Source organism: Pelmatolapia mariae, linkage group LG7 (assembly GCF_036321145.2).
Source record: "Pelmatolapia mariae isolate MD_Pm_ZW linkage group LG7, Pm_UMD_F_2, whole genome shotgun sequence".
Taxonomy (NCBI): domain Eukaryota; kingdom Metazoa; phylum Chordata; class Actinopteri; order Cichliformes; family Cichlidae; genus Pelmatolapia; species Pelmatolapia mariae.
In genome coordinates this window covers 54,547,760-54,603,644 of record NC_086233.1, presented here as the reverse complement: position 1 = coordinate 54,603,644, position 55,885 = coordinate 54,547,760, and the positions used below count along the sequence as shown (strand labels likewise).

Here is a 55,885-nt window from a genome sequence, read left to right as displayed (position 1 = left end):
GATCATAGGCTGCACTTGGTCAGTGTTGAGGTAAATATTCCACTTCATATTTCTCGATGCATGTTCAATCATCCAGGTATGGAAATTCCATTCATCTCCCGAAAGAACAACTCTTCTTACAATGCTGTGATTGCAGCCATTCCCCAACTCTCTGTGAATGGTAATCATGGACATTGATAAGTGGTTTTGATTATGACAGTTTACATATAAATGATCAAGAAACTGACATCTAGAGCCCATTGTTAGTCAGTGGTGCTAGTTTCAGTCATTGTGCAAAGGTACTGTTTATAAGGTTGGAGAAACCTGGAGTCAGCTGAGACTGAAGAAGTCACTTGGATGATTGATGAAGCATTTCTGCCACTGAAAATGCTACGTCCAGATGAACAGAATCAACCTTTTAGGATTTCACTTCATAATATTCCACAATGAGTTTTCATGAAAAATGGCATGAAACATTGCAGGACATATTTGGACATATATTTTTGTTTGTTTGTTTTATAACAGAATGAAAAACTAAAGAGAGACATGTACTTCCTGAAATCATGTTTGAAGGAGCGATGCAAAGAAGGTGACTCATGTTCTTTCTGTGAGAGCTATTATCTATCATATATCACTATCAGTGTTTCTTTTCATTTCATTCAACAGTCAAATGCTTGGGCACACCTTCTCATTTAATGGTTTTTCTTTGTTTTCATGATTATTTACATTGTAGTTTCTCACTGAAGGCATCAAAACTATGAATGAACATATATGGAATTATTTAGCAAACAAAAAAGTGTGAAATAACTCAAAACAAGTTATACATTTTAGATTCTTAAAAATAGCCACAATTTGCTTTGATTATTGCTTTGCACACTTTTGGCGTTCTCCTGATGAGCTTCATGAGGTAGTCACGTGAAATGGTTTTCCAACAGTATTGAAGGAGTTCCCAGAGATCCCTTTTGACTTTGCTCTGCCATCCATCTCATCCCAAACCATCTCGACTGGTTTTAAGTTAGGCGACAGTGGACTCCAGGTCATTTGGCAGAGCACTCCATCACTCTCCTTCTTGGTCAAATAGCCCTCAGACAGCCTGGAGGTATGTTTGAGGTCATTGTCCTGTTGAAAGATAAAAAATGGTACAACTAAACGCAAACTGGATGGGATGGCATGTTGCTGCAGGTTGCTGTGGTAGCCATGCTGATTTCATTGTGCCTTCAGTTTTGAATAATTCCCCAACAGTGTCGCCAGCAAAGCACCCACACATCATCACACCTCGTCCTTGATGCTTCACCGTAGGAACCATGCATGTAGAGACCATCCATTCACCTTTTTTGTGTCTCACAAAGACACGGCAGAGGGAACCAAAGATCTCAAATTTGGATTCATCTAACCAAAGCACAGATTTCCACTGGTCTAATGCCCATTCCTTGCATTTACTGGTACAAACAAATCTCTTCTGCTTGTTTCTTTTCCTTAGTAGTGGTTTCTTAGCAGCTATTTGACCATAAAAGTGTGAAGTCGTCTCCATTTTCTGAGGCATCTGAGGTCCTTCAACATCTGTCGTACAATGCTCAGGATTTTCTATGAGTTTGTTGTGGCCAGTGTGATCCTCTATGCTGTTCCATGCTGGGGCAGCAGGTTGAGGTTCGCAGATGCCAACAGACTAAATAAACTGATCCGCAAGGCCAGTAATGTTGTGAGGATGGAGCTGGACTCCCTTAAGGTGGTGTCTGAGAGGCAGATGTTGTCTAAGATAAAACAATGCTGGATAATACCACCCACTCCATGATGTGCTGGCTAGTCACAGGAGCTCATTCAGTGAAAGACTGAGATTACCAAAAAGCACCACTGAACAACACAGGAAATTAATCCTGCCCGTGGCCATCTCTCTATACAAGTCCTACATCTAATACACAGTAAACACTGCAATAGTTACACCCTTTTTGCACATGCTCTTTTCTACTCTGTAATATTCTATTTATTTATAATCACCTCTGTTAGTTCTTGATATTTATAATTGAGTGATGTCTATATATTAATGCTTTTACTTAAATTTGTAAAATCTGTAACATATTGTATTGTTTAAATTGTTTAGCCGGTTATTGTTACTGTCTTGGAGCAGTTGTAACCCACATAATTTCCTTAGGGATTTATAAAGTATTCTGATTTTGATTCATGCAGTCTCCTCTGAACAGTTGATGTAGAGATGTGTCTGCTACTGGAACTGTGTGGCATTCATCTGGGGTCTAATCTGTGATGCTGTTAACTTGCGATTTCTGAGGCTGTTGACTCAGTGAATTTATCCTCAGCAGCAGAGGTAACTCTTGGTTTTCCTTTCCTGGGGCCGTCCTCATGTAAGCCAGTTTTGTCATAGCGCTTGACGGTTTTTGCGGCTGCAGTTGGGGACAGATTCAAAGTTTTAGCTATTTTCCCGACTGACTGACCTTTAGTTCTAAAGTGAAAGACGGAGATTACCAAAAAGAGATTACCTAAAGTAGTTCATTAAACTAATGATGGACTGTCATTTCTCTTAACTGATTGGTTCTTGCCATAATATGAATTCTAACAGTTGTCAAATAGGGATGTCAGCATTGTACCAACCTGACTTCTGCACAACACAATTGATGGTCCCAACCCCATTAAAAAGGCAAGAATTTCCATAAATGAACCCTGACAAGGCAAACCTGTGAAGTAAAAACCGTTTCGGGTGACTACATCATGAAGCTCATTGAGAGAAGGCCAAGGGTTTGCAGCGCTGTCAACAAAGCAAAGGGTGGCTACTCTGAGGAATCTAAAATATAAAACTTTTTTTTTTCTTAGCTGCATATGGTAAATGGTAAATGGCCTGTATTTGTATAGCGCTTTACTAGTCCCTCAGGACCCCAAAGCGCTTTACACATTCAGTCATCCACCCATTCACACACACACTGGTGATGGCAAGCTACATTGTAGCCACAGCCGCCCTGGGGCGCACTGACAGAGGTGAGGCATATGTATATACATCTTGCTTCATATATTTGATGTCTTCAGTATGTATCTACAATGTAGAACGTAGTCAAAATAAAGAAAAAACATTAAATGACAAGGTGTGTCCAAACTTTTGACTGGTAGTGTATAAAGCTTATGCGTAAGTTCAATAAGGAAGATCTATGGTCTCACATCTGTCCACTCCCAGGTGCTGCTGGCTAAATCTAAGTTTTATCACTCCTGCTTTCCCACACTGGCATCACTGGTCTAGTTCAATCACCTTCTCCTGGTCTGCTCCAGGCCAATCAGCATTCATGCTGCATACTTTAAAGCTCACTGCAGATCTGCCTTCTTCACCAAAGCTTTAAATGTGCGCACACAGCATTCGTTCATTTTTTTTTTTTTTAATTATCAGTCCAGTATAATGAGTCTGATGTTTAAAAGAAAAAATAATAATAATAAAAAAACATTTAACCCCTCAACCTTTTCTATTAGTCTTCCAAGCCTCTGTGACTGGCAATTATCATCTTACTGATTGTTCACTCAGGCTTTTCACTCATCTTAACCTGTCTCATAAACCTTCCCCTCTCATCTGAGAAATCAATTTGTGCACCTTGTGTGAAGTTTCTGGGCACTTTAGGCATTCTATCTAATCAAATTCTGGTCAAATGTCCAGGCTCCCAATCCATTATACATTAGCCGCCTTCCCTGCTTGGCCATCTAAATCTCTTGTCAAGTCATTCTGCCTTCTTCCATTATACGCATTAGTTTAGATTATTTATCCTGGATCTCTGTGAAACTTCCACTACTTTCTGTCATTTAGGCTTCTGCTTATCAATGTTTGCCAAACCTGCTCAATATTAGAAATGGCATGTCCTTTTCTATGTCTTTATTATAGACATTTATTATTATTATTATTATTTATTATAAGTAGTAGTAGTAGTATATTATTATAAACATTTAGCACCATCTTCAGGTTTTGGAGTACTAGCATTAATAATAGTTAGCAGCAGTAGCCCTTCTGAGTTTCTGTCGTTTCCTGTCCTCCACAGAAATGATTCAAGCATGCTTCTTATAAGACCAAATTGGCAATACGAGCATCACTACATTTCATGCCATTCTAGCAGCATCTCTCTGGATTTTATGCAGTAACTCTTTCCATTTTCGGTTTTGCAAATTTAAGATGCATCTTCTAAAAGGCCTGCATTTAGAACTGGTAAATAGCTCATTTCAGAGATCATCACTAAATACATAGTTAGGTGCTCCCTCAACAGTTTTACAAGCCTTTTATTCCAACCTCATTGGATAGCGAGTCATATAGCGCCAATCACATCAAAGTCGCATAGGAGGCTTAATGTTGTAGGTAAGTCCCTATAATTATAAACAGCTTTCCTCATATTCGTCTCCAAATGGATTGCAGGTCATCAGTCGTGGTTTTGGAATGTAAGCTTTATTAGTCCCACAGGTAGGAAATTTGTTTCATTACAGATTTCCCACCTGTGGGACTAATAAAGGTCATCTTATCTTATCTTATCTTAGCAACAGTGGAGACACTACTGACCAGGTGCAGCTGTGTTGCGGGAGGGCCGTCATGGCTATTCGCCAGACCAGCTTCCCAGATGACGGTTCTGGCCAGTATTTGTCTGCTTGCAGGGAGATACCACTAGGGAAGCGACAGACTCAAGTGCAGAGTGCGAGCTGGGTTGTGATGTGACGAGCCCAGTGGAGGGACAAGACAGGGATAGGAGGCCTCTCTTCATCTGAGTAGGACGAGGATGGCATGGTCCCTGCTCCGGAAGAAGAATTTCTCTCCTGGTTGTAAACGCTTAAGGAACATTGTTCCTGGGTTGTGTGACAGTTGCATCGTGGGACTGGGTGGCATTTTAGCGTAAAAAGAATATTTTATACGTTTTGTTAATTTTATTATCCATTCCTTGGGAATTTTATTGCATTTTATTTATTTATTTTTAGAATTGTTTGTTTTATTCTTGCTTTCTGACCGGGGAATAAATTGTTTCTGATTAGACCTGTAGTGTCTCTGTGCCCTGGGTTTCTGATGACCCCCCCCCGTATTTAAAAGAGCCTCCATAGCATAGCATTCTGCCGCACCAGCTTTAGTGTTTACACATTCACGGCACATTAATAACAATGCGATGCATGACTCATGATCTCATGGCAAATAATGTTTCGTGTTCTTCCTCATATCGTACAGGTCAACTTTTTTAGATTCTTAGTTCCAGGTGTGTTTCCACTTGTTGCCCATCCTCTCGTCATCCTGCATATTTAAGCCCTCAGTTTATCCCTGTTCCTGGTCACCTCATCATCTCCTCAGGTTCATATGTTGGAAGTTTGTAATAATAGACTGCACCTGAGTCCTGATCCCCAGAACCCTTTTCACAGTGCTTAGTGATTTCCATTAGAAGACTTATTTCTCATATCAAAAGCATATTGATTCTCATTCTGCCTCCTCTCATTTATCTGATTTGACACACTGTTTTCAGAAAGAAACACCTGCAGGAAACCTGAGCTCACACGGGATTTTTGAGTTACTAATTCACACTGTTCTTGACAGAATGCTGAATTTTACTGAAGTGGACTGGCTGCATCTTTCTATGTAAATTAAAGTGTATTATTGGTAGATCATCCTGCAATTGCAACATCACAATTTGCTTCACTAAATGTGTCCCATAGCACTGAAAATTAAATACATCTTATTTTCTTAAATTTTATTGTGCGATCCAAAGTACCTAATTTCATCCTCCCTGATAAGGATTTATATGACTTCAGTTAAATTCCCTCTATCCATCACTTATCCCAGCTTACCGGAGTAGAAATTAATCCTAAAGACTGCATACAACAAAGGACATCGCTAATGAATACCTATTATACTATACAGACCCTTGAGCACACTTTTGTCAGTTAGTACATTTCTTAATCATAGGCTTGTCTAGGGTTCTGAACTCTTAATGCAATGCAACAATTCAACAAGAATTGTTTTTTATTCCACCTTTGTGATGTTCAGAGCTCAGCTGTGACTTTAGAAAACTCACATGTCGGAAAGTTATGTCATGAACTGGAAAACGCTGTTACAATGAACATTTACATGATCTGTGCAGATTTATTTATTATGTCGATTGTTTTCATGAATAGTCCCATGGTCCATTGAAACGAATCATCGGACAGGGTTTTTCCCTCCCTTTTCACAAAGGTTAGTCCAGTGTATCCTATGCTAAAGCAAGCAAAAAAGGAGGCATGGAAGCTCCTTTCCTTAGTATTTGGAGAATTGGAACAGCTCTTGTTTGCTGAATAGCCATAATGCAGACCAAACACAAACAACAAAAAGCACAGTTCAAACTGGAATATAGAACTTATATGATTGAGCAAACAGGGCGCACACATGAGGAGATGACGAGGTGACCAGGAACAGGGATAAACTGAGGGTTTAAATATGCAAGATGACGAGAGGATGGGCAACAAGTAGAAACACACCTGGAACTAAGAATCTAAAAGCAAACACCAGTAGTTCTGGACGTTGGCGATGGAACTGATCTACTGGATTGGGCTCAGGAACTCGTACAGGTGCAGAAACCAGCTGGGCCCTAGCCACCCTCACCTGGGGAACTGGAACTTTTGAACTGGTGCAGGGGTAGGCAAGGTACACTTCCATCTCACTCACGCCTCAAGTGTCTGCATTTTGGCTCCTTCTCCTCTCTGCTTCCTCCTCTCTGCCAGTATCACAATCTCTGATTGCAGATTTTGTGATACTGGCAGAGATCTGCACAGAGTACTGCTGTCTTTGACTGAGAACACTGTTGAGCGGTGGAAGGAATATTTCGAGGACCTACTTAATCACACTGGCACATCTTCTGTGGAGGAAGCAGAGTCTGGGGACGAGGGGGACGACTCAGGGAGTGAGGTCACTGAGGCAGTTAAACAACTCCTTGGTGGCAGGGCACCTGTGGTTGATGAGATATGCACTGAGTTCCAGAAGGCTCTGGATGCTGTAGGGCTGTCTTGGTTGACACGCCTCTACAATGTTGCAATGAGATCAGGGGAGGTACCTCTGGATTGGCAGACTGGGGTGGTGGTTCCCATCTTTAAGACGTGGAGAAGGCATTTGACCATGCCCCTCGGAGTGTGCTGTGGGAGGTGTGCTTCGGGAGTATTGGGGTGTCTGGCCTGTCGCTATGGGCCATTTGATCTTTATACAACCATTCCAAGAGCTTGTTCTGCATAAATAGCAATGAGTCGGACTCGTTTTTGGTGGGTGATGGACTCCACTAGTGCTGCCTCTTGTCACAGTTTCTGTTGTCTGTGAAGGTTCTCAGTCATCCAGGTCATCGTAGTCAAAGGAGCTTGCAAAGAAAAGCGTCTGGACTTCTTTAAGTTGCTTGAAGACGTTTCACCTCTCATCCGAGAAGCTTCTTCAGTTCTAAGGTCAAATGGCAGAGAGTCCCAGATTTAAACCCAGTGGGAGTATCCCCCCAAAGAGGGACAAAAGGACCCCCTGATGATCCTCTAATCACCTGAGCCAAGGTGTGAAAGCGGGTGTGGGTCCCAATCAGCCAGGGTTTCGGGTGAGCTCATTGTGAAACCTGGCCCCACCTTATCATGCGATTTCCTGAGGTCAGATGGCCCAGGATGTGAGTGGGCGTCAAGGACAATGCAGCGAGGAATGCCCAGACCTCTACATTGGAGAGACCAAACAGCCACTTCACAAGCGCATGGCACAACATAGAAGAGCCACCTCCACAGGACAAGACTCAGCAGTCCATCTGCATCTAAAGGATAAAGGACACTCTTTATCCTTTAGATGAGATGAGACTCTTTCGTCTCATCTCTGCTTTTCGCAGATAATGTGGTTCTGTTGGCTTCATCGGGTGATGGCCTCTAGCTTGCACTGGAATGGTTTGCAGCTGAGAATGAAGCAGTGGGAATGAGAATCAGCATCTTCAAATCTGAGGCCATAGTCCTCAGCCGGATAACAGTGGAGTGCCCACTCCAGGTCAGGAACGAATTTCTGCCCCAAGTGGAGGAGTTAACTATCTCGGTGTCAAATTCACAACTGACGAGAGAAACTAGCAGGAGATCAACAAACAGATTGGTGCTGTGGCTGCAGTGATGCGGAGCCTGTACCAGTCCATTGTTTACCCTCACCTATGGTCACTAGCTGTGGGTAGTAACCAATAGAACCAAATCGCTTGGGTGGCTGGCCTCTCCCTTAGAGATGGGGTGAGGAGTTCAGTCATCTGGGAGGGGTCAGAGTAGAGCTGCTGCTACTCCACAAAGAAAGGAGCCAGTTGAGGTGGTTTGGGCATCAGATAAGGATGTCTTCTGGGTGCCTCCTGGGTGAGGTGATCTGGACATGTCGCACCCAGAGAAGGCTCCAGGAAGACCCAGGACACACTGGAGAGACAAGATACCTGTCGGCTAACCTGAGAACGCTTTGGTGTTCCCCCAGACATGCCAGGGAAGTTGTCCCTGGCCAACTTCCCTGGCAACTGCTTAGGCTGGCGCCCCCATGACTCGGCCCCGGATAAGAAGAAGAAGATCCATGGATGGATGGATGTTTCAACCATTTCTTGTCATTTCACACAGTGAAGGCACTGTGTCATCGATGGCGATGATGGTGGCGCGCACAGACGCAGCAGCTCACTGCTCCTCACATTCGTTGTTTTGTTTTTTACCTTTTCTACGTGTATCTGTGTGGATGTGTGTGTTTTTTATTATTATACATCGAGCAGAGTCCACCTACAGTCGTCAGGACCTTCTGAGTTTGGGATTACGCTGTGCAAGGAGCATTACGTCGGACTACCACCACTTTCACAGCATTCCGGAGGACATAATGAGAGCTCCAGGGTCTCCGTGGTTGGTTCTTCCCAGTGGCAAGACAAAGAGAAAAACGTAAACAAAGCAGGCAAAAGCGTGGCTGCAGGGCGGGCCCACTAGCACGGCTAAAGAAACAGCCATTTAAGCTACCGCTTCCGAGTATTTTCCTCTCCAACATCAGGTCCATAACCAACAAAATCGACGAACTGAGATTACAGATTGCAATCAACAAGTGTGTACGGGACAGCAGCATAATATTACTCACAGAGACTTGGCTGCAGCCATCAATTCCGGACTCAGCTATTGAGCTAGCAGGCCGCACGGTCCACCGTCACGACAGGAACGGCCACTCTGGTAAGAACAAAGGAGGGGGTTTATGCATCTACACCAATGACAGCTGGTGCAAAAACACAAAGACTGTAGACAGCCATTGTTCCCCGGATTTGGAATATTTGACTGTGAAGTGCAGACCCATCTACATACCTTGCGAGTTTACTGTTGTCACGGTAACGGCCGTGTATGTACCACCCGATGCTAATGCTATCTCGGCCATGGAGGAGCTACACAAGACAATAAGCAATCAGCAGAATTCCCATCCAAACGCAGTGCACCTTATAGCTGGGGACTTCAACCATGCTGATTTAAAGTCAGTATTCCCCAGATTTGAACACCATATTAAATGTGCAACAAGGGGGAAAAACACACTGGATAAAGCCTACAGCAGCATCCAAAAAGGCTACAGAGCAACCCCTCTACCACATCTAGGTTCGTCAGACCACATGTCCATGCTGCTGATCCCTGCATACACTCCCGTTAGGAGAAGAGCCCCCCCAGTCACAAAAACTGTGAAAACCTGGCCAGAAGGCGCATCACATCAGCTGCAGGACTGTTTTGAAAACAGTCCTGTTCGAACATCAGGACCTTGAAGAGCACACAACATCAGTGCTCTCATATATTAACTTCTGTGTCAACAGTGTCACTGTGGACAAACGTCTCCGGGTGTATTCCAACCAGAAACCCTGGATGACTAAAGAGGTCCAGGTCCTGCTGAAGCAACATGACGCTGCTTTTAGATCCGGCGATGGTATGCATTACAGTGCAGCCAGATATGAGTTCAAAAGAGGCATCAGAGAAGCCAAGGCGGCGTACAAGAGAAGGATCGAAGACCACTTTAGCAACAACAACTCACGACAGGTATGGCAGGGAGTTCAGCACTTAACCAACTACAAACCTTGCAATACCATGTTGACTGAGGGTAACGCGGTGCTTGCAGAGGAGCTTCTTCGCACGCTTTGAGGTGAAGGGACCAGAGGCAGCAGCAGCAAAAACATCGGACAGCAGCAGCAGCCCAAGCCTCATAGTGCAGGAATATGAGGTGAGGCGCACACTGAGGGCAGTGAACCCCAGGAAGGCCGCCGGACCAGATGGGGTAACCGCAAGGGTCCTAAAAGAGTGTGCAGACCAGCTGGCTGGGGTCTTCACTAAGATCTTCAACACTTCACTATCCCAGTCCTGCATCCCGCCGTGCCTAAAGTCAGCCACAATTGTCCCACTGCCAAAGCGTACTGACATTAGCAGCCTCAATGACTACCGACCAGTTGCTCTAACACCTGTTATAATGAAGTGCTTCGAGAAACTGGTCCGACGTCACATCATGTCCTGCCTGCCACCCACACTCGACCCGCTCCAGTTCGCATACAGAGCTAAAAGATCAACTGAAGATGCCATTGCTACAACGCTCCACACCACCATCTCTCACCTGGAAGTGCAGGGCCGTTACGCCAGGCTGCTCTTTGTTGACTTTAGCTCTGCTTTCAATACGATACTCCCGGACAGACTAATAGCTAAATTGCTGGAAATCAGACTTCCTTCTACCACCTGCCGCTGGATCAGAGACTTCCTCTCAGACCGTGTACAGAGAGTTAGGGTGGGGCCTCATCTTTCCTCAGCCCTCAGCCTTAACACCGGCTCTCCACAAGGCTGAGTACTGAGTCCCCTACTGTACACTCTGTACACACATGACTGTGTTAGTACCCACCCAGACAACGCAGTCATCAAGTTTGCAGATGATACCACCGTGGTGGGGCTCATCTCTGGGGGAGATGAGACAGCGTACAGAGCTGAAGTTCAGAGGCTGTCAGATTGGTGTGTAGATAATAACCTGGACCTCAATACCACCAAGACAAAAGAACTGGTAGTTGACTTCAGAAGGAGGAAGTCTGAGCTGCAACCTGTCAGCATCAATGGGGAGTGTGTGGAAAGGGTCTCCAGCTTCAAGTTTCTGGGTGTGCACATAGACACAGACCTCCAATGGAGCTCTAACACCTCTGCGGTTTTAAAAAAGGCCCAACAGCGTCTCCACTTTCTGAGAATCCTCAGAAAAATGGACCTGAAGAAGGAGCTACTGACCGTCTTCTACCACTGCTCCATTGAAAGTGTGCTGACATATTGCATCGGTGTGTGGTTCTCCAGCTGCACCACAGCACACAGAAAGGCACTCCAGAGGGTCATTAATATGGCCCAAAAAATCATTGGACATCCTCTTCCCTCCCTGAAGGACCTGTACAGCACTCGCTGTCTCAAGATGGCACGCAGCATACTACGGGACTGTACACACCCAGGACACGGGGTGTTTAAGCTGCTACCGTCTGGCAGGAGGTTCAGGCTGCTGAGGTCCCGAACAAATAGACTCAAGGACAGCTTTTACAACAGGGCAATAGCCCTAATCAATGCAAATAGCTGACCTGACTGGCTACCTACCTGGACTTTTTTGGGGGGGAGGTAACAACGGTAAAAACAGTAACATATATATTATTATATTTATAACAAGGTGCAATAACAATTAATGTGCAATAATAACAGTGTGCAATACAAATATACTTATTCTTCTTTTTTATTACTAAGTTAATATACTGTGTCGTGTTTGTGTTGCGTTGTAATGTGTCGTATCGTGTCATGTTGTGTTATATGTAGTGCCGACGTAGGACAGTTTTCCAATTTCATTGTACCATTGTACTATGTATGACTGTGCAATGACAATAAAAAGTTATCTTATCTTATCTTATGTGTGAGCAGTGGTTGGCATTGAAGATTGTCTTGCATATATTTTTGTGCCATACTATATTTTTTATTACAGTTTCCTTTATTTATTAAAGAAGTTCTTATTTTCTTGTTTGTTTTAGATGCTACTGTGATGTGTATATGTATGTGTATATGTGTATGTGTGTATTGGCATTAAACCTTGTGAACTGACTGCATATCTACAGCTCATCTCCTATTTAAATAGTGCCTCCTACAGTTCCCACATGCTTGGCTTGATGATGGAAATGCCTTTTGGCACAGTGGGCAGCCTCACCAACTCTTTGTTTACTCAAAGTAATGACCTCTCTAAAATGACTCTGGAAGACATTGTTTTGAGTCTTTTGGAGTCATTAAAACAACTAAATGCTGAGATGACTTTGCTGTTTAATAACTTGTTGATCTGTTTGGTAGGGAATCTCCCAGAAAAAAATGACACCCTGTCCAGATTTCTTCACTCTTTATTCCACAGTAAATATCATACATTGTTAACAGGCTTGTGTGACTTAGTATGTGGAAGACACTTCTGGTTATAGATAGAATCTATAAAGTGTGTGTGTGTCAGCATTGCATCCAGCAAATGATATATGCAAACAGACTTACTGAAGTTTTCAAAGATGATGTGGACTAATGATTTTGTTTCCTCTCCATGGGATTGTCCTGGTCACAGTGTGTCCCCCTGATTCTAAACATACATGTGATGTGAGTATTTGATCTTCAGCCACAATAAACAGCAGAGACAAATGGGTAATGAATTTAAATAAGTCTTCTTGTCCTGTTTTTCAGTTCATTATTTCTCTCATTTTTGTATCTCTTGGTTTAAATAGAAGGACAATAGAGAGTGCCCTCCCCATCCGTGCCCTCCCCAGCTGTGTCCTACTGAGGACTGTGCAGAGAAAGTGCCCGGCTGTCCAACAACACATACATGTGATGTGAGTCTTTGATGTTCAGACACAATAAACAACCATCAATAATATTTAATTAGCTTAAAGGAAGTCTTCTGGTCCTGTTTTTCTGTTTACTCTTTCTCTAATTATTTTTTTCTCTGAATTTGAATAGACGGCCAAGGGGGAGTGCCCTCCTCAAGACTGCAAAGAAGAGAATTTACCTGGACACTGCACTGAGCAAACCAGAAGTAAGGATAAAAAAACTGTACCAACCAATACATCTGAGAGAAGCTGAAGAAAACAAAAAAAAAATTAAAAATTAAACATGTTTTATTTGAGCACTTAATATAGTTATTAATTTTCTCCAAACTCTGTGGTAACTCTGTCTGGACTATTTATTGTATCGCTTGTTCTTCAGCTGCTTGCTTTAGGGATGACCACAGATCATCTCCCTCTATCTCACACTACCCTTTCCATACTTTTCTATTACACCAACCCTGTGTATGTTATATACATTATATATTCTGATCATTTTTATAGTTATCCTGACATAACTTTGCTTTCTCCTTTTTACTTTAATTCACAAAACTTGACAGGACTCAACAAATATATTAATAAAAGGACCTTCTTCCTGGTTTGGGGTTGTTAGAAACTAACTCTGCACTGAGCATCTTTCTTGCAGAAAGGTTTCAGGTGGATAAAAACACATTTTGATGTACAAATAAAATTGATTTGCTTTCTTCGCTATAAGATTTTGCACAAATCTTTTAATATCTTTATACCCAGAAGCACAGGAATAGTACAATAATGTGATGTGTGTTTACAGGTTGCACCCATTCTGGTGTAAGTTATAACCATGGAGACTCTTGGAGGTCGGTGGAGAGTCCTTGCGATATCTGCCAGTGTTTGGTGGGTCTGACAGCAACTACATGCTCAGGTTTTCATCTGGTCACCTTCATCTCTAATAATGCTGTTCACTCTTCATCACAGGATGGTTATGTTCGCTGTGAGAGGGAGCAGTGTTACACTCCCTGTAGAAACCCTGCTGCTCCTCCTCCAAATACCTGCTGTCCAGTCTGTGATGGTGGGCTTAATTGCTTTGTGTAAGAAGATTTGTATATGTGTTAGACTGTAGAGAGACAATGTGTCTATTTGTGTGTCTTGTAGGCTGTGATGTGAATGGACATGAAGTCCCTAATGGAGCTGTGATCCCTGTTGGAGACCCCTGTGAAGCGTGTAGATGTGAGGTGTGTCTATAAGTTACCATTAGATTTGATTTTGATATGTGTAAGTGAATTAAGGATCATTTTGTTTGTTCTTTCTCTCAAAGAATGGAAATATGGTGTGTTCACGCGTTCGCTGTCCTGCTCCGTCTTGTCACAATCCAGTGTATCATGCTGGGGAGTGTTGTCCACGGTAAAAAGTCCGCCTGCTGCGATCATCCATATCATATTTTAAGCCTGTAGAGTTTTTGTCCTTTTAAAATGTATTTAATCAATGTTTACATAAACCTGTAGATGCGAACAGTGTGAATATGAGTCCAAAGTGTATGGAAATGGAAAAAGGTTCACCTCAAAGAGTGACCCCTGCCTCCAATGCTACTGCTCTGTGAGTTTAGTCTGATAAAGTTATGGTTACATGATGTTCATGTGACTGAAAAACGGATCTAAATGTATTTGTCTTTCAGATTAGCTGTGATATGTGTGACAACTAAGTGGAGAATTGGACATATACATTCAATATTTTTCTGTCTCTGTCTCTTAGGCAGGTGAAGTATTTTGTATAAACATGGCTGCATCATGTCCTACATCACACTGTACTCATCCAGCTAGGCACAGAGGAGAGTGTTGTGCCACATGCAATGGTCAGTGTCAAAAATATGCATCTAGTTCCCTCACATATTTCAACTTTTACAGAAACAATCAATCAGCTATTTGTGTTTGTTCTTCCAGACTGTGAGTATGAACAGAGGGTGTATGCTAATGGGGAAATCCCCAGGCTTCCTGGGAGTGGACCCTGCCTGCACTGCAGGTGTAAGGCAAGTGTATATAAAATGTTTTGTATCTAGTGCAAAAAAAAAAACAGGCAATGTGTGCGTTTTATGGCTTTTCCCACATCAGGAGACACATTTCTGCTTTCTTTGTGCTTTTTTCTTTTCTGGATTATAGCACAGTTTGACTTCACACTTTTCATGCCTGTTAATATCATTGACAGTTCTTTTGGTGCTTCTCTGTTTTAGGGTGGGAATATAACTTGCCATGAGAAGAAGTGCGCTCCTGTCCACTGCTCCAACCCGATTAATCATCCACATCTTTGTTGTCCAAGCTGCTAAAGAAATTTCTGACTCACACACACATTTACAGTGCATGTGCTGTTTACAAGTGAGTGCCCTGTATGAAAACCTTCTCTTGCTATTGTAGCATGTATATTGGATGAGGTGGAATATGAAGACATCCCCAAAGACCCCTCTCATTCCGTTACCCACACTTTTCCAAAAATGTCCAAAATTCTGGTTTACTCTTTTAAATTGTTCAAATATGTTTTGTTTTCTTTTTAATGCATCACGTTTGTTTCCTGTGTGGTGAAGACAACGGTTGGTGCAAATTGAGCAGCGTGAATTTGGGCTGTACACAGAATTGTAATTTTTGGATCCTCTTTTTTAGCCAACCTACAGAGAGACCCCGGACTTGGAGGTTTTGGATTTTTTTTTCCAGGATTCACATCTTTATTTTTAATCATGTCTTTTTTTCTTGTTTTTCCCAGGGATGTTTTAGGAAGACCGAGGTTGGTGACAGTATTCTTTTTTTTTTTTTTAAATAATAGCCTAACAGCTCTGGATCAGCATGAGGCTATGTGGCAAATCCTGACAAGAAACCACAGGGGGATGCCCAGCAGAGAGACTAAAAGTTTCCCCCATGTTTTGAGGGTAAATGGGAATCATAGCGCTGCATCTGGCTTATTTCACTTTGAACAGCCTGTTTTTGTTTTGTGCATCTTTTTTATGGGTAAATCTTGTTTTATGCATTTCAGCATTTTCTCACATCTTTTAGTAAACCTCATTAAACAGAATATCACATATATAGTAGTAATAGACATTTTATTTAAGTCACATAAATTTCTCGTGTATTTGAGAAATGTCACATTTATCACACATCACTAAGACATCAGTGTCGATCAGTAAGATTTGAGTATTGATATATGATGAGTACTCTACGTGTGTGCTGAGATATTACTGTAAATTTTTATATGTAGTTTTTCTGATTCCGAGTATGACAGAAGACAGATACCTTGTGGCAAAAGATGGGCTGGCTTTGAATTGAGTGAAGTACGCAAGTCTGTGGGATCTCACAGGACACTCATCGGAGAAAGTGTTTTAGAAGAGATTGTACACAAGGAGAGAACTGGAACATGACAAATTTTCTGAATATCTGCCACAGTACATCAAAGTGTAAAATTCTGCAATTTTATGATCCTGAGTGTTTGAGTCTGCATGCTAACTACAACAACGGCCAGGCTTGTCTATGCTTTTTTGAGTTTGTGTTTGTCAATAAACCATCCTGCAACTGAATATGCATCACATGTGGTGTTTTTGTAACTTTGAGCTACAAACAAAAAGTAAATCAGGCCTTGAAGCCCAGTTTTTGGTATTACCTATTCTGTATTTTGGATCTAAAAAGTAATCAGTTTTATTAGAGATACGGGGTACCTGCCAGCTAACGCAGAAGTCAAAACAGTAAGATAATGCCACCATCTGCTTCAATTTTTGTAACTATAACTTAGCCACAGTCCAAGTACAGTTGACATAGACAATACATAGAAAGACTATTTCAGTTCACTGAAGGTAATCAGAGAGATTTTTGAAGAAAGAAAAAGATTGACTGTGTTACTTCCTACTACTCAAAAATCACCAGGTTCCAGTCAGGTTGCCAGAACCTTGGACCAGAAGTAGTACGATAACATAAGTATCCATAAAACATATTTCATCATCTCATGCAAGTCATTTATACTGAGAGAGAGTAAAGAGTTCAGACTGGCTCATGATGTTATCAGTAAACGCTAAAGAAAAAGAGAAAAACAGTGTGTGAGATGAGAGAGTATCAGCTGTTGATGGTATCCTATGCTGCAACGTAAACTCCAAACCTGAACTGAGAAAAATGAAGTTGCCAAAAGGAGAATGGAGTTATGTCTCTCTGAGGGTGCAACGCTTGAAACACCATCAATCACATCCATGCAGGTGGAGACGGAGATGGAAATATACAGAAACTCCAGGCTGGGCCAAATCTGATCAGATGGACAAAGTCATTTCCAGTTTTTTGTACACAAGCAATGTGTCCCAATGATACACCAGAGTTCACTTTCACCAGAATCTATACACAGCATGACTTGTCCATCGCAATATTTAACTAAACACACACCTCCTCAAACACCCACTCCATGTGTGGTTTTTTTATGTAACAAGTCCACACACATTTATATTTGTAGACATACCTAGAACATCAGAAGTATTTTCAACAATTTCAATTACCTTTTGCCTTCTTGAAGCAGATTTTCATTTCAATCTGTGTTTATTATGGAATGCAAATTTCCTGTGTCTACCACTGACCTGCTCCAACTCTAATGTGATACAGGGAGACTGTTGATCATGTGCTTGAATAGGACAGTACACAAGGGCAAAAGCGCTGCCCCTTCTTTCACTGTTCTCACCCCATTGCTTTGTGGACTGGTGCTAGCACAACTACCTCCAGATCAACACTAGAAAAATCAAGGAGCTGGTGGTTGACTTCCGCAGGCACAAACATCCTCCACTGTAGCCGCTAAACATCCAAGGCATGGACATTGAGGCTGTAGATAGCTACAGGTACCTTGGTGCTGATGTGCAATAGTACCAAGTGCAATCTTCCTTATATAACAAAGTATTTTATTTTATTGGTATAGCACTTCTGTTATATATAGTATATTATTCTTTTTTATCTTATTCTATTCTATTGGGGGGTTTTCTTAATTTTTACTCCTCTTAACTTGTACTTTCTGCCATGACCAGGTCTATGAAGGTATAAGTTGAAATGTCCTTACTTAAAAACAAAACTCTATACTATATTTGATATGGTTATTAATTGCCTATTTATTGCTTATGTGAGGACTGAGTTAAATATATCAGTCATGTGTTGTCTTTGTTGTGTTGGCTCAGTCCAGGGTCACAGGAAACACAGGAAACACATTCCACACTCCAACTGTAACCACTCAGTGCACCAACATTGCTGCATGTAGGGATGGAAATCGAGAACCGGTTTCCAGCAGTCCAATTCCTTGGGATTGTTAGTCTGCCTGCCTATCGATCCCGCTTGTTGATTCTTGTACTCTCGCTACAATCAGCTGATTCATGGGTCAGGGGTCAGAGAAGGGAAATAGTGATGCAGTGTAGAGCATGCGGACATTACTTTTATTTTTATAGGAGAAATGATGAGAATGCAATGGTAAAGTGGAGACAGCTCCAGGACAGAAACAGCTGCATCATACTGTTAACACAACTTTGGCTCTTAGCAAACACCTGCACAGACATTATGCTAACAACTCAAAGCAGTACTCAAAGCACTTGATACAACTTGCCTCATTCACACAAGAACTTTTTCTAAGTAAAGTATACATTTAAACATATCCCACTCACTGATTGTTTTCCCCATCCTTATGTTCATCAGGATAGATATTATATTATCATTACAAATATCAATATTGTGTAAGTGATTAAGGATCAGCTTACATTCCCAGATCCATTTTTCTGAGTTCAAAGCGTATCAGAAAATTCTAATTCCTCTACTCTCTGTCTGTCTCATCTCAGTGTGCAAGCTAAATAGACAGGAGTTCAGTGATGGGCAGGCATGGACGCTGGGTTCCTCTCCATAGTTGAACACTATTAAAGTGATGGTCTGTGATATTTTCACATGTAGGTGAGGTGCAACTCCTGAGTATCTTAAGTTCCTTTTTTTAGGTGTTGTTTCACTGCACTGTCTCCCAGTAGTGAAAACCATATGTTCAATATATGTATTCATACTCTTTTGTTGTCATAGACTGGCATTAATTTTTGAGAAGACTGTGTATTTGAGAGCAGAGTATATGGACCAGGGGACAGTTTCCATTCAGCCAATGACTCCTGTCAAATCTGCACATGTGAGGTATGACACGGGTAAACATTATCTCTTTATTATAAGTTACTGGTTATACTGAATATATGTATAAAACAGTTGTCACAGTGTTTGCTTTATTACACTGATATTTTTTTTGAGACATTCAGTGAGATTCTGGGTGTGCCATAATTGTACCGACACAAATGACAAGATATTATCTCATGTGCATGTGTGTCATAAACATTATCAAAATGTGTTTGTGTGACACCCTTAGAATAAACTTGTACTATCTCACTTGTCGGATATCTTTATTTTGTGGAATGCTTTGTTTCTCTTCTGGACTTTTATGTTTTTGTTTTTTTTTTATATTTATCATTTAGATTTTTGTTGTTGTATTTGCTGATTTTGATTTTCTCAGTACAGCCTCCACATTGCCCATTTTGAATCTTGTTCACTGTGAGTTTGTGTCTCACAGCTTACTTGTCTTCTGGGTTTTCTGTTTAACTTGGTCAGTTATCAAGTCTTTGGTGTGTTGTCTGGGGTTTGCTTCCCGTTTACTGATTACTGTAATTATGTTCAGCTGTTTCTCATTCCTTTCTCTGTTCTCACTTCCGCAATTACCTTTTAAGTATAACTCTTATCTTCTCCTCTGTTTTCTGCAGAGTCCTGGCCAGTGTGTTTCCCCTTTTTGTTCTCCTGATGCATTAATGGACTTTAGGTTGTTTTCTTTTTGTTTTAATAAAAATTACTTCAAACCTTAAGTGGCATGCCTTTTGTTCCGTCTCCCTCCCACATCCGGTATTTGTGTCCAAGCAATCGGAAAAAACTAACAAATACTAGCAAAGGTTCCAGTGATCAGTGCAGTGTTAAATAAATTTACAGTCAGTTAAGTTAGTTCAGCTTCAGCTCCTCATAACAAAATTGGTAGAAACAATAAAAACAGAAAAACACAGAATTGATTTAAAAATGATGCAAGGCTTTCCCTTTTGAATTAGATTTGACTGCATGTGTCAGGTTTGCCAAATGGCGGCTAATAGGACCTAATAGCAGGAGTTCCTGCTATTAAGGTCAGTAAGTTTAGGACAGTGTTTGTTTATAGTGTAAACAGTCCAAACAAAACGGGATTCCTCCCCAAACACACATTTTCCATTTCCTGGACACACAAGGAGGCAGAGGTTAACTTCACCTAGACAAACCCCAATAAGATCAGCTATTTTGCAAAAGCTTGGGTTTCACTAATTATTGTCACTTAATGATCCGGCATCGACTGAAGCTCAGCCACCCTGTTAAATAGTGCCCAGTGATGAGATCATCAGCTGCAGGTGAGTGTGATTATCAGCAGGTGTGAGTGGTTAGAGCGGAAACTTCTCCAAGGACCCGACACTGCACAAAGACGAGAACACACCCACACATACTATTACAGTTTTTCTCAGTTGCTTTGGTGCTTTTCTCAGATCAGAATGAAAATTCTCAAAACCATTAGTGCAACCTCCACAACATTTAGTCATTTGTCCACATCATAGTAGCAATTTCTCCTTCCTCTGAACAAACTGCAAATGCTCTTGGACATGTATCAGTTGCTTTCATACAATTCTCTGCCGTTTTATAACATTATCATTTGCTTATGTCATGTCAGTCAAAATGAACTATACTTTTGGATGCTGAATAGTTGTTCCCAGTAAAACTAATAGTCTTCACTTCATTGCTTGAGTCATTACATACAAAATTAGTTGAATTAGTTATCAAATTCTGTCAAGCAAATTTTATACATTTTGTTATTATTTATTCCTGGAAATGTCTCCTAAATTGAACAATTGTTGTTACCTCTCTCTCTCTCTCTCTCTCTCTCTCTCTCTCTCTCTCTCTCTCTCTCTCTCTCTCTCTCTCTCTCTCTCTCTCTCTCTCTCTCTCTCTCTGTGTGTGTGCAGCCATCTCAGACAATGGCATCCTCACCCATATTCCCTTTCTTGGTCCATACAATACACAACATCTCCTGACTTCATTAGACACTCTTTACAGGGACGTAGTCCCTGAGAATGAGAGGGGTGGAGGCCATCTCAACAAGTATGTTGTTGTGGGATAATTTCCGTTTTCACCACTCACATCTGATTAGACAGTGGTTTGCAGCACATGACAGAATGCTGGTTGAATATCTCCCTCCCTACTCCCCATTCCTTAATCTGATAGAGTTTTTCTCTGCCTGGAGGTGGAAGGTTTATGACCGGCATTCACATGCACAAATGGCCCTGCTAGCAGCATGTGACAACATCACAGCAGAGTCCTGCAGAGGGTGGATTCGCCACTATAGGAGATACTTTCCTCGCTGTATTGCAAGGGACGATATCCGTTGTGATGTAGATGAGAATATGTGGCCAGACAGACAGAAACGTCTGGATGTGCCAGAATGATTTACGTATGTTCAGTTACAATATGTACTGTTATATTGTTCACATTTGTGCACAGCTCTACCAAAAGGGTGTTTCTTATGTTTATTCTAAATACGTGACTGTAGAGTATTTTTCTTTTGCACAATGTTGTGGAATTACAAGCCTACACAGTAAAAATGTGAAACATGCGTATTCAGTGTCTTGTCCTCACTTACTTCCATAACTACAGGAATGTCTAACTTTACTGTAGATTTTACTGTAAATGGCTGTACAAAAAGTGTATAGTGCTGTCTTGAGTGTCACCGAGTTCTGACATTTTCTTGCATTGGAAAACACAGAGAGAATACCGTACACTGTCATAATGAAAACATGACAAAGCCATTTGACTATCTTGTTCATAAAGATGGTGTCAAGACTTCTCATTCTGATGACACTGGCAGTTTCATTGACATGAATACTTGCTTTTGAGGAATGGCTTATTGATTTTGAGCAAGTGACCTGCTTTTGCAGGTTATCCACTAGGTTTTGCAGTTTGCACTAATTGTTTTGAGAAATACACTAACTGTTGTGCAAATGTTAATAGTGATGTGAGAAAAAGCACCAAAGCGACTGAGAAAAACTGTAAAACAGATTTAAAACAAATTGCTAGTGATGGCCAAACGAAGCTTTCTGAAGCATTGAAGCTTGTGTTAAAAAAAAACGGTTCATTACTCGAAGCTTTTCAGTAGTCATCTCTGGTGACATCTGGTGGCCAAAAATATGAAGAGCAGCTTGAATGTACAACTTACGATGAACTGCTTCATTATGATTGCCCACTTTACAGAGCTGAATTGATATTCTGTTTGATATTACGTAACAGTTCTGTCTGATATCGGGCTGATATCAGACAGAACTCAGAACACGTATTTTTGGGTGAAAAAGCTAAAGTTATGTCCATTTTAATAATACTAATACTGTATAGTAATAATAAAAATGAATAAGCTTTCCTTGTTTAAACATGTGTCATATTTAGTGCTCCTTTTGCTTGTGACTTCTTGATGGGGTTTTTTTACTAATAAAAAGAAAACACTATATATAACAATCTTATAATAGGTAGGGAGTATGCTTGTGCTGTGAGGTCCCTGAGTCTATGTGTTTATGCAATTAACCAGTGGACTGGTACGTTCACATATAATATACTCCTATAATTATAGCTATATGTCTAGTGTATTTCTTATTTAAATTTTAGACCTGCGAGCAGAACTGCAGATGAACTGGTTTTTATTTTGGAATAGGCAGAGCATCCTCCCTTCCTGGCTCCATGTCTCTAATTATGTCACACACTGGTTCACTCTCTCGCACAAAATCACCACCAAAACACGGCACAAATCCTTAGAAACTCTGAATCAGGTATTGAAGTAGTGATGTGCCGAATGAAGCTTGGAAGTCTGGGATGTCATTGATCACTTGGCTCTGTTCAGACGAACCAAGCCTCGGCACTACGTTTCCGAAGCACTATGCTGATTTTTTTTTTTTTTTTTGACACATGCACCAGAGCTTCAGTTTCAAACGGACCATCGTTATCATTGCAATAGCCACCGGCGCACAAGGACCTCAAATTAAAGTAAATGGCTCAAAAATAAAGAAATGCCTCAAGACCCAGTACGATTATTTTTTTAATCAATTATATGATAAAATAGGTATTGCATACTTTGAAATGAGTCCTTTTCCAAAAGAGAAACTTTGTGAAAAGACTATCAAATACATTGGTGCAGAAAACAAAAAATAAGACTTCTTGACCTTCCTCAGCATATGCTGTGAATGCAACAAAAATAAGAAGTAGAAGAGGGAGAAGGAGAAGGGAAAATACTTAAATCTATGGCATAAATGTGAATTTATACGGTCCATTTGTTCAGTTTAGGGTTAGGGTTAGTGTTTTGTGGGGGTTGGAGCTTCCACTGTGTGACTGCAACAACAACCCTATTTTTACATACAAAACTTTTATCTGCTGTAATTGGAGATGGCCACTGGATGTCAGCAGAGAAACAACTTTAAAAAAAATGGAAGATAAATGACCGAGAAACAGTGGCCATTAAAAAATAATGACACTAACATCATTTTTGTCATGGTCTCATCCTCCATGTGTGGGCCAGCCATCTACCTTGCTCTGCTTCTTACAGTCTCAAAAGCAATAAGCATAGAAAAGAGTTATGAGGGCAGGCATTTATTATAGGAGAGCTGGACAGGGGTATAGAAGGTCTGTAACCTGTCATCTGGAGTGGCATCTGCTCTTTTGTGTAAGGAGGAACAAAAGCGCACTGCCAGAGCACATATGACCTTCAGCAGGCCACTGGTGTGAATGTGTCTGACCATACAATCGGAAACACACTTCATGAAGGTGGCCTGAGGACCTAACATCTATCTTTTGGGCCTTGTGCTCACAAGATGTATATCCTGGGTGCATTATGGAACCCGACTGGGATTTGCCATAGAATATCAGAATTGGCAGGTCCACCACTGGTGCCCTGTGCTTTTTGCAGACGAGAGCACATGTGACAGATGTGAAAGGGTCTGGAGGAGCCGTGGAGAACATTGTGTTGTCTGTAACATGATTCAGTATGATCGGTTTGGTGGTGAGTCATTGATGATCTGGGGAGGCAGACCCATGGACGGACACACAGACTTCTACAGGCTAGGCAATGTCACCCTGACTGCAATCTGAAATCCATAGACCCTGACAGGCTTTACCCTGATAAACAAAGCGTATATAAAAGTCATTTTGCTAAAACCTGGTTGAAGCTTCTATACTGTGGCAGGAGTATTGTTTCCGGCTCAAAACGGCTTGATATAATTCATGAAAGATATTTCTGAGCTATGTTTGACAGATTACGCACCAACAAATAATATGCAACAGTTTAAATACCAGAAATCACTTTTGAAGGAAGATGAAGCAATTTATATAATTGTTTGGGCCCACACTCTCCTGACCTAAATCCACAGAGCACCTCAGGGACAATATGTTTCAATTCATCTGACTCCACCAGGATGCACTTCAGTCTGTCCACATCTGGGAGGAGATACCCAAGGATCATTATTAGGATCATGCTTCTATGTATACAAGCATGTGGAAGCCATACAAACTACTGAGCACCATTTTGAGTTGCTGCAATAAAGTTTCAGCAAAATGGACTGGCCTGCTGAATCATTTTTTCTCTTTGATCTTCAGGGGGTATTCAGCTGTCTGTAGATTGATCATTTTCAATTCCATCAACCAAGGTGGCATCATTTTGTTCCTAAAAATTACCCAGTCAATATCAATATGATATCAAAATGAGCAGTGTATATAAAATAAAGAAATGACCTGTTCTGCAAGTATCTTTATGATACTGCATTATCGTACATGCTATAATCAATCTATCCTTCTTTGGTTCTTTTACTATAGAACTGTGATGTTATATGTTGCGATTTCTGTTGGCCGGTTGGTCAGATCTGTTTTGAAAAAGGCATTTTTAATGCCAGTAACAGGCTTTACCTTGATAAATAAAGCATATATAAAAGTCATTTTGCCAAAACCTGGTCGAAGCTTCTATACTGTGGCAGGAGTATTGTTTCTGGCTCAAAATAGCTTTATATAATTCATGAAAGATATTTCTGAGTTATGTTTGACAGATTATGGAGCAACAAATAATGTGCAACAGTTTAAATACCAGAAATCACTTTTGGCACATCAGGAGTATTTAAACTGCTATAAATGACTTGCTGACCTATAATCTCTCAAACATATCTCATGAATGATAACAAACCACTTTGAGCTAAAAATGACATTTCTATCACGAGGCAGAAGCGCCAATCACTTTTTGACAAAATAATTTTTATGTTCTTTAAAAAGACTTATTTACATAAAAGATTGTCTCTTTTTTGAAGACAGAGCTGGCCAGAAGGATCATTTCAAACAAATATAATACTTATAAAAATATTATATATGGATATTTTCATAGTAAGAAGGACTGAAGGACTAAACAAAAAAGGAGGGAAGGTTTTTAAGGACTGATTTACTGGAATAGTATACTTAACCTGGAGTTCATGTTGCGGTCCCAGAAGAGATCTCTGCATAAATTTTTGTGATTCTGTTGAAAATTCCTTCATTACTCGGTTAACGACAGTCCTCCTATTTAACCTTGACAATGTGAACATCTGCTTTTTTTTCCAGAAAGGGTAACAGTCTTAGTTGAATTAACAGTCACTAAAAACTGGGAATGTTTTGTTTTGTTTTGGGGGGGTTTGCCCCCCGTGTGGGTTCAGTTAAGAATACACCTTTATTCTCTTGGGCTATGGGTTGGTAGGTTTTTTGTTTGTTTGTTTGTTTGTTTGTTTTTTGCTGATTAACTGTGAAACTAGACCACATTTCCAAAAGGAAAGAGCCACTGTGTACAGTGATGGTGAGTGCAACTTTTTGCTTGTCAATGATTGTTACAGAACAAAATGCCACTCTGGTGTTACATTGAAACAGCAGTTGCTTGAAAGAGTTTCTGCATCTACAATCGACCCTCTAGAAGTTAAGTGAGGAATTCCTCTGGGATGGGGTGGATGGAGGACTTATAACTTTGATTAAAACCATCTAACTAGCACGATGGGTGGGTCTTTGTTCAGATCTACTGTAATTGTGTAGTTAATGGATGGAAAGCAATTTGGCCTGATAAGAGAATCTCCCATCAACTCCATCCATTAAGAATCACTTGGGTGTTCTATCATCTCTTCATTAAGATAAAACAGCATGTCTTATTTGTCCTGTAAGTTTCACAGCTAAGAATTATAAGATTTGTATGGGAAAGAATCTAAAATAAGAGTCATTGCAGTGATGAACATGTCAGCAACATGAGGGAAATAGATTCCTGGGACAGAGGGTGGAGGGATAAGCACAGTGGGATGCAAACTGGGGTTATTTCCAAAACAGTAAGACATTAACACTCACATTTACTCTCTCCCTCTGTCACAAACTTTTTTGGATGCTTCAGCATGGCTCCCTTCCAGTCTCCAGACCAGGTTTTAGCTGATTACCAGAAACAGGGGTCTCCGCTGGGTGGAGATGTTTTTTCGAGGAAAAAACAAGGAAAACAAGACAAGAAAAGGCAGTCACGGATGTCTTTTTGGTACTAGAAACTAGATGAACTCTGCACACCTGAACATTTCTCTTACGTGAATATCTGCGGCCTCACCCCTTTCATGTAAAACATGTGATATCTTGACAAAAGTTGTGAATGAACAGAATTTCACTACTAGCTGCCTTTTAATCACTGCCCAAGGGGGAATGTAAGATTGTGTCAGCAGAGGAGAGACTTAGCAGTGTTGCCAGATCTGGTGGGTTTCCGCCCAGTTAAGCGGTTTTAAAGATTAATCGTGCGGGTTAAAATTATGTTAGAAAAAAAACAATTCGAGTGTTTGGGATCATTTTGGCGGTTATTTCTTGCATGTAAATTTTATGGGATAATTTGAAACAAGTCCCATGAGTACAAACACACACGCGTGCTCACACAGACGTGCTCACACACGGCGGTGCAGTGGTACCTACCTACAGTTAAAGTGCTCACGAATATAGCACACGGACTCCTGTAATCATGCGTGTACGTATGCACTGAGTGCAGCACTGATGTGCACGGGTTGCTGTTTGAGTTGCTTTCAAGTGATAGGCGGGAACTGTGGTCCAGAACTCTGGCAATAATCTCTCTCTCTCTCTCTCTCTCTCTCACACACACACACACACACACACACACACACACACACACACACACAAACATTTGTGTGTCTCCGTATGTGTGCGGTCGGGTACCTGTGTTCAATCCTCTTCAACGCTAAGCAGCACAGTGGAGCGTAAACTCGGCTATAGAATCTATATATTTTGAAGAGTTTTTAGTAACTTTTGGGCTGGAAACCATCTGCAATATCTGGCAACACTGGATCCAGATGTTTCACGTTTCCCCTGAGCGCTTTTTGGAGAGGTCTGCTTGACGAGGAGCAGTGACACACTGAACGTTAAACTCAATGATCCATGGCTAAAAGGACGATAAATGCTGTTATATTTGTGTAAAGTATTTTGATTTTGAGCTTCTTCTTCTTTTTTCTTTTTTTTCTTTTTTTTTCTTTTGGCTGAGGAGAATGGAGAGGAAACTCAGAGCGGTTGTGCTGCTGGAGATACATTTGCTCTTCGTGTTCTTCGTGCACGGACAGTCTAGTGCAGATAACGAGAATGGTAAGTTAACACACAGGGTCACAGGGGTCATGGATTGTTTATTTTACTGTTTTGATCGAACTTTCTTAAATTATCACTTTAAGTGTGAATTAATCTGCTCACAGTCAGTGGAGCTATAAATGGTATGTAGGCAGTTGTTTTTTATTTTAGTAAACCCTGGTATTTAAATACTTAAGCTTAATAGTAATGTCTTTAAAACAATCACAATACAAAAGCTGGCATGTAATTAATGATTTGTAATGTGCATTCTTGCCCAGTCCCACATGTGTTTATATTAAATGTTAATTTTCAAAGAAACTATAGTTTTAGTTTTAAAAAACGTTCAAAATCTGACATTTGGAAAGGTTAATGTGCGTCTAGCAGCGATTGCTTTTCACCTTGTATGCATGTCCATCTACTTCACAATACTTCAACATAATATAAATACATCTATGAACAACAGAACAAGCTTTTATTGTCATGTTCCATTTTTATCTGGTCCTGAAGCACCAGATATCAGATTTAAAGAGAGTCATCAGTTGAAATTGCAGACAGATGAGATAAGGGTGATCTTGGTTTCAGGTCACTGAGGTCACTGACCAGTAGATCTCTCACACAAAGCTTCACAATCATCATAACACAGAAATCACAGTGCTCTACTCCAGAACTCATGTCATAAGGATGTGAATGTGACAGTGTCTCTTATTTCTTTTATAGTGATTGATCTTGTGGAAGGACTAAACCTACCTCACCGAAAAAGTGCGAGCAGCGGCATGATCTACAAACTACGTAACAGAGCACCCCACCTGACACTTCCCGCTGAATATTCTCACTTCCTGTACTCCAACCTTCAGGGTAGCATGGGTGTTCATGTGGTGGGGCGCCAGGCGCCTCGATCCACTGCCACCATCTTTTCTCTTTCGTCTGCATCTTCGCCTATTCTCCAGATCATCTCCTCCACTGTCAATAACACCCTGCGTGTGGACTACCAGGTTGAAGGAAGAGCGCACGACTTTGCCAGCATTAACCTTCTGGACACAAACCCTTTTGCAAGTGAAAAGTGGGGTCATCTGGCTGTGAGCCTGGAGCCTGACAGACTGGCATTTTTTGTGGACTGTCAAGAAGCTGCAGTTTTTCCAATAGAAAATGAGAACAGGATCAACCTAGAACTGCCTCAAGATGTTCTCATCACTCTTGGGAGCACATTAGGAAAGAGACGCAGTAAATTTAGTGTGAGTTTCCCGTGCTTACTGCATATCTGCTTCCACACAGAGAACACAGAGAGACATCATCTGAACTTCTTCATTTACAGTACTCTGTTAGTATTTTGCACAACACTAGGTGTTGTCCTATAAACCTTGTAATCACAGGAGACTGCCTTTTGCTGAAAATACTACCAGGAAATAAAGTCAGCTTAGATTTACCGTCTGCATAATTACAAATAAAACATCAGATAGTATATCCAAGTATATGCAGTATATCCATAATGGATGCCATTATTCTACATAACAGATACATCATATATTTTATGTACTGACTGTATTTTTTTCAAATGCAGGGATATTTGAAAGCAGCAGAAATTTCACTGAAAGCATATCCAAGGCGCCCATGGAGCTGCAATCTTACAGGTAAGAGCGCATTCCATCTCTCCCTCCATCACAGTTTTTGTAGGAAGGCGGGGGTACATCCTGCAACGGTCACCTGTCGATTGCAGACATAATGTATAGAAGCAGACAGCCATTCACAATCACATTCACACCTATAATCAATTACCCAGTAGCCCTAAGAAATATGTGAATATATGAAGCCAGAGTATGTGAAACAGAGTACTCACACAGGCAGTGGTGCAGTGAGGCCTACCAAGGTTTTTAGCAGATGATTTGATGTTCCTGGTGATGGGTCTATGTACTGAGTAACTTCCTATTATTGCAAAGTGGAAGCAGCTAAGAACCACAGCAACTCAGAGGGTTGCAGACCAGATAAAGTTAAAGAGTGAGGTCGGCAAGTGCTCAGGAGCATGATGTGTCAAAGTCACCAACTCTCTGCAGTGTTTCAAACATCTTCTGAGCGCAAACACTGTGGACCGGAGCTTCATGGCAGATATTTGCATGGCTGAGCACCTCCTGTAAGCTTAATGTGTAGGTGGCCCAGTACTTTTCACCATGTAGTGTATGATGGCATACGTGGGGGCTGCCATTTGGTCAGAACTTATAATGTGTCAAAAATGTAGTATAATTCACTACTGAGGAGTTCCACCATTTGCCTCATTCTTATTTTAGATAACCTATTTCCTCCAGATGCACATGACCCAGATTCCCAGACTGACTCCAGCAAACCTCACAATGATTTACCCAGTAAACTTCAAACAAACCACAGATCACAGGACCAGACCAGCTATCATCCTCAGGAGATCCAGAGTGATCAGATGCAGGGAGCTGAGCCTCCTCGAGGTGATAATTCTGCTTCTCAGGAACAGAAAGATGAGAGACTGAGGACGCTGGAGAGACGGATGGCAGAGCTGACTCGTGAGTTGGACATCGTAAGAGAGCAGGTAAAGATCACACTTAGTGTATGAGTTTTCACGAAAAATGATATAATGAAACATGATTGCAGGATACACTGAGCTTTTTTTATTTGTGTGTTTGTTTTATAACAGAACAACAACCTACAAAATCGTGTAAAATTCCTGGAGTTATGTCTGAAGGACCATTGCAGAGAAGGTGACTAAGCTTCTGTCTGTTTGTGAGATCTGTCACGGGTGTTTTATGTTTTGTTTGTTTTTTTCAAATTTTAAATTCGTTGTATTCATGAAGATACAGAGAAAATGTAAATATGTCTTTGTGTCTCCTGTCAACAACAATATTGCACATGATTAGTAGCTCTTTACTGATGGCTATCACAGCTTTTGTTTTTCCTGGGGGACACAAACAGAACAGGCAGGTATTTTTGACCCACACTGAAGTCACCTAGAGTAGCTTCATAAAATGTTTATGAAGAACACTGCTGTCCAACCTCTGTGTGGTGAAAATGTATTCAGGGCCTTTCAACAATGCTACTGACACAATTATACATGAAAAGATTAGCATTAGATTTGTGTTTCCCAGAGATTCCTTAAGAGAATTGCTCCTTCCTCCTCTGTGTATGTCTGTTATTCTGTCTGTAAATATAAAATCTCATAAGGTTTGGAATGATCGCTGAAAAACTTTGTAAAAGTCCAGCGTGGGGTGATGTTAACGATCCATTAAAATTTGGCTCAGATCCACCGAGGTCTTCAAGGTGAACTTTATTGGTCAAAAACTGACAAAAAGCCTAATAAATTAGAAATTATAATTCTTAAGTGTGGTGTGTATTGTCAATGTAGAGAAAGTACCATATAAAGATAAAAAATATGTCATATTTGACCTCTGACCTTATCTTCAAGATCAATAGATTGAGCCTAAGATCAAAGTGATGATAATGCTACATAGAGCTATTTAAAACTATTTTTCTTACTGACATTATTTGTGTTGACAACATATAAGCGTAAAATGGGGGATTTTAAATATCACATTACTTTCTAGCTCTGATCTTTTCTTCAAGGTTAAATAAGGTCAAGCTTTCATAAAATGGCTTTTATCTTTTAAACTATGTTTAAAATTCTACTGCATTTGTTTGTATTGGCAATATTTGGGAAATGATCATTTTCAAATATCATGTCTTACTTGACTATTTCCTTATGTTTAATTACGTGGCAGAACAGCTTGAGGTTGGTCACAATTGCAAATGAAGGCAAGCTTAGAAGCCACCTTCTGTCAGGGTTTGTATTACTATAGCTTTCTTTTAGTTTCTCATAGTGTATGAAATATTCTCTTTCATTGTCCTCTGCTTTTGATTTGTTACTTACAGAATGCAAACCTTTAGTCTCATATATGGTAGTCAGTGGATTTTATCACCCTTTCCTGTTCAAGGTTATGTATCTTATTGTATTTTATATTTTCTGTCTATATCTACATAGTTAACAAAAATTTGGGATTTGCATCAAACTACTTCTTAGTTCAGTTTTTAGACAGAATTTCTAAGCGTAGCCAGATGGCAGGAGGCTTCCACTTTGGTGGCCTCAGAATCTCATCTCTGCTATTTGCAGATGATGTGGTTCTGTTGGCTTCATTGGGTGATGTCCTCCAGCTCATGCTGGGGCAGTTCACAGTCAAGTGTAAAGCGGCAGGAATGAAAATCAGCACCTGAGGCCATGGTTCTCAGCCAGCAAAAAGTAGATTGCCCATCCCGGGCCGGGGACGAGTTGCTGCCCCTACTACTGATCTCTGTGAAGACTTCCTCTTCTGCCCTGGGAACAGCACTAATTTCCTCTCATTTGGTCCCTGTTGGAAATAGTGCATGTTGGGAGGATGCTGTATCAGCAAACAAAGGCAAGGGTTCCATTACATGTGTAAACATTTAGAATCAAGGCATCTCTTATGTGAGCAGAAGAAAATGACAAGCTCAGCTCATTATAAAACACAGCATATGTGTTTTCACCTCTATACTTCTCAATTTCTTATTTAAGGCGTCACTTGTAGTGACAACATACAAATCATCTCTGGGCTCTGCAGTACCACTTCATTGCATTAGATTCATTCTCATTCTCTACTTTTTTTTTAGGTTAAGTTGCCAGGGGAGGGCGGGGAGGGAGGGCTGGGCAAGTGATTATGTGTATACGGCTTGTGTGGCACCAAGCATCTTATAAACATGGGCACAAACGATCCATATCATCGCCCAAAGGGTATGAGAAAACCAGGACAATACTGGGAAAAAGGATTTCAAATGGTTTCGTTCCATCACCAGAAAAAAACTATCCAAACAACAATATTTATCATGTCGATCTTTTAACTGGATAATTTGTCAGTAAGGTGTTGTTACACTGAAACTAAGCAGTTCTTGCACATTCTGCTTGGTGCATTTGAGGAAACTGCGTAAAAATACATGTACATATGGAACAAAGACATGGGGCTTTTGCTGATGTTGGACTAGCCTCATTAAGGATTCCCTTGATTAAGTATTCTCTTGATTTTCCCATGAATGCAATACACATTCAGCCCACTGTCCCCTTTCTTACACCCCACTGACCTACCTTTGGCACTTGCTTTATTGCTAGTACATACGTAGAGCAGACAGCTGCAAGGGCACCATGATTACACATACTCGTAGACTCACACTTTTAGCAAATGCATTCTTGGCTTGCTAAAGGAAATGCCTTTGGGCACAGTAGGCAGCCTTACTAACCTCTTGTTTGCGCTGGGATTATTGCCTTCTCTTGCACACAAACACATTGTTTGAGTCATTACAGTGATTAAAGGCTGAAATACCCAAGGTCAGCAAAATTATATTCAACGAGGAATGCAAATGCTTTGATTAAAAAAATGTGACTTTTCTCTTCAGTGATTGCTGTACTATAAACATAATCTTTTAAATGGATGAAGACATAATAGAGGAAGTTATTAAGACTGTGATTTCATCTGTTTGGTAGGGAATCCCTCAGAAAATTAACATTCTGTCCCAATTTCTTCGCTTTGTTTCGCCCACAGTAAATATCCTGCAGTGTTAATAGACTTGTCCGACTTAACGTCTGGAAGTCTGAAGACACTTCTGGTTATGGTTAAGTCCATAAAATGTGTATGTGTGTGTAAAGGCAAGCACGTGTATATTACATGAGAACCATGCTGTTTGTTATTACTGGAAAGAGAGCAAAGCCAGATGTTCATCAGTGACTCAGTGAGAAAAGGTAAAGAAAACCTGTAGAGACAGACAGAGATGGCAGAGGGTGGCACCAGAAAAATGCCCTCATTTAGATTTTCTTACTACAGCATACACTCCAGCATAAACACAACCAAAGAGCAGAGTCAAGCAACTGACAAGGTTTATTTACAACAAGATTTCAACTTGTAAACTTCAATAGGAAATGAAAGCTTTACTGCTTGTAAGAAGACAGTATTTAGCTATGTTAAAAACACAGCACTAATGAGGCAAGCAGTGAGTTGCAGGTGCAGGAAAGCAAGCCATGGGCAGAATCAAAGGTGATCGATCCACCAAAGAGTAAAGAGAAAAAAGGTTGATAGAGAGACACAGAGAAAGAAAGCAGAATAAAACTCCAAGCCTGCATCAAATCCTAACTTACATTTAAAGAAGCAGAAAATTTTTTGTGCCCTAAAGACTTTGTTTGATTTCCAGGGGTCCAGTCAGATTGTCCTTTTCACAATGGGTCCCGCTGTACTGAAGATCGCTGTCAGACAAGAGCATGTAATGTACGTGTTTGATATTTAGCCGCAACAAAATAATAATAAAAAAAATTAATGAGCCTAAAGAAATCTGCTGGTCCTGTTTCCTGTTCATTGCTTATGTTATGTTTATTTTTATTCATTTAAATAGGAGGATAACAGACAGTGCCCTCAACAGCCATGCGCTCCTCAAAACTGCCCAGGAGAGAATGTACCTGACTGTCAGAGAAGAACATGTAATGTGAGTATTTAATAATTAACCACAACAGATGATTTTCAAACACATTTAATGAGCTCAAACAACTTTTCTCGCAGTTTTCTGTTGATTTTTTCTCTCATTTTTGTTTCTCTTCATTTAAATAGGAGGATAACAGGCAGTGCCCTCAACAGCCATGCCCTCCTCAAAGCTGCCCACAGGAAAATGTACCTGACTGTCAGACACGAACGTGTGATGTGAGTATTTCATATTTTTCCATAAGAAATGGAAAAATATTAAATAAGCTTGAAGAAGTCTTCTGCTCCTATTTTCCATTCCTTTTTTCTTATTTTTTCATTTTAATAGGAGGATAACAGGCAGTGTCCTCAACAGCGATGCCCTAATCAAGACTGCAGAGAGGAGAATGTACCTGATTGTCAGACAAGAACGTGTAATGTGAGTATTTAATAATTAACCACATGACAGTCAAAAACATTTCATGAATTCAAAGAACTTTTCTGGCACTGCTTTCAGTTCATTCTTTCAAAGAGCGATATAAAAGACCCCTGTGAGTATACGATCAGGGGAACAGTTCATCCTGCATAGGGTAGGGTCACCAGTAGGGATGGGTATTGATAAGATTTTCACGATTCCGATTCCATTTTCGATTCTGTTTAACGATTCGATTCTTTATCGATTCTCTTATCGATTCTTTTTAAAAAAGGAGAACACTAAGGTCGATTAGCTTAGAACTTTGTTTTATATCTTCTCTTTGAACAAGATAGAAATTTAGGAGTAACATGGCCTTACAAACCCAACAGTGAGATCTTCAATGGGGTGTCACAAGGTCCCCGGGGAAAAAATTGTAAATGTAAAATAATAAAATAAATATTCTTCAGTAGCAATAACAAAGTATAACATAAATTATTCTGTAGCAATTACACAAGAATATCCAGTAATCTCCCTGCCTACAATTAAACACATTCACTTACCAAAAATCGGGGGCATCTGGTCTGGCAAATGCCTTTTACCACAAACTTAGTCACTGCTCGGTGACATTCTGGCCTGAAAGGAGATGCTACCGGTAGACTGCAGCGAAAACTGCCAGCATCTGAGCCAGCCAGACTCTGTCTGTCTCTCTCATCATGGTCACCTAAATGCACAGTAATGGCAGGTTTTGTAATAAGGCAGATCGCGCTAACATAATATGCACTGTTAGTTGATTATTTACCTGCCGCATTAACGGGAGAGGACGTGCAAACGTTACCGCTGCTGCTGGGTTGAGATTCACGAGTCCAGAGCGGAATTAAAAACACGACATTCATTTAAGGTCATCGCGTGTTTTGTGAGCAAATGCTTTTGCATATTCGTAGTGTTTCCTCCCTTAAATGAAATATCTATTTTGCAAGTATTGCAAGTTGCCCTGTTGTCATCCGTTCTCGTAAAGTATAACCAAACTTTTTAGCATTTGAGCCGCCATGTTTCCTGCCAGGTAAATGACGCTCCGCAACGCGGTGACGTCATTCGGGGCGACTGGAATCGATAAGGGAATCGTTTGCAAAAATGGCAAACAATTCCAAGGAATTGAAACAGTGGGAACCGGTTCTCAACAAGAACCGGTTTTCGATACCCATCCCTAGTCACCAGGGCCCCGCCCTGAAGCCAGGCCCGGGGAGGGTGCCTGAGGGTGAGCGTCTGGTGGCCACTTGTGTGGTCTCAGAATCTAATCCCTGCTTTTCGCAGATGATGTTGTTCTGTTGCCTTCATCGGGCGATGGCCTCCAGCTCGCACCGGAACGGTTCGCAGCATGTGTTAAGTCAAGTGTGAAGCAATGAAAATGAGAATCAGCACCTCCCCATCTGAGGCCGTGGTCCGCAGCTGGAAAAATGTGAAGTGCCCACTCTGGTCAGGAACGAGTTCCTGCCCCAAGTGGAGGAATTTAAGTATCTTGAAGTCTTGTTCATGAGTGACGAGAGAAGGGAGCGGGAGATCTCCAGACGGGTTGGTGTTGTGGCTACAGTGATGGGGATGTTGTACCGGTCCTTTCTTGGTAAACGTGAAGCTCTCCATTTACCGGTTGATCGAGATTCCTACCCTAACCTATGGTCACGAGCTGTGGGTAGTGACTGAAGGAACAGATTACGGACACAAGCGGCAGAAATGAGCTTCCTTTGAAGGGTGGCTGGCCTCTCCCTTAGAGATAATGCGGAAAAAGATGGATGGATGGATCTTTCTCTCATTTTACTTTCTTTTCATTTTAATAGGAGGATAACAGGCAGTGCCCTCAACAGCCATGCCCTCCTCAAAACTGCCCACAGGAAAATGTACCTGACTGTCAGACACGAACGTGTGATGTGAGTATTTCATTCTTTTCCATAATAAACAACAATCAAAACTATTTAATAAGCTTGAAGAAGTCTGCTGGTCCCATTTTCCATTCCTTTTTTTCTCGTTTTTTGTTTCTCTTCCTTTTAATAATAGGATAACAGGCAGTGCCCTCAACAGCCATGCCCTAATCAAGACTGCAGAGAGGAGAATGTAACTGGCTGTCAGACACGAACATGTGATGTGAGTATTTCATATTTTTCCATAATAAATAACAATCAAAAATATTTAATAAGCTTGAAGAAGTCTGCTGGTCCTATTTTCCATTCCTTTTTTCTCATTTTTTGTTTCTCTTCCTTTTAATAGGAGGACAACAGTCAGTGCCCTCAACAGCCATGCCCTCCTCAAAACTGCGCACAGGAAAATGTACCTGGCTGTCAGACACGAACGTGCAATGTAAGTATTTGATGTTTACTTCATAATAAATGACAATCAAAAATATTAAATAAGCTTGAAGAAGTCTTTTGGCCCTTTTTTCCATTCCTTTTTTTCTCATTTTGTGTTTCCCTTCATTTGAATAGGAGGATAACAGGGAGTGCCCCCCTCAAGACTGCCCACAGGGGAATGTACCTGGAGGCTGTGCCCAGCAAATCACAGGTAAGTACAGAGAAGATAAAGTATACTAAACAATGCATTTGAGAGGAACTAAACTTGCCTATTTGGCAAGGTACACATGAATTCATTTTATGCACACTTGTAACTCTGTCTGGCATTCATTATATCATTTATTTTTCTTTCTTTTGGCTGCTCCCTTTAGGAGTCACCACAGCAGAGCATCTCCCTCCATCTCACCCTATCCATTGCATCCTCTTCTGTCATACCAACCCTCTGCATGTACCCCTTCACCACATCCATGCTTTTTATTGTATCACCCGTGGTGCATAGCTTGTAAGCCTACACTGGCATATATTCTGATAATTTTTATAGTTATCCAAAATAATTCTGCATTCCACTTTTTTACTTTAACAAATAGCATGTGCTGTCCTAATCACATATACTAAAATTTCCAGTTGTCAATGTCACAAAAATTGACAGGACTCAACAAATATGAAAACAAATGGACCTTCTTGTTGGTTTCGGGTTGTTAGGAACTAGCTCTGCACTGAGAATCTTTCTTGCAGAAAGGTTTAGGGTGGATAAAAACCTGTTTAGATGTACAGATTAATATCTTCATACCTAGAAGCACAGGAATAGTACAATAATGTGATGTGTGTTTACAGGTTGCACCCATTCTGGTGTAAATTATAACAATGGAGACTCTTGGAGGTCGGTGGAGAGTCCTTGTGATATCTGCCAGTGTTTGGTGGGTTTGACAGCAACTACATGCTCAGGTTTTCATCTGGTCACCTTCATCTCTAATAATGCTGTTCACTCTTCATCACAGGATGGTTATGTTCGCTGTGAGAGGGAGCAGTGTTACACTCCCTGTAGAAACCCTACTGCTCCTCCTCCAAATACCTGCTGTCCAGTCTGTGAAGGTGGGCTTAAATGCTTTGTGTAAGAAGATTTGTATATGTGTTAGACTGTAGAGGCACAATGTGTCTATTTGTGTGTCTTGTAGGCTGTGATGTGAATGGACATGAAGTCCCTAATGGAGCTGTGATCCCTGTTGGAGACCCCTGTGAAGCGTGTAGATGTGAGGTGTGTCTATAAGTTACCATTAGATTTGATTTTGATATGTGTAAATCAATTTAGGATCTTTTTTTTTTTGTTCTTTCTCTCAAAGAATGGAAATATGGTGTGTTCACGCGTTCGCTGTTCTGCCCCGTCTTGTCACAATCCAGTGTATCATGCTGGGGAGTGTTGTCCACGGTAACAAGCCTGCCTACCACCATCATCCATATCATATTTAAGCCTGTACAGTTTCACTTTTTTTGTTGTTTTTAAATATATTTAATCAATGTTTACGTGAACCTGTAGATGCGAGCAGTGTGAATATGAGTCCGAAGTGCATGTGAATGGAGAGAGGTTCACCTCAAAGAGAGACCCCTGCCTCCAGTGCTACTGTTCTGTGAGTTTAGACTGACAAAGTCTGAGTAAAAATGTATCAAAACTTACAGAGTAGCCATGATATTTGTGACAACTAGGGTGTGTTTAAAAGGATAAGTGATATATATTCAATTTCTTTGCTAGGCAGGTCAAGTGTCATGTGAACACATGGCTGCATTATGTCCTACACCACAGTGTACTCATCCAGCTAGGCACAGAGGAGAGTGTTGTGCCACATGCAATGGTCAGTGTCAAAATATGCATCTAGTTCCCTCTACATTTCAACTTTCACAGAAACAACCAATCAGCTATTTGTGTTTGTTCCTCCAGAGTGTGAGTATGAGCAGAGGGTGTATGCTGATGGGGAAATGTTCAGCCCTTCTGGGGGTGGACCCTGCCTGCAGTGCAGGTGTAAGGCAAGTTTATGCAATATACACCCAAAGAAAGTGTGTGTCTAGTGCAAAAACCTCTTTGTTTTTTCACTCACCCTCAGAGGAGGCATGATTCTTCATTTGTTTCATGCATTTTTCTTTTCTAGATCATAGCACTTTTTATGCCCATTAATATCTTTGACATTTCTTTTGTTGCTTCTCTGGTTTAGAGTGGAAATGTAATTTGCAACGAAGAAAAGTGCCCTCCTGTCCGCTGCTCCAATCCGATTAGACACCCACATCTTTGTTGTCCAGTCTGCAAAAGTAACTTCTGACTCATACACATTTACAGTGCAGGTGCAACATACGAGTGAGTGTCCTGTATGAAAACCTTCTTTTCTCACAGCAGCATGTGAACTGGATGGAGTGGAATATGATGAGGGGTCCAACTGGCAGCCTGAGGGTCCTTGTTCCAGCTGTACCTGTGCGAATGGAGAGGCCTTATGCACACGCACACAGTGTGCTGCCAACAACTGTCTGCATCCCACCAGGATTACTGGTAAGACTGTGACCCTTACTCTTATAAATGCTATATTTATTACACATTAATTGAAATATGTCTTTTTTGTTTTGTTTTAATTTTGATGATTAGGCCGTGTGGCTGGTGAAAATCAGGCATCTATATATCAAACTATGATCAGTCAAGCCAGCCTACTCGGCAAAGGCTTACTCTCCTTGAGGAGTGTGGACATTTTCAAGTCAGCAGGCTTCCCCATGAGTGTGGTTGTGTCTGCTGAACTTTGTGAAATGAATGTGTAAAATATTACGTTTATGTTTCTTAATTAAATTATGGAAAAAATGAACTTTTTCACAAATTCCACATTTTTTGAGATTCTTTAACAAACTGAATACTCTGTCTCACTTTTTTAGGCTCCTGTTGTTCAGTCTGTGACAGCTGCACTTATAACCAACGTGTCTATAGCAGTGGTCAGAGTTTCGCGACCCCTGACCAACCTTGCCACACCTGCACTTGTCTGGTAAGAGTCCATTCATAAACACACTCCCTATCACTTTTTATCTTTGCACCTGCTAACATCTTCTCCTTTCATCTTCTGCTCAGCATGGCACTGTTCAGTGTGAGAGACAATCTTGTCCTCAGCTTAACTGCAGGGACTCCTACACCCCAACTGGAGAGTGCTGCCCCAGATGTCGAGGTACCTAAAACTCAGACTGTGATTCTTATCATAGGTAAACGTGATCTATTCTGAGTGAGGTGACTGTAATGTGTGTGTTTGTTCTTGTCAGACTGCTCCTATGAAAACCGTGTGTTTTTGAATGGAGATGTTTTTCCCAACCCCGTGAGTGTGTGTGAGGAGTGCACATGTGTGAGTGGAAGGATTGACTGCCATCAAGCACAATGTTCTGAGCCTCGCTGTAATGCACCGATGCCTGGGCAGTGCTGCCAGAACAACTGCAATGGTGAGAAAGTTTAAATTTGCTGTAAGGAAAATAAACAACTCTGAGAAATTAGGATCTCATAATTACAACATTGCTTGTTTTACTGCTACAGGCTGCAGCTATGCAGGGAAAGAATATTCCAATGGACAACAATTTCCCCATCCTACTGACTCATGCAGGACATGCAGCTGCACTGTAAGAATAATGAGTACAACACCTAATTCAATAACATGTTGCCTTCTTAAAGCAGGTTTTCATTTCTGTTTGTGTTTGTCATAGAATGGAAATGTCCAGTGTCTGATGAAGAGGTGTCCACCACTGACCTGCTCTAACCCTTATGCGATACAAGGAGAGTGCTGTCCCCAGTGTCCTGGTAAGGATATGCAAGAACAGAGTCCTTCTGGGGCGCTTGTTTGAAAAGTTATTTTAAAGCTTTAGCTAAATGAATTTCCAGTGCAGCAGTAAAATTGCATGAGAGAATCACCAGCCAAATATGCCACAAAATAGAGTTTTAAAAAGCCTTTTTCTGCTGTTATACAAGCCATTTTTGCTCTTGCAGAATTCTCCTTATCTTTTTTGATTACTTAAAATATCTAGAAAAAGTAGTACAAAGCACAGTTACCCCCATGAAATAAAAAAATTCACGAATCTACTTTGAACCAAGAAAAAAGTACTCTTCGTCACTCCACAATTCAAAAGTTTACACTTTAAGTAATCTAGTAATAGTTTTTTTGAGCAAAGACAAAGGTAGAGGAGTGGGGGAAGGGATATACAGAAGCAGCAAAAGAGGAGGAAAGGTAGGAGTTTGGAGATGAGAGTAGGGACTCTAAATGTAGGGATTATGATTGGTAAAGGAAGAAAGGTGGCTGATGTGATGGAGAAAAAGGACGCTAGATAGGAAGATTGTGTGCACAAAAGGCAAGGAGCATTGGAGGTGGATTTAAACTGTTCTACCATGGTGACAATAAGGAGCCAAATGGAGGAGAGATAATCTCAAAGGAAGAGAGACTGAACAGACTTACGTGGACATGTAGATATTGACAACCGAGGCAGTGAGGTGCTGGATAGGTATGCGATAAGCAGAGAAATATGGAAGGAAAGATGTCAGTTGGCTTTGCAAAAAGGATGAAAAGCTTTTGTGAAAGCATATTTCAAGAAGGGAGAAGAACAGGGTAGGATAGGGTAAGACAGGAAAGAGTGGAGGCAGGTGCACACAGGCGGACATCTTGTGCAGAAGGTGCAATCTGAAAGAGGTTGGAGATTGCAAGTGGAGAATGTAGCTAAGCAGCTTCATTAGGTAGTCTGTAGGATGAATTTGGAAATCAAGAACAGAAAGCAAGTGAAGGCAGAGGCAAGGATTAAAAAATGGGAGTTGAAGAAGAGTGCAGAGTTCAGGAAGGAGTTGAGGCAGGCTCTGGGTCATAGGAAAGAATTAGCAGATTACTGGGAAATTAAAACTTAGGTTGTGAGGGAAACTGCAAAGAGTGGAGATGCTATGATTTTTCTTGGGATTAACCAGGATGGACAGGATTAGAAATATTAGGAACAGCTTAGGTTGAGTAGGTTAGAGGCAATGCTAGGGAGGCGACCTTGAAATGGGCTGGACATGTGCAGAGGAAAGAGAGTGGATATGCGGGGTAAATAGTTTTGAATATGGAGGTGCCAGGCAGGAGGAAAAGAGGAAGACCACAGAGGAGTGTCATGGATGTAGTGAAGAAGGACATGGAGAAAGTTGGTGTGACTGAAGAGGATGCTAGAGATTGGGTGAATGGAGGCAGATGATCTGGTGTGGCAATGGAGGAGGAAGAGGAATAATAGCTGTTTCTGAGTCTAGGACTACACTGCAAATAGGAACTGGTCAAATACTGTGTTTGTATGCTTTACATACATATATAATGAGAGACTAGTATAATATAATTTAAATATAAATACAAAAATTATTTGGTGATGGCAAAATATAAGTTATACCAACGACTATGAAACTGACTCCTGAAAGTTTTTATGGTAAATAATTTCACTGTTTTATTTTTCTTCAGCTCCTCCGTCAGACTGTGTGTATGAACAAAGCTCCTACAGTCACTTGGAGCATTTCAGCGACCCCAATAACGACTGTCGATCATGTGCCTGCACCAACGGGACAGTTCGCTGTAAGCGAAAGCGCTGCCCGTTCGCTCACTGTTCTCACCCCATCAAACAAGACTGCTGTCGGAGCTGCGAAGGTACAAGTTGTCATGTCCTTAATTAGAGATCAGAACACTACTGATATTTGATGCAGTTGTTCATTGCGTCTTTATTATCAATTATCTTTCTCTCTCTCTTTTTCTCAGGCTGCTTATATGAAGATCAGCAGCGAGTTAATGGGGAGATGTGGGATAACCCATCAGAGCCATGTGTTGAGTGTGCTTGTCGTGACGGCTCTGTCCAGTGTCAGAGGAAACGCTGTCCTCCCTCCAACTGTAAACACCCAGTCCAGAGAGATTGCTGCATGTCCTGTGATGGTGAGAACCTGAGCCAATGCACCAGTCACTGGCCTCAGTTAAAATCGTTTAAAAATTATCTCTCTTTTTTTTTGCGTGTATCAAACTGTACATTTCTTCTTGCAGGCTGCATGTATAATGGTAGAGAATATCTTGACGGCACTGAGTTCCATGATGGCAGCGACCCCTGTGTTGTCTGTCACTGTTACGGAGGAGATGTTGCGTGCTCCAGGATACCCTGTGATGAAAAGTGCAGTCACCCTTACAAACCACCAAGACAATGCTGTGGAGAATGTGACCGTATGAACGCTTAATAAACTAACTGTGATATTTTTCCCCAATTTTTACAATTTGACCAACTAAACCCATCTTTATTTGATAGGCTGTTCCTATAATGGCGCAGTCCTCCTCAATGGACAGTCCATTCCTGACCCAGGAAACCCTTGCTATGAATGTATTTGCCAGGTAGTATCAGCACACCCACACAGACATTCCTATTAGCTTTAGACACCATGTCATGCTTATTTCTCTTACAGAGAGGCTCGGTGCAATGTAGGAGGAAGCAGTGTCCTGAAGCCCTTTGTCCTAATCCAGTCGCTGATGCTTGTGGTTGCCCCGTCTGTGGAGGTATCAGCGATCAACACATCACAACTCATGTTAAGTAGAATAAGTAGGTAACTGACGCTTTATTGTGTATGCAGGTTGTCGTTTTGAAGGTCTGACTTATGCTGATGGACAGATACTCCCTGAACAAGAGAAAGCGTGCGAGGACTGCAGATGTTCAGTGAGCGAGAGCAACACATTATTTAAACCGCTTATTAAGTTCACCATCATGGCATCATGTTTTATTTTTGTTGTTTTTTTAGAGAGGTGAGGTAGTGTGTGAGCAAAGAAAATGCCCTGCTGTGTCATGCCCACATCCAACTCTCAACAGCTGTGCATGTGAAGTGTGTGATGGATGTAACTTCTATGGACGCGACTGTTTGAGTGGGGAGCAGTTTGCACACCCTACAGACAGCTGTCAGCGCTGCTCCTGTCAGGTACTGCCATGCATCATTTTCAGCTATATCAACTGTGACATTCAGTATACACAGAAAATCAGAAATCAGAAACTTTAGAGATTACAGGTTTATATTAAGAACCAGACCAGCAAATATCTGTCATTTCAGATCATGTATGCTGTGAAAGTTTATAGCTTGCTTTTTCACAGAAGATGGCAGATGTTATTTGATATGCACCAGTTGCAAATGATTCCCTAGTACCAACTGAGCATTGTTCAAATGCCACAACCAACCCGAGTATTGTTTCTGACCATGTCTATCACTTTATAACCACAGTGCACCATACTGCTGCATTGAGCAGGATAACACACAAAGCTCAGATCATCTTAAACTGGTTTGTTGAGCATGACAATAAGTTCACTGTAGTCACATAGCCTCCAGAGTCACCAGAGCCCAATCCAACAGAGCACCTTTAAATATTGAAATATTATTCCTGTAAAGACACATTTGAGGACTTAGAAGAAGCGATCTACAAATGTTTTGTAGCCACGTGTAAACCATTTAAACAGTATATGTTACTTAAGGAAGATACGTTTAGCTAACAATTTGTTTAATAGCACAACCCTAACCCCATCAGCACATTACAATTTGGTGATTTTTTTTCTTTTATTTTGAAAAACTGCCAGGAAATGTTTTCACCCCCTGTTGTTTTAATATTTGTTAGTTTGTTTAAAAAATATATTATTACAGTTTCCCTGATGAGGCTTTGATGGATATTTTATTTTTATATATATTATTATTATATCTAAAAAGACTTTGGTTTAACTGCTTTCAAAAGGTTATGTGTTTTTATTGTAAAACCTCTGCTGACTTTACTAAGTCTTGTCTCTAACATATGTATCCATCCACAATTCAAAAAGACTAAATCTAACACTGAAACTAATAAAAACATAACTAAAACTAAATATTTTCAAACAATGAAAACTAAACGGAAACAAAAAACTGAAGTAAAACTGAAGTAAAAACAAAAAGTCAAAATGAAATAAAATTAAAAACTCATTTAAAACTGTAATAACTCTGCATATTAGAAGTGACTTTTTATCAGGTATTAATTTGCACTTGCTTTTTTGTGTGTATTTGTATGTGTGTTGTGTAGAATGGTGGTGTGGTATGTGAGCAGGAATCTTGTCCAAGCATTACCTGTGGCAATCCAGTGACGCGTCCTGGGGAATGCTGCCCCGTCTGTGACTGCTGTCTCTATGAGGATGCTGTTTATTCTAACGGTGAAAGCTTCAGGCCCCCATCAAACCAATGCCAGAGCTGCACCTGTGTCGCGGGCACTGTTGAATGTGTGTCCGACGGCTGCCAACAAGCACCCTGCGCTCAACACGTTTCCATGTCAGAGCCGTGCTCAGGTACATCCTGAAATTATAAGCCAACAATTCATTATAAAGAAAGCTAGGATCCCGTATGTATTCACTTTTTAAATATAACAAGGGCTTCACAGAAAATTAACCTGCATTAGTATGTAATCTTTACTGTTTTCACACTGTTAAACAGAAATGTCACGGAAGTACAAAGAGTATAAATCCCATTTTGAATCCAAGCACCTGATCACAAAAATTACACATCTCAACAACTTGGAACATGTTATTTTCACCTTTTATGGACTAATTTGGAAATCTGCTTCCTTTGGATGAAGACTATTAAGACGCTCACTAACTTGAGACGCTGAATCTCTGACCTTTATCATTTTGTTCCTGGTTACAACCCCTGTAACAAGAAGTCATTTGTCTACCCAGACCCCTTGACCCTATCACCACTTTATTTTGTCATAATAAGTCTTTGTTTAGTCCTTGATCTTGTCACCCAGTTGTTGTCTTCCAGACCCTCCACCTTATATGTTTTGTCACTGTTTAACACTTGCATGTAAACCATACCCAGCCCATACTCTTGTTCACCAGTATAAATGTTGTGTTTTGTCAGTGGGTCAGGGTTGGATTACCTTCCCAGACCCACTCTCTGAATTGGTACCAGAATACTCAATAAACATACCACCACAGCAAACTTTCAACAGTTTGGTCCCGTGATCCATTTGGTAATACGTTTAGTTGGAGACTTTTACTAAGTGGTCAGTGATCCTTTTGAAAACACAGTTATTGTTCCTGTGTGCTGTCTAAGGTCTGTGGAACTGCATGGCCTTAGGATTTGACTAAATTGCTTAAGGTTTTGACATTTTAGTTACCAGAGGACTGAAGAACAGAAAAACATTTTTTAAAATGCATCTGAGAGTTTTAAAAGTTTGAAAAGAAAAAAGAAACTGAGAAAATGAAGTGACATATGGGGTGGCTATGGATCAGGTGGTAGAGCAGATCAACTACTGATTGGAAGGTTGGTGGTTCGATTCCTGGCTCCTGCAGTCTGCATGCCAAATATCCTTGGGCAAGATACTAACCCCAAATTGCCCTCCGATGCGTGTGTGAATGTTTGCACTTGAGTTTAGAAGTGCTTGTGTGAGTGTTGTTGTATACAGCGCTTTGAGTACTCCGGGAGAGTAGAAAAGCGCTATATAAGAATCAGTCCATTTACCACATATGGGTTCATAGTGGGAGTAGAAGTACATCAGGAATGTGCTTTGAGCCAGTGGTGATGGACAGTCTGACAGACTGGAGTCTCTGTGGACTTTATATTTGTAGACAATGAGAGTGGTTTGGAGTCAGTGGCACTATAAAAAAAAGACAAGGAGTGGAGTTAAGATTCTGATTAGGAGTGACCAGAATTGACAGGATACGAAATAAATATATTAGAGGGTCAACTGAAGTTGAGCATTTTGGAAAGGTTAGAGAGGCAAGGCTGAGATGATTTGGACATGTGCAGAGGAGGGATGGTGTGTATATTTGGCAAAGGATGTTTAGGATGGAGCTGCCAGGCTGCCAGGAAAAGAGGAAGGCCACAGAGAAGATTCATGTAGTGACCGAGGACATGCCGAGAGTTGGCATGGCAGAAAAAGATGCTAGGGATAGGGTGAAATAGAGGCTGATAAACCGCTGTGGTGACCCATAATGACAGCAGGTGAAAGAAGAAGAAGTAGTTAGAGATTATTGGGAAAACATCATAACAATTTGTGTTTTTCTTTGTTGTGACGTCATTGCATGTTTTCTTTTGTTTGTGAGAACTTGTCTGTTTCTTTTGTGAAATGTCTTTTGATGTTTTCTTTTCCCCCCTTCAAAGTTCTACAAGAAAAACCAAAGAACATATTAATGTGATTCTGCTGGGATGAAAGGAGCCTTTAGGAGAAGTTAGTGGGGCCAAAGCCACACTCATTCTCAGTGTTAAGAACGCTGAGAATGAGTGTGAGGTTGAAAGCGAAAAAAAATTCATTAAAAAAAATGTGGGGCCCAAACATCAATCAGTGAGATTAACAGGAGGTCTCTTCAGCACATGGGCTGTACTTACTCATCACTATTGGTACCACAATATAAGGCAATGCAGACAGTGAAAAATGTGGTGCAAGACTCAAAGCCTACATGTGGCTGAAGAACAAACTGAAAATATAGATACCTAACAGAGGAAGTTCCAGGTGTACTGTATGACCTTCTACTGGTCAATGAAGAAAGAGGTCATGACCATCATCCAGCACATATCACCACCTTGCACCATTCCCTGGCAGCTGCAGTGCCTGTGTTTTTCGTCCCAACGATGGCTTTGCCTGCAGTATAATTTCACAAACCTGGATGATTTCAATTACAGCCAACATCAGGTGAAGGCTCAGCTGATACCCTTCTGTGCATTCTATTGGCCATATCTCATATGGGATGTGCTACTTAAGCTGCTTCAGCCTGCAACAGCTACTGTTACCCCACAAGCTCCTTTACACACCCACATTTTCCATTTTGTGCTTTTAATGCTGTTTCTGACTTAATTCAATGCTTATTGTCACAGAAAACCTGCTCTGTTCTGTCAGGACTCCTGATCGTACTCTCCCTGCCTTTACCCTTTTCATGTGGAATGATGGGGAGGCTCAAAAACCTTGTGTCCAATTTTAAATTACTGTAGTTGAGAGAGAAGTAATATAAGTAATTCTGACAGAACTAATAATATATCCTACACTACAACTTTACACAGTTTTTTCTTCCACACTCAATCTTCTACCTTTTTGTCAGTTTTTAACATTTATGTTTAAACCATAGCCCACTCACAGTCACTTGTTCATCAGTCTTAATGCCATATTTTGTCGGCTTACCTTCCCAGGCCTGCACTCTGGGTTGGTAATCCCACCCTGTACTGTAATATACACAACATTAGAACAAACTCTGGGGGGTAAAATGACTCTGACTGACTTCTCCAACATTTTCTTTCTCTGCTACTCTTGGTCATGTGACTCAGTGTGTATGCTGAATGGACAGGAGTTCAGTGATGGGCAGACGTGGACACTGAGTTCAAACCACTGCTCCACCTGCATCTGTAAGGTCTGACTTTATAAATCTTGTTTGCAGATATAGATTTTATTCTTCTCCATATTTCCCACCTTTCTTGTATTGAAGTGCTGATCTGTGATATAATCTCACAGGCAGGTGAGGTGCATTGTGCAGTTCCTGAGTGTCCTAAGCTTGCTTGTGTGCATCAGGTGACTGATCCAGGAGCCTGCTGTCCTCGTTGTAGAGGTAAATAAACTAATGAAGCTCTAATCACAGGAGGAATAGTTTGTCAGTGATTCATGTTTCCTTCTCAGGTTGTGTTTATGCGGGAGAGGAGCATACAGAGGGCAGCAGCTGGTTTGCAGACTCAACTCCATGTATGACATGTATGTGCGTGGATGGTGTGACCACCTGCTCTGAAGTACACTGTCTGTCTCCATGTGTTAACTTCATCAGTGTGCCTGGGGAGTGCTGCCCAATGTGTGCTGGTAAGCATATTCACCTTACATTTTCTTAGGTTCTATTTCTCTGCAGTCTCTCCCAGTAGTGAAACCCATACGTAGCCATACAGTAGTGAAAGCCATACATTTAATATAAAATATATGTGTTCATCTTCTTTTATTGTCACAATCTGTCATTATTTTTTGAGCAGACTGTGTATTTGAGGGCAAAGTATATGGACCAGGGGACAGTTTCCATCCAGCCAATGACCCCTGTCAGATCTGCACATGTGAGGTATGAAACAAATAAAAATCATCTCTGTATTGGATCATGAAATTTTGGTTTAGGTTATTTTTTTATTATAACTTATTGGCTATACTAAATCTGTGTTTAAAACAGGGAATTCACAGTCTTACAGTTTCATTACTCAGATTGATAGTGAGATTCTAGATATGCCATTACTGTACTGACACAAATGACAAGATATTATCTCATGTGTGTTATAAAAATGGTATGAAAATATCATGTGACAACCTTAGAATAAACGTTTTTACAGTTCTCAGATCTGATCCTTGTGTTGTGGAATGCTTTTTCAGTACTGTTTCCCAGTTTTCCTGTCTTTGTGTGTCTCTGTGCTTAGTTATCTTCTAGGTTTCCTGTTTCACTTTGTCAGTTAGCATCTCTTTGGTGTGTTGTCTTGGGCTTGCTTCCTGTTTGCTGATTACCTTGATTATGTTTAGCTGTTTCTCATTCCCTTCCTGTCCCCACTTAGCCAGTTATCTTTATGTATAAATCCTATCTTCTCCTCACTCTCTGTTTGCCGTCTGTTATACTTCCAGTTGTGTTTCCCTGTTTTTTCTGCTAAGTGCCTTTAGTTTTTGTTACTTTGCTTTATGGAATTTGTTCAGTCTGCTTCCCACACCCTATTTGTGTCACACAATGTGTGATCAGTGCAGGGTTTAGTATTTAAAGTCAAAGTGATGAATGATGTTTTCAAAGTCAGTTAAGCTTTAGTTCTACTTACTGTAGCAAAATTGCTTGAAGCAGTAAAAACAGAAAGACAGAAATAACGTAAAAATAATGCAAGGATTTCTCTTTGGAAGATATTTGATTTCAGTGAGATTTCATCATTAAATAAATATAGATAGATGGATAAATGGAGTGATAGAAGCTGTAATAGTAAAATCTGAAGCAGTTTCTTGACATTTTGTGTGTTTCTCAGGTGATGCCGGATGGAGAACAGCACCTGAAGTGTTACCGAAAGCAGTGTCCCAGTCTGGTTGACTGTCCTAAGAGCAACATCTTGTTCTCTGGACTGGACTCTTGCTGTCCTGTCTGTGCACGTTAGTAGCAAACAAATGAATAAATAAATTATATGTGTATTATCTCTGCAGTATTGCTGAGCTCTCTAACATCTGTGTCTATGTTTAGAGCCTCTCAGTAATTGTACCACTGCACTGATTGGTAATGAGGTGTTGGCAACAGATGACCCCTGTTTTACCTGCCAGTGTAAGGTAAAACAACAACACTTTGGTGTGATACCTCACAGATATGGAATAAAATATTTACAGTTAGGATATTTCAGCAACTACAGAGTTTCATTATTGGGTGATGCTGTCTTTGGGTGATCTCCCGTACAGGACCTGACATGGACTTGCTTACACAAAGTCTGCCCACTACTCACCTGTCCTCTAAATGAGCAGTTCACCCCTCCAGACTCATGCTGCCCAGTGTGTAAAGGTATAATGTGATAGAACAGCAGCAGTCTTAACATTTTGATTCTTGGTATTAATACATCTCTGTATATGTTGGCTCCCCTCTGTTCGTCGCAGATTGTGTAATTGAGGATCAGAACAGGCGTGTTCTGAATGGCACCAGCTGGAAAGACAGCAAAGATGACTGTGTCACATGCACCTGTTTTGTAAGTCAACAGAAATCTAGACACCCATCATAAAGAACTTAAAGTAATGACATAGCATTGAAATGTGGAATTTATATATGTGTGTGTGTGTGTGTGTGTGTGTGTGTGTGTGTGTGTGTGTGTGTGTGTGTGTGTGTGTGTGTGTGTGTGTGTGTGTGTGTGTGTGTGTGTGTGTGTGTTAAAAAAATAATGTGGTAAAGAAATACAGGTGGAAGGGTTTAGTTTTTGAGGAATGACTTAAAAGACACAAAAAGAAGGGTCCAGTGCTCTCAAGCTGCAAATACTGAGGGGTTGATTTTGATTGTTAAGCTAAGGAAAACATTTTAATTTCACCTAACTGAAGGCATAATATTAATATGATTTTCCATTCACACATACATACATCTTATCCAACTTATCCCCTATCCAATTCAGGGTCTTGGGAGTGTTGGAGCCTATCCCAGTTGACATAGGGCGAGAGGCAGGGTATTCTGGAAAGATCTCCAATCACAGGGGTTAAAATCAACACTTAACCTAAACCCATGCATGTCTTTGGACTGTGGGGGAAAACTAGAGAATGCAGAGAGAAACCACGCAGAGAACATGCTAACTCCACACAGAAAGGCCACAGCCTTAGGTGGAAGGCACACCAGCACGTTGCTACTAATGTTATATTAAAAAAATAGCATTTCTAAATTAAACCTTTTTTTATTTACTGAGATTATTTTCTTAAGAAGTCTGTTTGTGGTTGCATCCTCAGTTGGGCTACATTGAGTGCAGCATTGAAGAGTGTTTACCTGCCATTTGTCTGGAAGGACAAAAGCAAGTGAAACTTCCTGGGAGATGCTGCTATGAATGTCAAGGTATCACAAAATAAAAACAGCTGCTGGCTTTTCACCTCTGGGTATTCGACACAGGAATGATGTGACAGATGGATGGGGTGTATTCTGTACAAAGATTAAACTTTGATGTTCATATGTGTTGTAGACTCGGAGGTGTCGTGTTTGTACCAGGGGACAGTGTTTCACTCCAATGAACACTGGGAGGTGGATGAATGCACCAGCTGTACGTGTTTGTCTGGAGACGTACACTGTCGCAGTGAACGCTGCCCTCCCCTCACCTGTGCAAATGTGAGTGTTATTGAAAAACACACACACAAACACATTTTTATGGCATTTCGTGATTATCTGAAATGTTCCCATGATGCTCACCCATCAATTTGCAGAGAATCAGTAATTATCTGACATTTCTCATCTGTGTTCACACGCTGGCTATTTTCACAGAGCACATTTTGTCACTGCAGACTTTTTTTTTTTTTTTTTAATCATTTTAGGTTCATCATATTCTCACACAGCCAGTGTTAACACAGTCTGTTTGTGTGTTTTACTGCCAGGATGAGATGCCTGCAGTTATCCCAGGTTTGTGTTGTCCTCATTGCCTTCCTCGTCCAGCTACTTGCAGTGCCTTTGGCGACCCTCATTACCGGACCTTCGATGGCCGCATGCTGCACTTCCAGGGAACGTGCACATATGTCCTGACACAGGATTGTGAGAGTGGAGATTTCAGGTGAAATTCATCCCAAACAATAGCTATAATAATTAATTGTATAAAAAGTAGTGCTGTCAATAGATTTAAAAAAATTAACTAATTAATCTCACAATTATCTGTAATTAATCGCGATTAATCGTAATTACTTGATCCTGATAACTTGATTATTTTCAACTTTATATTTAAGCTTCTAACTGACATTTATCTTCTCCTGGATGCGTTAATTGCGTTACAAGTTTTAATCGCAATGGGGATTAATTCGCGCTAACTTGTTAATTTTCGGTGGCGCTAATATATATATATATATATATATATATATATATATATATGTGTATATGTATGTATGTGTATATATATATATATATATATATATATATATATATATATATATATATATATATATATATATATATATATATATATATATATATATGTGTATATATATATATATATGTGTATATATATATATATATGTGTATATATATATATATATATATATATATATATATATATATATATATATATATATATATATATATGTGTATATATATACGTATATATATATATATATAGACAGAAACGTTTCCAGTATTTTGAGTCATTGTGTGCTCCAGATGTATTAATCGAGTTAAAATTTATAAACGCGTTAAGCATGATGGTGGATTATTTTGCGTTAACGCGTTAATTTTGACAGCACTAATAAAAAGAGATTCTTTTTCTGTTCAAACAAACCAGAACAGTACTGGTTCTGTGTTGGGGTTAATGATATGGAGTACCTCCCCAAGAGGTGCAGTTACCATCATTGCCTCACAGAAAAAATAGTCTTGGACATCCTAGCTGGCTGGAACTGGAGGTGTTTCAGAAAATAGATGCATTGTTATTGTATTTAAAGCACAAAATTGTGCTAAAAGGTAACAAGTAACAAAACAAGAAAGCACATTTTTGTTTTTACAGTGTTCATGCTACAAATGATGATCGTGGACGTAAAGGAGTGTCCTGGACTAAAGAGGTTACTGTGTTTCTGGGTGACGTCACAGTGCAGCTACTGCAGGACTGGATTGTGAAGGTTTGTATGTAAATAGACCATAAAGGGTTTTACCCAGTGAATTTTATGCTTAGTGCATTCACTCATCCATCTCCTCTTTTATCCAGGTGAATGATGAGGCTGTAACTTTGCCATTTCTCAGGGAACCATACATCTATATTGAACGGCAAACCAACACAATTTTACTCAACACTAACATTGGTCTGAAGGTGCAGTAGTCTTTGTTTTTCTGTCTCTTTACCTTCTCACAAATTTGGTCACTCCCAGTTTTGTAACAAACTGGTACATCCACTCGCCCACCTTAGGTGCTGTGGAGTCCTCGTTCACATGTAGAAGTAAGTGTGCCAGGCTCCTATAAGGGCCACACCTGTGGTCTTTGTGGAAACTTCAACAACTACTACCAGGATGACCTCCGGATGCCAAATGGACAAATCACCCTATCTGAGTCTGAATTTGGAAACAGCTGGAGGGTAAAATCAATACACAGCAGTAATACAGAGACTCTATAAAATACATAGCTTATCACTAATTTTGACCGCATGCAAATAAAATAACTTTTTGTCATTTAAGGTCACAAATGGTACCCATTTCCGCTCCTCCTGTCGTCCTGGCGAGAATGTTGACCCTTGTAAGGATGCAGGCTACCAGGCCAAGAAGGGGGCCAACACTCGCTGTAAAATCCTGAAGTCTGCCATCTTTAAGCCCTGTCATCCCGTGGTGCCTCCTGAACAGTGGTACGGAGCTTGTGTTTACGACCTCTGTGCTTGCGGTGCCAATACTGATGACTGTCTTTGTGACACGTTGGAGGCCTACGCGAGCCAGTGCAGAGCAGCAGGAGTCATCGTGCAGTGGAGGAGCGCGTCTCTGTGTGGTGAGTAAATCACCAGAAAGTGGCAAATATACTCTAGGATGTATATTATCATTTTACATCGAGCGTGCATGCCGGCAACCAGCTGTCAGCTTCATAACCAACTTTAAACTGTCGCAGGCCCAGCTTTTTAAATTTTGGGTCTTGTCTAGTTTTCAGTTGGTTTCAGTTTATATTTTATATCCTGAGTTTCTGTGTATTCCTGTCTTCTTAATGTTCCCATGTGTGTCCTAACCTCATCCCTGTGTTTTGTCCTTGGTGTTTCCTTCTTTGTGTTTGTTTCCTTTTCTGTCTTTGTTTCAGGTCTGTGTTTCTGTTCTCATGTTCTGCTACTTCCTGTTTTATTTTGATAGTCTCTCATCTCGTTTGCTCTAATCTCCTCTTGGCTATTTTGACTCTCATTTTACTTGTGTTCTTTGTCACGTCCTCCCTCTTGCTGTGCGCTCTCTTGTCCGTGTGTTCTCCTACAGTCCTATTTTTCGGTTTGGTTTGTGTAATTTCTGTAATTTGCCAGCAAGCAAAGCTGAGTTTTTGAGTTTATTTCTCTTCCTGTGTCCTGCCTCTGGGTCCACAGTCTGCCTGCCACACGGCGTTCCATGACATAAACTGCTTAATGTTATAAGGAAGTAATGCAATATGATTCATTCTGAATTAAAAATAAACAGCCATTGGCCTCACTGCTGTCAGCCACCCGAAAATTTCTGCTGAGGATCAGTAAAGGTCAAAATAAGACATATGCTTGAAGCTGTAGTGCTCAAAGTGTTTTCTGTGTCTCACAGTGTTTTCTTTGCTCCTGTCTTCCACAGCTGTGGGCTGCCCGGTGGAGAGGGGCTTTGTTTTTGATGAGTGCGGTCCCCCTTGTCCTGTAACCTGCTTTAATGTCAATGTACCTCTGGGAGTGATAGAAAGCCACTGTTTCAAGCCCTGTGTTCCAGGATGTCAGTGTCCTGCTGGTCTGGTCCTACACAACAACTACTGCATACCACGAGAAAAGTGTCCAAAGATCATTCATGGCAGCTCCTCAAATGCCACAGTTACTGAATAAGTGGACACTCACTTATAATTTCACACACATGCACTGTCACTGCATCAGCCCCATGTTACTGTATACAATGGAAACATTTCCAGATGAACCTCCATGACCTGTGGACTCCACATACTGTATTTGTTGGTTTTTATAAATATTGTAACACTGAATATTTATACTACTTAAAGATTTGTCATTTAATTCCATACCTAGTTTGTTTCAAACATTTATATAAATATTGGTCTTTATATTACTTAAACAGTATTAGCAATTATTAAAAGCTGTTTATTATGCAGGTTACATTTTTAGCACTGTGCAATGTCTGACTGTTCATACAGGAAGCCACATAATCTCAGGTAATCTTTTCTTTCTCCATTTTATAAATAAAAGTTTCACTAATATTTCTGTTGTTTCTTTTTCTGTGTTCAGAGGCAAACTTGATGTTGATATCACCATTTGGTAACACTGTCCTTTCTGCACACATTGTATTTATTTGAGTAGAGTGTATTTTAGTGAGTACACATCAGGTCAGCTACACATGTGAAAATGTGTGAAATAGCCTTACAATTCAACATATATGGTAAGCAGTTTTCAATAATAAATCAGCTTATTTCAGGGTGATTCTCAGTGATCAACAGCTTATACACCTAACCACCTCATTATTATTACCTTTATTTAACCAAGAAATCCCACTGAGGTCTCTCTTTTATTAGGGAGAGCTGGCCAGGCATGTTTACATTCATTTCTTTCTCTAAATTGTCCCAGGTCCAGGGTGCTTTGTAAGAAAACACTGTTTTCCCTAGATATGTCATAACTTTAAGCAAATCAAAAAAAGAAACCAGCTCATATCCCTTTGTTTTCCTCTTAACAGTGATGTTTTTCTACAATAAGACAAAGAAACACAGCCACTTTACAACACTATAGTCTGTATATAAAAGTTGTATGTAGCCACCATGACATCATCTATTATTTTCTGGACTCTGGACAATTTGAAGTTTCAACAGGTGAAATGGTGCTAAAATATCAGATAACTAGTAAGCTTGTTTAACAAGA

The 55,885-nt window shown here is 40.6% G+C and overlaps 1 protein-coding gene across 1 annotated transcript; it reads left to right on the top strand.

Moving 5' to 3' along the window:
- The first annotated feature begins 27,384 nt into the window (after positions 1–27,384).
- Positions 27,385–55,099, top strand: kcp (kielin cysteine rich BMP regulator). Its single transcript, XM_063480398.1, has 51 exons — positions 27,385–27,478; positions 28,175–28,689; positions 29,016–29,085; positions 29,755–30,008; positions 30,114–30,177; positions 33,662–33,735; positions 33,912–33,949; positions 34,072–34,161; positions 34,271–34,360; positions 36,169–36,258; positions 36,386–36,442; positions 36,596–36,665; positions 36,811–36,886; positions 37,510–37,592; positions 37,674–37,767; positions 37,851–37,930; positions 38,016–38,101; positions 38,210–38,300; positions 38,423–38,522; positions 38,609–38,694; positions 38,880–38,973; positions 39,059–39,208; positions 39,580–39,686; positions 39,770–39,863; positions 39,955–40,128; positions 40,220–40,302; positions 40,387–40,480; positions 42,144–42,326; positions 42,435–42,605; positions 42,711–42,884; positions 42,967–43,049; positions 43,121–43,211; positions 43,286–43,368; positions 43,451–43,624; positions 44,742–45,000; positions 47,972–48,054; positions 48,156–48,249; positions 48,318–48,491; positions 48,656–48,738; positions 49,667–49,787; positions 49,876–49,958; positions 50,085–50,184; positions 50,277–50,365; positions 51,105–51,207; positions 51,332–51,474; positions 51,738–51,910; positions 52,847–52,958; positions 53,045–53,146; positions 53,243–53,407; positions 53,508–53,808; positions 54,612–55,099. Exons 1-51 carry the CDS (start codon positions 27,385–27,387, stop codon positions 54,848–54,850), a joined length of 6,381 nt encoding a protein of 2,126 aa, XP_063336468.1. The 3' UTR covers positions 54,851–55,099.
- Positions 55,100–55,885: the final 786 nt, after the last annotated feature.

Coding starts and splice junctions, on each gene's coding strand:
- kcp (XM_063480398.1), top strand. CDS start 27,385: ATGGAGAGGAAACTCAGAGCGGTTGTGCTGCTGGAGATACATTTGCTC. Junction 38,523..38,608: donor GTGTTGTGCCACATGCAATG/GTCAGTGTCAAA, acceptor TTGTTCCTCCAG/AGTGTGAGTATGAGCAGAGG. Junction 48,492..48,655: donor GTGCTGCCCAATGTGTGCTG/GTAAGCATATTC, acceptor TTTTTTGAGCAG/ACTGTGTATTTGAGGGCAAA.